Source organism: Parasteatoda tepidariorum, unplaced genomic scaffold (genome assembly GCF_043381705.1).
Source record: "Parasteatoda tepidariorum isolate YZ-2023 unplaced genomic scaffold, CAS_Ptep_4.0 HiC_scaffold_607, whole genome shotgun sequence".
In the NCBI taxonomy this organism is placed as follows: Eukaryota; Metazoa; Arthropoda; class Arachnida; order Araneae; family Theridiidae; genus Parasteatoda; species Parasteatoda tepidariorum.
Genome location: NW_027261846.1, coordinates 1 through 55,647, shown reverse-complemented (window position 1 = coordinate 55,647; position 55,647 = coordinate 1). Strand labels below are relative to the sequence as shown.

General features: G+C 27.0%; 1 protein-coding gene across 1 annotated transcript; it reads right to left on the bottom strand.

Moving 5' to 3' along the window:
• Positions 1-2,315: 2,315 nt before the first annotated feature.
• LOC107447304 (transformation/transcription domain-associated protein) lies at positions 2,316-44,062 on the bottom strand. Its single transcript, XM_071176959.1, has 11 exons — positions 42,757-44,062; positions 41,061-41,225; positions 40,499-40,548; positions 24,282-24,448; positions 23,266-23,362; positions 22,832-22,970; positions 20,726-20,930; positions 19,362-19,521; positions 12,458-12,710; positions 5,983-6,115; positions 2,316-2,635 (listed from the first exon to the last, which is right to left on the bottom strand). The coding sequence occupies exons 2-7, from the start codon at positions 41,164-41,166 to the stop codon at positions 20,869-20,871; spliced, it is 621 nt and encodes a 206-aa protein (XP_071033060.1). The 5' UTR covers positions 41,167-41,225; positions 42,757-44,062; the 3' UTR covers positions 2,316-2,635; positions 5,983-6,115; positions 12,458-12,710; positions 19,362-19,521; positions 20,726-20,868.
• Positions 44,063-55,647: the final 11,585 nt, after the last annotated feature.

The window sequence follows — 55,647 nt, the reverse complement described above, 5'->3', positions numbered from 1 at the left end:
ATATAACATGTTGCATTCAAATTTATAACGAAAAATTAAATCTTTAACAACTAGTATGAACAAGAATTAGAATTGTGATAGATTAAATATCAAAAACACTTTATGCACTCAAAAAATTTTAAAAACTAAATAAAATAAAGATCTAACTATACTTTAACTCACATTTAATTTAAAATATTAGTTTTAAAACACAAATTTAAATCCTGAAATTTTAAGATTATTTAAATAAGTTTTAAAATGCATGAGTATATAGAAAATTAATTACTAAAAATTAATTAATTACTAAACTCAAAGAATAATCAGGGGTCTATCCAGGGCAAATTTACCACTGTTTACCGGTACCTTCACAAAATCAACTTTCGAAAAAAACGGTATATTCACAAAATACTTTAAAATAAGTAAGTTCTAAGATTATCCAGATATGTTTTTGTATCCCTATAAAAAAACTATAAATCCCAGAGTTTTTTAAAATGAAACAATGAGATTCTCTCGCTATGAACTTTAAGGGAAGTCAAAATTCAAACATCATTCTAAACATTTGAATATTATCTTCAACATCATTGTAAATTTATTCTAACAGATCTTTATTTTTTATGAAAAATTGTTTTCCCTGTGAAACTTTTTCTGTATGACCTAGTTGAAAATGTTCTCATAATGAAAATAACTTAGTTCTAGTACTGTTAATTGCAAGTTGAAATTTAACTATGAACAATGGATTTTTAAATTTGGATACAATTTTAAGCCCGAAATTTTACAATAGCCAAATTACTTTTTAATATATGGACAAAAATATATAGAAATTTACTAGTCATAAATTATTTTTATTTGTAGTGAGAATTTTAGAAAATAATTTCGTATTTTACCATATTTTTGTGTTGATTTTTAATGTAACTTTTAATTTTCACAAATTATGTCTAAAATTTCATAAAATAGGTACCTCTCATAAAACCTAGACAGCCCCCTAATAACTTTATCCTTAAATCTCATAACAGTTTTGAGTCATTTGTAAAAGCAGCTATTTCTTTTAAAATTATCTTAAAAAAGAAAATTCCAGAAATTACAGCTTGATTAACTGCCAATGTCTTAGCAGTCTAGCACTGTTCCCGCAAAACTACCTTGCAATGTCTAGTTTTTAGACTAGCTAAAAGAGGAAGGAAAAAACCAACTATTTTTAAACACTTCGATCAGCATTTAATAGTAATTTAAATAATGCATAGTTAATTTTGAGTTACAGTTTATTGCTACTAAATAATTATGTAATGCTTAACTTTTACAAAGTCTAACTAGGAGGCTGATATAGCCTGGTTGATAAGGCACGGGCAAGAGTTCGTGGGTTCGATCTCAGCTGGCCAAAGACTCCCAGTGCAGTAAATGGTGACTGATGAACGTTAATTCTTTCGAGTCACAAAGTCCTCCATGTTTTCATAACAAATCATAACTCTGGGAGGACTGATCCAGGAGTTTCATTCTCTTCCGCATTGTTTCAAAATAACAAGGATATGGAGTTGAACATTAGCAGTAGTCGTAAACCCAAAATTGGATCGCCTGTTCAACGACGAATATATATATGAAAAAGTCTAACTATGAACAATAGAATTTTGAGATAGTTTTGATGTTTTTAAATCTAACCAACCACAGTTTTTATGGGTTTCAAGTTTTACCAACCAAAAAATTCCAAACTCTGAAGAGAATAATGCACAATTCATATTTATTATTATTATTTTTAAGAAGCAAATATTTTGTACCTGTGCTGTTTTATTAAAACACTAGCTCTTCCCATTTCAACGTTCAGTTCATAGATATAAAGAAAACCTGCTAAAGATGCAACCATCAAATACGGAACATTTTGTATTCTGAAATAATTCAATAAAATTAAACAATGCAAGATGTAATACAAAACTACAAAAAAAACAAGAGCTTTATTTTTAAAAACACTATTTACAAAAAGGAGTTTCATGTAAGAAGGAAAATTGAAAGTGCAAAAAATATACATATTTTATGGAGTGATATAAATTTGAATTAAATATTTTAATTAAATAAAATATCTATAAAAAAAACTAAATTAAAAGGAAATTTTTTATAGCATTCAGAAGCTCCTGCATGCTGCACATTAACAGTTGGCGGGTTGCGTGTGATCCGCAGGACACAGGTTGTGCATCCTTATTTTAATCAAACTTTTTCACCTAAATAAAAAATAAATAAAAACTTTTTCACCTAACAATAAATTAAAAAAAAATTTTTCTAGGCCCATTGTACATTATTAAAAAACTTTTTTCAATAACACTAATTTTTTTTTTAAATAGTTACAGCTATAAAATTGTCAATGAAAACTTTTTACAGCCTTGAAATTTTTATATGAATTCAAAACAAATATTTTCCATTTTTGTACACAAATGATGAGCTGATATATATATGATATCTGATGAAAAATACACATATTTCCTTCAACAGATGAGAATGTCTGTTCTGTATCACAAAAAGATATTTCATATCTAAAAGAAACATCTACAGTACACAAGTGGTTTCCTTTACTTACACCCAAATTAGGATGTTTTTCCTGTTCAGTGTATTTTTCACTCAATTTCAGGTCAGGTATAGCCCGGTTTAAGATTACAAACAGGACTGGACTTGATATCTGTAGAAATAATTCAGAACAATTAATTTAAAATCTTATTCAGGGTGGGTAGCCAAATCTTTCAACAAAAAATAAGCATTTTTTAAGCAATTAAAAATATTTTTAAGCACTATATACATTCACAAAATGCAAAATAATTTTCAAAGACTTTACATGATCATGATAAAATAACTAGTCTTTGACAAAGAACTCTCTTCTTGATTATATCAGCCATTATAAAATACTGGAGAGATTTTTCAGTTCGATATCAGAGGGTGGAAAATGAAGCTTGAAATTGAGAATATCTTGCAAAAAGCAGCACAGTTGCTCATGAGCATGGTTTGTAATTTTTTTGATTTTTTTTAAAAGAACAAAAAAAAAACGGATTTTTTTGTATTTAAATCAGATTTTTTTGATTTTTATTCAAATATACTGTAAGAACTTTGATTTATGATTAAAAAAAGTTTAAATTTTTTTAATCAAATTTAAATTAATATTAAACTATATTATAACAATATTTTAGAAGATTTAACTACCTAAAACAATTTTTCATTATAATACATAGCATAGCAACCATTTCGAAACAAATGCAAGATTGAAATTTAAAGACTAGATGAAATAGAGAATTTAAAGAATACTTAAACTATTAAACCAAAGTTTCAATTAGCAAACCATAATTTTAATTTAAAATTGTGATTTTCTTTCTCTTGATTTTTAAAATGACAAAATAAATGTAACAGACTGTGTTTATAAATGTAGTCATTCATCAAAAAATAAACAAATATTTAATCTATATATTTTTATAGTAAAATATTCCTTTTTAATTCCAAATCAAAATAGATAAGTTAAGCTAAAAAAAGTTGTTAAAAAATCTATGCACTTATTGGAATTTTTTTTTCTCACAAAATTTCTTTCTGATAATGTCAAAGATGTACACTGTAAACATGCACACTGTTACCAGTTAATAACCCAACTGCTTTAAATAGACTTTGAAAGAGTTTGAAGGGGAAGAATGACACTATATCCGGAAAAAAAATATCTAAATTAATCAGCATTTTTTTTTCTATTTTTGGCATATAAGGCCAATTTCTTCTTAATATAACCTCAAGCTTTAGAAAAATACATTTTCCACCGATAAAATGTAATATAAATTTTAACTCCATGCCTTTTCAATCAAAAGGTAGAATTTAAATTAACATTGTTTGTATTTTTTTTGCGTGAAAAAAATTCATGTTTAATAATTACTTTTTACAGCTATGAAAGTCTATTATTAAGACATCATTGAATGTTTACTTTAATCAGTACTTTAAATTTCAAGTATCAAAAGATTTTTAAAAATGTAATTTCAAATGTGTTGGAATTTATCACACACGAGGAAAGAAAGTAATTTCGATAACTAAAATTAATTAATGCAGCACTTCATTTAAAATAAATTTTAAAACTAAGAAAAGAAAATAATAAAAGTATCAATTTTAAACACTGTTTTTCAACTTTTCAAATCAATATATATAAAAAAAAATCATTTGATTTAAATCAATGATTTTCTTTAAAAAAATCATTTGATTTAAATCAATGATTTTCTAAAAAAAAATCATTTGATTTAAATCATGATTTGCACATGAGAGTGCAAGAATCTCACTGATCCCAGCTCAGTGGATGCGTATGCAAACTCACAAGTATTTTACTTAACATGTGAAAAGATTGGCGCTTTCATACGCTATGGACCTACAATGCGCCGAAGTAACCTGTGGTTGAATGAATTGTGAAAATGCTGAATAGAACTATGTGTAAAGCACGCTTTTGCATAATATGTGTCGAAAATCAACATGGTAAAGAAAGAAATCTAATTTTCGAAAATTGAAAATTACACACTTTTTAAAAACACTCAATGGAGACCTTTAAGGGCTTTTAAAAAACGAAAAGAAAGCACCTTTAAGCACATTTTAAAAACGCACCATGTTATTATTATTGGGTTGGCAAGAAAGTATTTCTTTAACATGAAATAAAACATTAAAAAAATTGTTAAACTTAATCGAGTAACACTTATTTAAAAAGAACATAACTGAAGACAAAAAACATATTTTTAACAACAAATATCAAACCATCCTAAAAAGAAACTAACAAACATATAAATAATCCATATCTAGTTAAAGTTATTGCGCTTACATGGGCCCCTGATGGTAAGAGAACAAGAGGAAGACCCAGACTTACCATCCAGCGCATGTTTTTGGGCGAATTAAAAGAATGTGGAATATCTGGCTGGGAGGAAGCAAGATCTATTGCTAAAGACAGGAGGCGTTGGAGGGATATGCTGGAGGCCTTAAGTGCCCAAGTCACGTAGAGGATAAGTAAGTAAGTAAGTTAAAGTTATTCCATATTTATTAAGTTAAATCAAATAGAACAAATAACCAAAAAATAATGCTTTGAATTAAACAAAATTAATGAAGAATTAATTAAACAAAATAAATGAAAAAAATAAAATATTGCATTAAAAATAAATAAGTAAATTATCCTAAAATAAGAAGCAATGCTGCAGGAAAATAAAAATTAAAGGAAGAACTTATTAATCAATAAAATAAAAGATTTACTTTTTAACAACTAAGTCACCCTAAAAAAAAACAAACAACATCCCCCTAAATTAATAAAATACAGTCAAACTCTGTTATAGTGAAAACCCCGGATATAGTGAACGAAATGTTCACTCATGTGCTTTGCCATACACATATAATATCATTTTTTGTGGATATAGTGAACCAAAAGATGAGAGGAAATTAGATATTCTGAACTTTCTTCTGTCCTGGAGTGATTTTTCCTTCATTTTTTGGTAATTTTGAAATTTCTACATAAAATACATATACCAATTTTTAAGACCTCTTATTGAGTGAAATGTAGCCAGAAGCATTTTTTCTTAATTGCTTCTTCTATCTCAGTTTTTCATCCCTAAATTTTTTGTAAGCAAGACGATGAGTAATAAAAAATAAAAGTGAACACATTTTTTGTTACTACATATTGTTTTTTAATTCTTTTTGTATTTCTTTTTATTAGTCATTTATTTAAATAATATGTAATAAAAGGGAGCAGTTCAGAAAAATTAGTTGAAATTGTTTGTAGTACGGATATAGTGAGCTCCCACTTACAGTGAACCGAAATTTTGGTTTTTTGAAGGTTCACTATAGCGAGGTTTGACTGATGTATTTAATGGAAATTAAATCATTTTAATCAATTTCAAAGTTTTTAAGAACAGAAGAAAAACTTTTAAAAAACCAATATGCTTAAATTTTCTATTTTAGAAAGAAACAAATGAAATAAAGATGGAACCAAAACAACAGGTAGAAAAGGCTCAGAAGAAAACAATAAGAAAGAATTACTTGAGATAGATGACTCTAATCTCAACAGGATGACTCGTTGAATGGGGTTCAAATTTGGATAAAGCAGGACTTGAATTCTTAGTAGTAGGTCTAAGTGGTCCTTCTAACCTAAAATCATTTACATTTTGTTATTCTGCAAGCATTTAAGGATTTCTTTTTTAAAAAAATATAATTTAATTTAAGCACAAAAAAAAGCTTACAAAAAGTGGGTATTAAATGAAAAGATATATAAAGTTAATTCCACATGAGTCGGTGACCTATCAATATCGGTCACTGACACATTAGGTTTGAGGAGTAAGTGGTCACCATGGGTGTCAGTCTAAAAAAATTTCAAGACTGAACTTATTTTTTTGATAAATGAACACAATCTAGAATTATTTACTAGAATTTTCAGTCATTTATAGTTCACAGACTTCAGAATGTACCTTTCTATAGTAAGGACTTACATATTAAATTAATTATCAAGTTTTTTTCCTTTCATTTTATTAATTTATTTTTTACAGCAAACTAGATAAAAATAACAGCTAACCTTGTACATCTTTTCACATCAACCACTGAATAATAAACAACTAATATTTTCTAAGCTATACATATTTCTATTTATTTCCTCACTTCATTATTAATTTTTTGTCCTATCTCTATAATATTTTTTTTTTAAATAATAATCTCAATTTAACTTGGGACAGCATTAAAAAACGCTTGGGAAAAATAAAAACAAGAAAATTTAGACACAACAATAGTACAAATTTTCTTTAAGCAAAGCAAGCGTTGAAGTTAAATCTCATTCTTTCATTAATGAGCTGCATCATTACTTGATCATTTCACAGTAATTATAAAAATTACCAATGTTTACATTAAAATGTAACTTTTATTTTTCCTTAACAGCAAAAATTTGTTACATTTTTAAGGAAATACATAAATTTTAATATTAAAAACAAATTGAAAAGAGATATTAATTTAATTTTACCTACTGATTTTCTTTCAAGACTGACTTCAGTTTATTTATGAAAATAATTAAAAAATTCCAAGCTTTAGTCATAAATAAGGTTAACGAACAAATGTTAAAAGGTTTCAAAAAATAAATCTTAACACTAATAAACTGAGCAACCTGAATGTGCAAACTCAGTTATAAATGTTAAAATATGAGATGTTTGTTACGTATTTTACTTGAGAGGAAAAGAATTAAAAATTTCAATCATTTTAAATTTAAAAAAAATCAATAAGGGACGGAAGATATCTAGATGACTAAAGATATCTAAAAAGTCCTAACATCATTTGTTGTGGAAATTTTTTAAAGCCTGCAATTAAAAAATTGGCTAAATATACATCAGCTTAATCAATATAAGCTAATGTTAAGCAATCTAAATCCTTACCAATTAAATTTAAGTTTTCAATTTCGTAAATTTTTAACCCAAGTTGTATAAACCCTTTTTCAAAAAGAAATGTTTAAACAGTTTAAAATAGCAATTGAGTTTAAATAATAATATTAATTTTAGAGCTACTTAATGTCATTCTCAAATAAGTGAAAACAAGAAGAAAAAAATTTTGAATTTCTTCAACAATTAAAATAAATAAATTTTTTAATATTTTATAAAAAAGAATTTAGGTTTACATTATTTTATTTTATGTAAAACATTATTTTATATTTCTTAAAAGAACATAATCAATTTATCAATACCACTAAATAAACAAATCAGATATTAAACATACATACTATTAAAATCATATATTGAATTCACAATTACAAATAGCATAATAATTTCCATTATCAAATAATGTTAAGTATGAATACCCAAACCAACCCCTGAATAATATGATTAATAGATTTTAAAATTCTCTTTAAAACTAACAAATATTTTTTTTAAAAGTGATGTGACAAACTTTAAACTTTTTCTAACTATACTGAATTTAATTTGCTTACATATGAATTATATAATACTTATTGTTAAACAAATGTATTTGTCATTTTTAATTTTTTCCTCTTTTTATTCAGTTTCTTTCACTGTCCTGGAAGAAATATGTTCAGCGTATCTGCTACATTTTTGATTTTCAAATCCATGACTTTTCATGACTTATTCCAAGAATTTTTCATGACTTAATGAAGTTACTATTTTCTTACATATTTCTTTTATATACAAAAACAATAAATTTAAAAAAGCATTGTAATAACATTAATTGAAATGATACCCATAACCAAAACTGTTATACTCTGCATCTTCATATTTACAGATTTTGAATTTAAAAAACAGAGTAAAGATAGAGTTGAACCAAGATACTTTTCTTGTTCATCTGAAAGGAAAGAAATATTCCTGATTTTTCTGTGAACATCATGAAATTGGGAGAGGGGGAGGAATTCAATTTTAAAAATTAGATTTTATATAGGCAAACTAAATCCATGACTTCCCATGATTTTTTTAAAAAAATAATTAAAATCATGACAAATTTAGTTCAATACCGAAATTCATGAATTTTCATAATTCTCCAGCAGATATTATTGCAGATATTCTGTATGTTTCTTCCGGGTTGAAATGCCAACAATGTTAGTTTAAATCTTCTTCTATGTTTATTTGAAATAATACAGATTCCCACTAGAAATTAAGCTCAAAATTGGAAGAAAATATTCTTTTCTTATTGTTACAATTAAACTGAATGAATTTATATGAACGATATAAAATTTAACTATATAAAATAGTTTTAAAAACAACTGTTTGGTTCAAACCACATAGGTCTTTATTCAACTATCCAACCGTTTATCTATGTTAGAAATTATTCCAAAAATATATGTTAAATAAAAATAAATAAAAATTTTTAAAGTTTTAGAAAATTTTATGAAAAGAATTATCATTAATGAATGACGCATTCACTGCCTTTTTCTGGTCAAAAGACATCAATTAATGCCTCAGCTCATAAATTAAATAAGATAGTGCGACTTTCATGTGTTACACCTAAATATTAAACACTTAGACATTTAAAATCCACCATCTTATATTAACCGCTAAAAACATTGCTTTATATAGTTTGCCTAAAGTAAGAATTCCCCATACCATTTGTCTGGGCCTGTGGAGGTGACTATGGTATTGAGGTCTAATCGAAGAATAAAACTAAAGCAGCTGAATCTAAATTTGCTTTATTTTAATTTATAAAGTCAGAAATACAATTCTAGCAGAAAACAACGAAAATTTTAAGATATGTGTGTTAGCACTTCATCAAAGGGACACACTGCCTGTTAACATACAGGAGCCTTTCTGTTGTCAGTGGTGAAATCAAAAACTGAGAGTGTCCTTGAGGCTCCATAATGGAAAATCAAATAAAAAGAAGCAATTGGAAAAATTGCAATGTAAATGCAGAGAAAAATTAATGACAAACAATCACAATTTATAGGTTCACTGAGTAAGATCTAATAAAGAGACGCCCACACATAAGAAAAATAAATAAAGATAAAGTTACAATTAGAATAGCCAAATCAAAATAAAATATAAATTGCCAAATCAGTAAGAAAAATTTAGAAATAAATCAAGTGCTGACCCCTTTTTTGAAGATCTTGAAAAAATAAAACAGAAAAACATTCAATGAGTAAAAATTTTTTAAAAAGTGCTGCCATCTATATGTTAACAAAGTATAATTATTTGAAGTAGTGTGTAGTAGTAGGAGTGTGGGGTTGTTGTTTAGGACAGGTTTTGGCTTGAGTCGACGAAAGAAAGGGAATCTTTTTCTTCGCCCTAGAATGAAGAAAAGCTACCCTCCCTGAAATGTACTATTCTTGGTTCCATAGCAGCAGACGGCCACAGATTTTGTGGTGAGGGAGTTCATACTGTAGACAAACTATACCTATGCTTAAAGTATTAACCAATGTTCATAACAAGTACAAACTGGTTTTACAAGTAAAACTGATTTAAAATAAAGTTTAAAATAATGGCCACTTATTGTTACACATATTACAAATACACTTAACAATTAAACATATTATAAAATAAAATAATGAACATGTTGCATTCAAATTTATAACAAAAGATTAAATATTTAACAACTAGTATGAATAAGAATTAGAATTGTGAGAGACTAAACATCAAAAACACTTATTGCACTCAAAAAATTTTAAAAACTAAATAAAATAAATATCTAACTATACTTTCACTCACATTTAATTTAAAATGTTTGCTTAACACACCAATTGAAATCCTGAAATTTTAAGATAATTTAAATAACTTTTAAAATGCATGACTATATAGAAAATTAATTACATAAACTCAAAGAATAACCAGGGGTCTATCCAGGGCAAATTTACCGGTATCTTCACAAAATACTTTAAAATAAGTAAGTTCTAAGATTCTCCATATTTGTTTTTATATCCCCATAAAAAAAAACTATAAATCCCAGAGTTTTTTTAAAATGAAACAATGAGATTCTCTCTCTATGAACTTTAAAGGAAGTCAAAATTCAAACATCATTCTAAACATTTGAATATTATCTTCAACATCATTGTAAATTTATTCTAACATATCTTTATTTTTTTATAAAACATTTTTTTCCCTGTGAAACTTTTTTCTGTATGANTTTTATTTGTAGTGACAATTTTTGAAAATAATTTCTTATTTTACCATATTTTTGTGTTGATTTTTTGATGTAACTTTTAATTTTCACAAATTATGCCTAAATTTTCACAAAATAGGTACCTCTCAAAAAAACCTAGACAGACCCCTAATAACTTTATCCTTAAATCTCATAACAGTTTTGAGTCATTTGTAAAAGCAGCTATTTCTTTTAAATATATCTTAAAAAAGAAAACTCCAGAAATTACAGCTTGATGAAACGCCATTGTCTTAGTTGTTTAACACAAAACTACCTTGCAATGTCTAGTTTTTAGACTAACTAAATGAGAAAGGAAAAAACTAACTATTTTTAAACACTTTGATCAGTATTTAATAATAATTTAAATAATGCATAGTTAATTTTGAGTTACAGTTTACTGCTACTCAATAATTATGTAATGCTTCGCTTTTACAAAGTCTAACTAGGAGGCTGGGGTAGCCTGGTTGATAAGGCACTGTATAAGAGTTCGTGGGTTCGATCTCAGCTGGCCGAAGACTCCCAGTGCAGTAAATGGTGACTGATGCACGTTAAATCTTTCGAGTCACAAAGTCCTCCATGTTCAGATAACAAATCATACCTCTGGGAGTACTGATCCAGGAGTTTCATTGTCTTCCGAATCGTTTCAAAATAACAAGTCACAAAGGCTACGGAGTTGAACATTAGCAGTAGTCGTAAACCCAAAATTGAATCGCCTGTTCAACGACGAATATATATATAAAAAGTTTAACTATGAACAAAAGAATTTTGAGATAGTTTTGATGTTTTTAAATCTAATAGATATCTCTAACCCAGCTAACGCTCCCAGCTTTAACAAACTTGTTTTTTATTATTACTGCATGGCAGTAAGTTTCAAAAAATAAAATGGCAAGAAATTTGTATAGTTCTTATTTTTCAAGCACTTATTTTCGATGACATAAGTGATTTGAATATATAATCAAATATTAGTTTTTTATCCATCAGCATAGCTGCCAACACAAATAGGAAAAAATCCAGTAGAGTTTACAAAATATCATAAATTTCATGATAATTTTTGCATAATGTACTAAATATTTTACGCATAAGGAATTTTAGGGATTTTTAGAGTAATAAAAATAGAAATTTTTTTAATATTTTCCTGTTAGGTTTCTACTTTAGTAATGATACTGATGACTACCATAGAAATCACATATTTAAACATGGCAGCGAAAAAAGAAAAGAAAATCAGTTCAGAGAAACAAAAAGCGAGAAAAACTAGTGATTTCATTTCCACATTTGATTATCATGAGCGCAATGCCACATTTATATTAAAATCACACAAGCAGGGCAAGAACAACACTTTAAATGGTCTTAAAATAAAATTTGACTGGGTAACACTGAACAATATTAGAGACAATGAAGATTCAGTGGATAGAGGGTTCGTCTCCCAATGAGGTGAACAGGGTTCAAATCCCAGAGATGGCTGGTGGATATGAATTCTGTACCCACTTCTGCATCGACCACAGCGCTGACACAAAATATCATCTGTGGTAGACAGATCGTGGGTTAGAGTCCCCTTGCCGTCAGACTAACCAAGGCAGGTTTTCTTTGTTTTCCTCTCCATGCAAAACAAATGCGGGTTAGTTCCATCAAAAAGTCCTCCAAGAAGGCATAAACTACATGATACTACAATACTTGATTCTGGAGTTCTCGTCTTCTGGATTGGGTTCAAAATTACAAAGTGACGGAGTTTAACATTAGTAGTCGTAAGCTGAAAATTAAGTCAGCTGATCAATGATGGTTAGAAAAAACAAATAAGTGCCATGAATTCTAAAGTGAAATGCAGGACATTGCAATGAGCAAAAGTGGGATGCTCTGAAGAAAAGCACATAAGTAAGAATGCACATAAGCAGACCTATTGATGGTCTACAGTACATGGAAGAAAAATTAATTTAAAATAAGAACAATTGACACAATACTTACGTCATTGGTCGCTGCTGAACAGCTTCTCCAGGAGTAGGGACTGTTAACTTATAAATATCCAAAGTTTGCAGAGCATACTTAATCAATCCAATAAAAACTAGAGTTTCTTTAGGTTGGTACTGTTTACTTGAATTAGTGTTTGAATCTGAAACAATTTAAATAAAGGAATAAAATTAAATTAATAATTTGATAGAAAACACCTATTAAAAAAATAGCAATGGCAAGTCAAATGTTCAGACAAAAATAGTATCTAAATTTTAAAGAAATAGTATGAAACACAAAAAATAATGCAGCTACTCTTTTGTTAATTTTTATAATGATAATGAAAAAATAACTCTAATTTATAGCATACGAGGATAGCATGATAGAAGAAACACGGATAACATTCACTTTTTCTTTAAGAAGAATGGAATCCTAGAAATTTTCTTATAATTTCGAAAACTATATAATTTTTACCAGAGGAATATATTACTATCAAATTTTATACTTATACAATATGGTGACAGCAGAAGCACTGCAACATAGCACAAAAAAATGTTGTAAAAAGATTAAGAAAGTATGCTACTAGTTATTTGCTATATTTTTTATGTGTTACAACATCGAACCGCAAAAATGAAGGGAAAAAAAACTATAGTCAAAGTGAGATTTTGTAAAAATCATAGAGGCATGCAATTTTAAATGTATTAATATAGAAAAAGGGATGAGTATGGCCATATTTTACAAATAACAAACATAAACATTTTACAAATTCACATAACAAAAATTAAAAAAACTACTTTTTTAAAGTAATTTGTTTAAATAGTTTTGATAAACTATGGTTTAATGCGATTCAAATAAAGCATGCACATTGAAGAATATGTAAAACAGTTTGAAATATCTCTTTAGCATTAAAATTAATATCAATCTTCTAAAGCATTAAAATAAGCCAAATATAGCCTAAAAATATAAAGAAAATTANAGATACAAATAAAAGAGTGCTTTTGAAACTGTCATGCAATTTGAAAGTTTAATACACATTTTATATATTGATAATAAAATTAATAGGAAAAATAAGAAAAAAAAATTCATAAGTACTTATATGTTGTTTCAAAAAGTCAAATTATTCATAAAAATTTGTGATGCAATGCAAAATGTTAAATATCTAAATCAAAAATTATGCTTAACTTGAAAAAGATGGTATCCAAGAAAAGTTACAATTGTATTTACTTTATTAAAATATTCTCTGAATATCAATTAATAAATAAATTTAACAGCTTAATAACTTATGGACACAAGAAAAAAAAATTAAGTCAAACTAGAAAATATAAAAAGGCTACATGCCTTATACCTTTAAAGGTATATATGCCTATATACCTTTAAATGTGATACTTAAAAATAATTTATATCTATTTAATTTAAAAAAAAAAAAAAACTATCTCTGAGTTTCTGATACACTTTAAGAACTGAACCAAAAAACAGATAGGGAAACAAACAGACTAAGCTCAGAAAAATTTATAGTTATTAGTATCACCACATTTTAAATTCTGCTTATTTTTACTATCTAAGAGATAAGGTAAGTAGGAAAAAATATCATTCCAGGTAGTACCATATTAGGGTCATTTTCACATAAGAAAAGAATACTTCCTTTATTGTTAAATAAGAGATAATTATTTTGAACACAATTTCCCTATTTATTAAATAACTAAAAAATATTATGGTATAATTTTTGTTTAATTTTATTTAATTAAATGTAGCAAAAACTGACTTGCTACTGAAGGTAATTATATTCAACAGAACCTTAATTACCTTCAACTTAATTCATTTGACTATAATTATTTTTTCAATGAAAAAAGAAAAGATATTCCGAAATATTAATTCGATATTTAATACATATTCGGAAATTACATTTATAAAATTTTCTGACGGCTAACATGAAATCGTTTTTCTGTCTGACCTTTAACGCTAGATGACTGACCTGAAGCTCATTGATTGCTGTTATCATTTTCGCATTATAATTCATTTAAAATTCAATCCAGTGTGGGTATAAGCTACTGACAATGTCAGCTGTCATCTATCTAAATTTACCTCTAGACAGAATTGAGTTAACATGTCTTATATACAAGTGAATTGGAATTGAATAATTCTAGTGGTAGCTACGCTACACCAGATAACAAAACTTGTAAGAAAAGATATAATTAAAATGTTTATGAAAAAAATCTAGGTACTTTGAATAAATATTGACTATGGTTAATGTTTCTAAACCTCAATACATACCTTTCAACTACTATAGTTTTAGAATGCATTTTCTCAAGTGGAGTCAAAGGTAATGAGTTTAATAAATTAGAATTTTTCACCATTTCATATAAGACCAATAGTAACCGACCTACACCCGAACGAATTTGCGAATAAGGGTTTCACCCGTTTGCACGTGAACTAAACACTACAAAACTACAGAAAAGTAAAAGAACAAAATTAAGAAGATTGAAACACATAGGAAAAATCCCAAAATCGAAAAATAAAAGTGCTTAAAAGTATAAAAATTAAGTGCTTAAAACATCAAAGTAGATAAAATCAACCGACAATAAAAGTGTCAAAAATACAGGTAAAAACATATAAAAGTAAGGTCAGGTAAAACATCAAATGGTAAAATATGAAAAACCACATTAGAAACAAATAAGACTAAAATAAGATTAATAGAATAATTTAAAATAGTCGATTAAAAGTTCAAGTGTCTCCCTTTCAAGGCTAAGTGCCTCTAAAATTAAAAATGTTCTAAATTAAACCAAAGTTTCACTAAAAGGATAAACACACAAAGATGACACCAGGTAGGACAGAGGGTGCTGAAGTTGACCAAGAGTAAGATTTCATTTCGAATGTCCTATGTATAATGAAGATGCCAGTTCAAGGGAAAAACAAAGTCATGGAAAAGGTAAGTGCTGAGGTAAAATATTAAAAGCAGATATTTAAAACCAGAAAACCTAAAAGTCGAAAGTTTAAAAAATAAAACCAGATAAAATTAGTCAGGTGTACTCGCAGGGGCAAGCAGATCATCCAGGGTATATTTAATAATTCAGGGACCATTTCATATAAATATAATTACATAATTTAAATAGATATATTAAAGCTCATATAAAGAAACGGTTGAGCTCTAAAGTTCTGGTAAAAGTTTTATAAAAGTTTTATTTGCTTTAAATTTTTTAATTCAGTTCACTACCATTGATATATATATTTTGTACAATATTTAAATGTTAGAGGATACGTCATCATAACAGAAAAATCAAATAATATAGATACTTTGCAAGTGAAAAAAAAATCACATTTTTAAACACTTAATTTAGGTTATGGATATGCCTATAGTCATATTAAAACAAAATTTTCTAGAAAGGTGTAAATAAAGCTTACCGCCAGAAAACTTACAAGTCGTCCCCAAGTAACTGTTTTTGCTGCAAATACTAAAGTTGTGACTAAGCTTCTATATTCTGCTATGTCATAATTAGCTGCCTGAGAAGCAGGAAAACAAAATTTGGTCTGAAATTAGAGAAAACTATTAGAAAATATATTCATTTAAAGCAATGAAACATTTCACTAATATTAAAAAATTACAAATAAGACAACAATTTTTTTATTAAACAAGACAACAATTTAGTTAATAAATAATGATTTAATGAAATGTACTGAAGCATTCATGTGTTTGTGTGACTACAGCACTTTTAACACCTTAATGATAGACCTTTTTTTTTGCATACCTGTTTCCTTATTTCGAGGAATGAATAAAAATGTAAGTTTATATATGCATTCTTGAAATCTATTCCAACATTTTTTAATAAACTATTAAGAAATTTCTCTTATAGAAAATATACTTTGCTTCATTTTATTTAAACTTATACTTATGAACCTGAAACTTCTGAGCTCTGTCAAGACATATATGGATGGGTACACATACAATTAATGTCAAGGAACAAAAATTAATAAAATATTCTTAAAGTTGATCATAAAATTATTACTGATGGCACAAAATGTTTTTCACACAATGTATAAAATACTATATGTTAAAAATTAGGAAGAAAAAGATACTAAAAATATTTTAGCCTGCTTTTTAAATACTGTTGTTTCAAAATTCTAGCATAGAAACTTTTGTTTGAATGCAGAGTGAAAAATTATTGATTCTGCTATTATTGAAAAAAAATATTACAAATACACAGAAATGGAAATTTTAAATATCAAATATATTCAAGGTTCCAATTCAGTTATAGAATTAAAATTCTCTAACTTGCCCAGGTTTTCAAGAAAATTTCAAGATTATTTTATTGCTACACAAAACAATATTTCTTTAGAAATATTAAATTTTTTTTTTATTCAAACTAATTTATCAATAACAAATATGCCTAATATAAAATTTTGTAAAATGTATTTTATTTCCCTAGGTAAAGGGTTTTACACAAATATAACTATAAATTATAGACAAAAGCAATATTTCGCATAAAAACTAGAAACTGAAAAACTCAATGAAACATAATTTATTAATAGAGTCATATCAATCATACAGCTTGCTATCAAACTTCTTACTAATGATTAAAAATCAACATTTATTTATATAGAAAACTTAATTTTCAAGAACTTTTTTAGTGTTGATTTGGATTTATAGTTATATTTAAGAAAAAATTTGAAACCATAAATTGTTAAACCAAGTATTTTTTACAAATTAACATTCTAATTTCAATGTTCTAAAAAGATTCAACTATGTTACAGTAAACTTTTAACAAAAAAATTTTAATAAATAAAAGTAATAGAAATTGAACTTATTTATTTTGAAATTCATTGGCTACATATTGTTACTGCAAATTTTCAAAATTGGTTATTTACACTCAAGGTCCTGCAAAATGTTTAAAAAATTTTGAAACATTCTAAGTTTAGCATCATCCCCCCCGACTCTTTTCTCCCCCAAAAAAATGCTCTAAAAAGATTCAACTATTTTACAGCAAAATTTTAACAAAAAAATAAATAAATAAATAATAAATAAAAATAATAGATATTGGACTTATTTATTTTGAAATTAGTTACTTATATGCAAGGTTTGTTACAAAATTTTTCTAGGTTTTGGCCAAACATTGCATCATTCCACCGACTCTTTTCTCCCTAAGGAAAATTCCTAGACATTTCCAGGTCTTCCTTCTCCAGGGAAAACCCTGATATTTTTAAGAACAAAAACACAAAACCACATGCAAGCATTTCTAATTATTTAATAATTAGAAAATGCTGTTGTAGTTGTAGTTAATTTACGTTGCATTAGAGCTGCTGGCGACGGTCTGGGAAACATCCCTGAGGATGATCCGAAGACAAGCCATCGCACTTTTAATCCTCTGTAGAGGGGATGGCACACTCGCTTCGGTAGCCCAATGACCAGCAAGCAAAGTCGAACACTTTACGGTAGAACAGTTTCACTGAGGACCAAAACCGTAAATCCTCGGTCCCTTCGCAGTCTGATCCAACCGGTCACCCACCAGCACACTGACCGCAGCCAGTGATGCTTGTCTTCGGTGATCTGCTGGGAACCTAGTCTTAATGATCAGTCCACTGCAGGACTATTGGAAAATGCAGATCTGATTTTACCTCATTTATTTTTTTGCTAAAGAAACAATTATAAAAACATAACACAAATCAGTACTCTAATTTTGATAATTCTCAAAAATTCAACAAACTACAGAAATTTAACAACAAAAAATAAAAACAGATGGTGGACTTATTTACTTTCAACCTTAATGGCCATTTAGTACTATAGTCCAATTTGAAATAGGTTGTTTAGTTTCTAGGTCTGTTGAAAGATTTTTCCAGATTCCAACCTAACATTGTATTTCTCCAACTCTTTTTTTCTCTAAATAAAACTCCCAGACAATTAAAGTTTTTTCTCAGCCTATAAGAATTTTGATATTTTAAAGAATAAAAACGTAAAAGCATATGGAAGTAGAATTGAACCACGGAATAGCTAACTGTCTAAACCCAGCAAAGAGTCCTACTATGAAACAGAAGTTCACTATATCCAAATTCCTTGAAAAATTATATTTTAACATATGACAATAGTATTGTTGGAAATCGTGATTATGATAGTAAATTATTTATTTATAAATTAACTCCTAAAATATGTAATAAATTAAATATTAAAAAAATATATAAATAATTTTTATATTCTATGGAAGAAATTAGTACTTCTCAATTGAATACAATTCGATGTTAAGTAAAGTTTACCACTTTTCCTAACAATAATTATTAAAAAACCTAGTATTTTCTAATCCTCATTTTCTGCAGGGAAAAAATTCAGAACATTTAATAACAATTTCACTTTTGAGATAAAAAAAGCTGAAATTTCTTATCCTCCCACAACATATAGGGAGAGGTAAGAAGATGGACATGCTGCCTAACAACTTGTTTCTTCTTCTTGGGCACTACAGCCTATGACAGGCCAAGGCCATCCCAATAAGTTTTTGTCATCTTGATATATTCTGTGCCATGGCCTTCCAGTTAGTTATTCCTATTATTAACAAATTGTTTACCCTAATTTTAAAAGAAAAAGCATGCAAGAGTAAGATTTGACACAAANAAGAGTAAGTTTTGACACAAAGTAAAAAAATGCAGTCACTTGAAATCGTAATTCCTGCAAATTTAAAGTTAGAGAAATAAAAAAGAAAAATGGGAATGTGAAATTAGATCACACTATAAACAAACTACGAATATTTCAGCTATCCGCTATAAGCATATAAAATAATGTTAAATGGGAGTGCACAACAACTGAGTGTTCACTATATTCTGAGTTCATTGTAGTGGGGTTCAACTGTATTAATTATATGAAAATGCAGTTCTGATATTTTTTTTATTACTATAAACAAACTACGAATATTTCAGCTATCCGCTATAAGCATATAAAATAATGTTAAATGGGAGTTCGCAACAACTGAGTGTTCACTATATTCTGAGTAAACTTAATGAGATAATGAGGGAGGAATAGAAGAAATAGTTCGTGAGAATCTTTAATTTTAACTGACTAAAAGTGACTTAAAAAAAAATTATTTTACCTAAGGAAGTAGTTGTAAGGTAGGAAAATTCTGCTAGGAAATTGCTCGTATGTTTGCTGGCAATAATATAGATAGAAATTTATTTGCATTTAAAAAAATAAAGTGGATGCCTCTTAATAAAATAAAAGTTTCATTCTTTGTGGTTTAATTAGAAATATGTGTGACAAGAATGATTTCTAAAATGCATTTGCAGTTATCAGCACTGAACAGATAAAATTCTTTAAGACAATATTTATATAATACAATATAAAAGACAATATATATTATATAGACAATATTAAAATTAGTATTCGTTAAGACAATATTACACAATTGAAAATATCCTTCTAGCTTTTTTTTCTTCTCTAAATGACTAATACTAGTCAATAGATGTAAAAAACAGTGAAAATTATTTTTCTTTCTTTTTTTAAGGAGATTCTACAATTTCAAATTTTATTGTGAATATAAGCAACTATATAAATTTAACAAAAAGTAAATGTATGCCTACACTTTTTTCTGCAGGACAGGCAGCTGCAGCTTTGAAATAGTTTCAAATTTTAAAACCACAACTTCAAACATCCTCTTTAACAACTCCTGGCCCTAAATTAAGCATAATTTTTTTTCTTCAAAATATAATAAACATCATAGATGACTTTTTACTGCTTCATACATATCATACCAGAGCTAATGTAGCTACAAATATTATTCTCATGGAAATTACTAATTTTCCAAAAAAAATTCTTGAAAATTTCTACTATAGACTTAACAGTTAGCAAAGCACAGTTTACCAGAGTACAGTAACCAGACTAGTTATAATACCATGAATTATAAACTAGTTATAATACCATGAAATAATCTGAACTGAAATACACTTTAAGAATAGTTAAAGTGTAAAAATAGTTGAAATTCATAGCTAGAAGAATATAATGTGAAAATAAATGGCTGAAAGTATAAGGCTTTGATATCCTGCCAGATGCTCATGGTTATTGACATCATATTTTTATAGACGTAAGAAGTGTAGCAAAATAAATTTAACTGCACAAGCAACTCTCATGATTTCATTAAAATGCAACTATTATTCATACAATAAAAATTCTTTACAATTTAAAAGCATTATTGTCTTGCATTACAATAAATTTAATTAGTGGCCTAAAATTTATATTTTAATTAATAAGAAAAAAAGAACTTACATTGCCATTTTATGGATCAGATCTTATTCTAATGCATTCAACTAAATTCAGAATAAACATACAAGACATTGTTTGAATTGTAGTTACGAAAGATTCATCATAAACATTTTTTAAGAACACATTTACAGCCTTAGCCAGATCCTTCAACTATAAATATTGTCTCCCACGATGAGCAAGATTAGCGAAAGTACTATAAGCAAGAGGCCTAAAAATATACAAGATTCTTACATTAAAATAAGTAATACCACAGTCAGTAAAGGCAATTAAAGAGCAGTGAAACATAACACATTTAACAAAAAATTTTAATTTAGAATATATTTTCCAAATCTCTTAATGAACCAAAGAAAAAATCAGAGTAATTTTCAAAAAAAAACAAAAACAAAATCAAGAGATTTTCTAGAACATGGCTAAACTAATTTTGAAAAAGGCAAACGACAAAGTAAAAAGGTATATTTTGTTCTGCTGAAACAAAGTTCACTAAATGTTGGTTGTTAAAAATTCAGAAAAAGTTAAGAGTAGAATCAATTAATGCATAGGCAAAATTACTATGATACTGAGATACTAAATACACTACTTTTCAAAAAGAAAATAAAAACACTTACATTACAATACAAAAATTGTCATTCGATAACCCTTTCCTCTTTCCAAACAGTTTATTATTATTTTAAACAAAATGAGATAATTTAAAGAGCAACTAAAATCTAAGTGCTACTATTAGCCCACAGACCACACAATAAAAGATCTCTAATATATGTAGTTGATAGACGGTTTCTGAGTTGGAACTATGAAATTTTGAAATTTTTACAAGCATTATCAATTTATATTAAAATAATAAATAAAAAAATGTTTGAAAATTAAAATCTTTTTATTCTATAAATCTTTTAAAGTTCATGCTTGTAGACACCAGAATCAAACACACAGTCCTCAGCTTTCAGAAATATCAACAACAAAAAAAAGAAGATATTTAGTCGTTAATAAAAAACATAAATTTGATATAAGGTATATTTTTTAAATGATGCAATTTTTGTGGAACAGAAATGTTAATAAATAATCCTAAAAATTTCTCAGGCTTACATAAAGGTAGAAAAAGTAAACATATTGTACAAACACAATATTTATTACTAGTTTCGAAAGCAAAAATCATATAAATTGGTTTTAAGATTCGAGAATTTTTCAATTTCAATATAATTTTCTTATTTTACTCAACCGAATAGTAAGAGAATGGAATGGTGCAAAAAATGCAATTTAATGCCACAAGAATCGAAACTATCACCTTAATGACTCACAAGCTGTCAATATTCTAAAATAAATATCAATTGCCATCCCAGAATCTTTTAGAGAATGGTTTTCTTTAAAACAATAGTAATTTGGGTTGAAATTATGTTTAAAGTGAAACTTAAGAATTGAAGAAATGTGTAAGTTTGGTAAGCTTAGCTCCAAGGAAATGAGATGCTCTAAATAGCAACTAGCAGTTTCTGAAGACCCCTAATTTCCAAGTAAAATACATTGATTAAAAAAAAAATAGTTTATCTATTTCTACTAATAATTAAATATTTGAATTCTAACTTCCACAAACCAAAATAAACTAAAAGAAAAAAACAAAAAAGTTTTAAATTTTTATTAATTACATCATACATATTTAATGCAGTATTCTTCATAGGATATTTAGGCTTATTAACTTGACTCACTTAGAAAATGAAGTTTTATTTATTGTTCTGATTAGACATGTAAGACTTTTTTGGAGGAAAACTAAATTCATTTTGAATAAATAAATGAAGAAATAGTAATTAATGTAGAAAAACTTTTTAGACTTTTACATTATTGAATAAAAGTAATATCGTAAGAACTATACAAGGATTTATTTTCAAATGAAACATTATATTTCTTAATTTAAACATNAATGGCACAAAAATAAAAGAATTTCTCAAAAAATAAGGAGAACTAGTACACACAGAGAACATTTCAAACAATATTTTTCAAACGGTATTTAAAGTAAAAAAAATTTGTAAAAAATAAGTCATTTATTTAAAAATAAAGGAAAAAAAACATGTTTCAGAACAAAGGGAAAAAACAAGACATATTTAGGTAATAAAAAAAAGCATTTACTATCTCTTAGATCTGTGGCTGACATATGACAGGCTGCTACAAGCAATTCTTTGCACAAATGGGCCACTTCTTGCAGACATAGACACAACAATCCTATCATTCCTTTAGCAAACTGAGAAGAATGTTCATTCACAGCATTCTACAAAAAAAAAATCAAATTAAATTATTATCTTAATTTAAATTAAAATTGCAATTAATTTAGGATAATATTACTCATATAAACATAAATACAGTGCATGCTGCCTATTAAAATCACATCCGTTTTTAGAACACTTGATTTTAAAAAGCAGCAAATTTCAAAAACCAAAATGTAAATGTAAAGTCATTTCAATGTTGAATTTTAAACTAAATTTAATTGATTACTACAAGTATGTTTTATTTTTAATTTAAAAATAGAGAATGATTGTTAAGATATTAGTTATTAACCTACTCACCTGATATATTCTAACTAAGTAAGTCAGAAAAGATAATGTTTTTATCTGTGCATGCATAAAGTCAACATAAACTTCTTTGTTGAAAGATGGATTGCTCCTAAAATAAAACGAAACAAAAAATAAAATTTCTGTAAACGTTTTGCATTTTGTCTGCTTTCTTCCCAAATTGCAAGCTTTTTCAAAGAACAAGGAAAGATATTCCAGCTTCAATCAAAGATAAGAATAAAAACTAAGACCAATAAAATAAATCAGATTTCATTTGGATACAGCATTTGTTTTAATCAAAAAAATATTAACAAGCTTTTATTTTAAAAAAAGACTTAAAAATATCAAAATTCTTGTGATATTGACAAAGATTTCACAGGCTAACTATTTCTTAATTAAATTATGAGCTGGTTGTAAAATATTTAAAAAAAAATACATTCTAAGTTTAGATGATTTGATCCAAACAGAATAAGAATTAAATAATTATATATCCACATTGAGATGCATTTTATCAAAGAGAATACTTTATTGTTATCTTATATAGGACATGCTGCGAATTAATTGAAACTTTATTGGATGCATGAGATTTTCTATAAAATTAAAAAATTATTTTTTCATGACTGTCCTGAAATTAATCAAAATTATATATTTTAGTGATATTTCATGTAGCTAAATTTAAATTAGTTTTTATTTAGATACAAGAAAATTTTAATAAAGCAAATAGTTTATAGCAAATATGAGAATCAATGCCAGATAAATCGAAAGTTATGTAAATATTGACAATGATCATTATCAACTGAAAACTGCTTCCAATTTCTGGAATTTAAAGCAAGTGGAACATTTTTAATACTTCCAGAGATTTCTCAGTTATCTTATATGGATAAATTATCATCTAAGAGTAATTTGGCAAACAAAGAGGCAATTATTAAAACCTTTATCACTTCATAGCCTATTTCAACATTGAAGCATAGTCACTAATATTAAACTTGCTATTATCAAAAAATATGTAAGTAATATTAAAATTAAGTTACCTCCATTGAGCTGTGAGTTGTAAAGTAATAGTTGTCATTATCAATGGTGTAAATTCTGTGACATCTTTATGAACACTTATTTTATATAGCTGGTACATCAAGACAACAATTATAGGTAGCTCTGCCAGTGCCTTTAAGGACATAGTAGCCTTTGGGATTAAATTGACCTGTAAAAGAAATCAAATATATGAACAATATAAAAAAAAAAAGAAAAATCACAAAGTAACAATTTTTAATGCCAGAAAGTATAGAAGAAAGTAATTTTGTAATTTTTAGCTAAGCATTTTTCATCAAACACACATAAAACTGGAGAATCATGTTATTTAATTTGGTCAAGAGAACAACCAATTAAACTTTATCAATACAATAAATTGTTATGCCTTCATTATGTATTATAAGCAACAAAGTATGACATTTATAAGAGGATGAGTGAGTTCAGGGACAGGGAGCTTTTGGAGCTTGCTTGAAGTCCTGTCGGTTTCAGAAAAGTAAACAGTCATTTGAAAGTTGACTTTTTGAATGATCCAGTTCATATTTTTCACGTCACATCATTTTTCTCAATTTAATAATTTTTTTAACAATATTTTAAATAATTCTATCAAGAAAAACAAACAAGAAAAGATTCAAAATTTTAAAAAATAATTGAATACAATTCATAATTTTTGGAAACCTAATGAACATTCTTACTGATTCTGGCTTGATCCTTCAATTTTATCATCAATCAAATTTTAAATTTCCAAATTCATATGAATTTAAAAGGATAAAATAAAAAACTGTCTGTGTACCATTGAAATTACTTGCATAAAAAATTAAAGTTTATTTTCAAAATGTTTTAATTCAATACAAAATTGTTTGTTAATAAAAAAAATTCAATAACTCTAATATTTATCTCAAAATTAAAGCAAATAAAAAAAATTCTGTTTTTGAATTATATAGCTAGAATACCTAAGAGCAAGTTCCAAAATCTCCAAGGCAGAGAACTAACCCAATGTAAAAGAATACAGGTAATGCTGTAAGTTAAATAAATAATACACTAATACAGTGTCTTTTCAATGAGGTTATTTTTTAATTTTTGTAAGTCATTCAAATTGAAACATCATAAATTTAGCTTGAAAAGTAAGCTTTCCAATTCTAAATTTATTGCATTATTATCGATAAAATTAAAATATCTTCAGCTTAATTTAGAAAAAGTTTACTCTTAAAAACTTCGTATCAAAAATGCAACAAAAAAACTAAACAAGTAGAGGTAATTCAAAACTGTGGGATAAGACATCGAAAAAAGGATAAAAACTCTTAAATAAAAATTTTAAAAAGTTTAATTTTTTAAGGTTTGTACAGTATCTATTTATTCTAAATTAGTATAATTACAAGTTAAAATCATAGGTAGCTCCGTAAGTTATTCAGGGGTGATTGCGAGCCCAAGTCAAAATTCCAGAAAATTTCCTGAGTTCCTTTTTAAAAAAAGAAAAATGTTTACATTGAAAAGCTAGAAAAAAATTTAAACTAAGTTTGTTTCCTTTTTCTCAATATTTCTTAGTTTACTTAAAATATATTTAAAATTTTACACATACTATACCATTTACACATACCTATGATGACCTGCAGAAGTAATTAAAATTTACAAATATGTCTTTCTTTCTTGAGTTTATGATTATAACTATTTACCAATAAAAAATGTATCTGTCTCTCCCTTTCAAACAAAATAAACTGTGTTTTTAAGTTCCACCTTTGAAAATTTGATTTCCGGAAGATTCTGTGATCAATGATTTTTGAGACGTCTCGACTTTCGATCTATGGAAAATTCCGGATCACTGTTAGCGAAAAATCCGGAAATCTGGATTTTTTCCGGGGCACAATCAGCTCTGGTTATTGTAATTAAGTTGATAAATCAGTAGATTAAATTGATACTATTTAATAATAATTGAAAAACAGATTCTGAAGATCAAAATTAATGTTTTCTTTTGCTTCTCTCTTCCAGTCCCTGCTCTTATAATTTATTTAAAATTAATGCTCTAAAGTTGGAGTATATTTCCTCCTAAATGTTGAATCTTATTTTGCACTGAAAGCGTTTTGTTTTAATTTTAATCATTTTTATTCCTACAAACTTTCCATAAATAAAAGAATTTAACTTGCATTTATTTTATTAACTAGAATATTTATTTTTTTAAAAATTTAATTCTATGAAAGTTAAAATATTTTAATGTTAAAATGTGTGTTTAAATGGACTCTTGCATTATGTAATGTAATTAAAAAAAACATGAATTTTTCCTTTTTTTTATATTTATTTCTAGTTATCTGTCCTTTTCTCATAAATTGATTCTGATTTTCTGATTGTGTTTTTTTCCCCTGGGTAATCAGTTTTTAATTTTAAACATTTAAAAGTATTTAATTTAATGCAAATATATTACAAGGTTAACTGAAAAAAGGAATTTAGTGCCTAGAACAATGATGTTTATAAAACAATTACTACCTATAATTGCTGTCAACATGCCTGTCTAAATTCTTGGGCATGCAACCCTTCATAGGTCAATCTGTTGTGCATGTGGCCTTTCAGGTCAAAAGGTAGTGCACTTATTGTAATAATAGTAAAATTTTTCCTTAACTTTGAAGGATTATACAGATTGAAAGCATGCATATATGATTTTTTTTAAGCGATGTTAAAGTAAATGCCACTAAAAATTTACCTGAAGTTCGAATTAGTTAAGCAAAAAAAAAAATGATTCCAAGCACGTTTCAGAATTAAATTACGAAAAAAATGCTCCTCACATTAAATTTTTAAATGAAGTTACTTGATAACTTTTTTTTATTTCACTTGAATATCATTTTTGAAATTTAATAGCATTCAGAATAATAATGAAAACAATTATAAATTGCAATTGATGTCCTCAAAATTAAAATATGAATGAGTTTTAAGAAGGTTTAGAAAGAAAAAAAAAGACCTTTTAATGGGCTCCTAAAACCATATTTAAATTTAAGGCTTTTTTAGGAATGGAAACCCTTTTATACTTGTGAATAAGCTAATTTTTAAATATTACCAAAGCTACGTCAAATAGTTTAAATTTTACAATGGTTAAGCCAAATAACTATTTTTATTGCTTACTCAGGAAATGAAAGAGAAAAAATACAATAATCTAATCTACATGCATTTAAAAAGGCTTTTAAACACAAGACTTGAAATTTTCATATCATATGAACTAATAATTATTTTAATAACTAAAAAAAAACTGATTCACAGACGCTAACATTATTTTTACTCACCATCTCAGTAGTTGAATCTGGGCCTTTTTTCACTTGTCTGAATTTGAATCGGTGTTATGGTAAATGTTTCTTTCAATGAAGGTTCCAACGTAGCTGCCTTATAAATCCTTTACTTTTGGAGTTGGTCGTGTTTCAAATATAAGATGCAAGTAATTAGGCAGTTCTTTGTAAGTATTCTTTACACAAAGCAGAAACATCTGTGTCTAAAAATAATTGGAAAATCACAACAGCTTAATCATTTTTTACAATTTAGAATATATTTTCTTCACACAATCAGTATGTAGCATGATAATGTAACCAATCGATTTCATGATGCTGTTAAGAATCATACTAATAATAATCATACATCATACTATTGCTCTTTCAAATATTTTGCCTTTTATAAATATAATCATAATTAATATCATGATGCTATATGATATGATAATTATATGATATGGTAAACACATCATATAATTATTANATATAATCATAATTAATATCATGATGCTATATGATATGATAATTATATGATATGGTAAACACATCATATAATTATTATAATTTCATAAGTTATCACAATAAAGTTGGAGCTTGTTTTATAATTACAAAAATGTATTAATATTGAACAATGCAGAGAATTAAATATTTATACACCATATTTTTTCTTCTTCTATAAAGAGTTTGTCATAAACCAATTCTGATTAAATAAATAACACACACAACAAACAAAATCATCCACAGTCAATCATTTTTAATTAAAATTTTAGAAGTAAAAAACACATTAATGTTTCGTAAAATTTCAACAAGAAAATTAAAAAGAATATAGTTTCTTTAAAAAAAATACAGCAGAAAATTGCATTGAGTTAAAATATTTGAAAGTTATTAAATTTATGAAAAAATCTACTATATTTTAATACATAGATTTAAATTTGTTGAACCCTATTTTTAAGCGACACAACCATATCATAATTAATATTTTACATGTTTTCTTTTGCTTTGAAGTCACACGATGATTATACTATTCTTCACGAATTCTTTTTATTTGTTTTAAGTTGAAGAGGTGTTAGTAATAGCTAAATATTTTAAATATATCATTATTTTCACATCACTGCATGCAACCCTTAGATTTCTCACTCAGTTAACTTTTATTTTAATATGCTTAATGTTTTGGCATATTGTGGTTTAGCAGGATGGTGAAAAATACCAAAACAAACAATATAAAATAAGTGAATAACAGAAGTATTTAACCCATGGAAGTAAAAAAAAGAGGTTTGAATTACATTAAAAAGATTCATTTAGAACAAATTACCAATGAATGGAGAAACTTATAAACACTGAATAGAGAGTATTTCTATATTTCTGCATAATTCTTTTTTTAATTTATTTTTTTCTACTTAATAAATCATGAAAATTTTAAAGGTTTCTTTCACATTGGACTTTAAAATAGTCAAAAAAGTTAAAATAATTCAAAGTATTAATAAAGTCGTCCTGTTGTGTTGTGGGGGAATCATTGATATTTCACACCGCCTAATATTTTGAGTTATTCACAACAAAATTAAAAAGAGTCCACAATATTTTTTTTCTTTTCATTATGACTTCCATTTAAATTCAGTGCAAAAATAGCATTTCATAATATTTAAAAAATAAATTTATGATTAAGGCTCGTTATAATTAAAAAATATATATATATTTAAGGATCAGAGCAACTTGGATTGGAAAAACAATACTCATCAATATTCCTCAGAATATTTCATTTAGTAAAAGCAAAAAAATATGGAATTCTTTTAAGCAATGTATCAAAAATCTTGAGAAATTAAAACAAAAAAATTTTAGGAACAATTTGCCAAGAAATTTCTGTACAGAGAATTTAAAATGAGTTCACTCCTTGTGATCATAAACATTTATATTGCAAATTATAGACCAATAAACTTTATTTATAAATTGATTCATTGCAGAACTAATCCTCTGCAATGTTTCTATATCCTCTGTTTATTTATAAATTGAATCATTGCAGAATTATCTTCCTCTCTTTCCTCTCTTCTTTACTTCTTTCATTCCCTCATTTTATCAAGAATTATTCATAGAAGCATTTATCAATGTAATGGAAGCCGACATTTGAACTTTTAAGAGCAAAATAACTAATTAATCAAACAAGTGTAAAATCTAAAAACAAATTTAGTTTAAGGTGCATTAATAAAAAAATAGTAGCAACAGTAATGTGAAATGACAAATAACTGTGAAATATATTAATACAAAAGCAAATTCATTGAAAATGATAAATCATATAAATAACACATTCTTACCTCCACATTGCATGGTGGCCTTATGAAATTCTATGATTATTCTAAAAACTACTAATGTTTTCCTCATTTTCCAACTGAAATATGAATATTTGATATGAATACTTGAATAATAATAAAACAGCAATAAAATCAGTATAGGAGAAGTCACAAAATTCTAACATTAAACATATAGAGGAAATATATGTTGAGAAAGGAATCTGCATAATTTCTCTTCAAGTTCTTATAAAAGCAACAAAATTATAAATAGCTTTTATTAGCAAATCTGTTCAGATGTAAATATCAATCTTTTGTAGTAAGGTAATTTTTGAAAAAATTTAAAAAAAATTATCAAGTATTTAAAATAAAAAATTCGGTTTAGAGATGAAGCACAGTAAGTCAAATTTTATTTTCACTTTAAATTCTGTAGCAAAAAGCACCACTCTTTTCCCACAATTTGAAGGAAATACAAACTCTTAATCTTCTATTTATTATTATAAAATGTAGAGAAGTAAATTAATAATGCTAGAGAAGAAAATTTTTAGTTTTCAAATAATATTTTCAGCTATTCAAAATTTTGACCAAATAAACTTTACTTTGCACAATTTTTGTACTAGTATTTCAGCTTGTACCCAATATTTCAGTAAAATTTAGCACTTTTTTTAATCACACAGTATTTCTTATAAAAATGAATTCCTAGAATATTAAACTTTCCTAGATCCATGCTCTTTATTTTCATGTATTTCAATTATACTCAACAAATAACAATGCATGCAGAACAAAAATATACTGTAAGATCTTGTTCTGCCTATATTGTTAGGGAAATTAAATTGATCGATAATTGTTACTATTTGAAATTATACATAACTGCTGGCTGATTTCCTAACGACTTATTAATAAAAGAAGTTATATATATATTTTATATATATATATATATATATTGTCTCACAAAGTTGTTGAAAAAAATAATACAATTCAGTGGAAATATTTTTTAAGGAAATCGTAATAAAAAAGAATATCAAATATTGCGACTTTAACATGCATTAAAAAAAAGATATTGGATCCAAATTTTTCAATTCTTTAAATCTACTTTTACAAAAATCTGCATTTTTATTCCTCGAAAATCGAATATTCTATACACACATAAAATTCAGGACAAATACAGATAAAATACTTTTTATGAGAAACATCAAGATTATCAGGACAATTACTAACCTTATTTAGTCTAATTTTAAAAAACAGCTGTCTTGAGTATAAAAACAAACTGAGATCAAGCGTAAATAGAGAAAACCTGATTGTTCTGCCAAGATATTAAAATGAGTTTGATTTCATACACACATAACGTAAGCTGCAAAACATTTGTAACGATGGGATTATTTTTTTAAATACCGTTCAAATTTTGGTATCTTAAACCCATATCAATGACTATTAATTGTGTTCAATAAGCTTATTAGTGATGTCAACTAATAATTGACAATGTATGGATAAAAAAATATAAAAGAGTAAAGGAAAAAAATTTAGATTGGCTATTTATGAACACTCATTTTATATAGCAGGTATATCAAGACAACAATTATAGGCAGCTCTGCCAGTGCCTTCAAGGAAATAGCTTTTAGGATTAAATTGACCTGTAAAAGAAATCAAATATATGAAAAATATAAAAAAAAAAAAGATAAATCACAAAGTAACACTTCTTAATGCTTGTAAGTATAGAAGAAAGTAATTTTGTAATTTTTAGTATAACATTTTTCTTTAAACACACATAAAACCACATAAAACTGGAGAACCATGCTATTAATTTGGTTAAGAGAACTACAAGTTTAACTTTATAGATACAATAAATTGTTATGCCTTCATTACGTATTATAAGCAACAAAGTATGACATTTATAAAAGGATGGCTGAGTTCAGGGACAGGGAGCTTTCGGAGCTTGCTCCAAGTCCCTTCGGTTTCTGAAAAGTAAACAATTATTTGACAGTTGATTTTTTGAATGATCCAGTTCATATTTTTCATGTGACATCATTATTCCTCATTTCATAATTCTTTTAACAATATTTTAAATAATTCTATCAAGAAAAACAAACTACAAGAAAGAAAAAGTCAGAATTTAAAAAAATAAAAAGATACAATTCACAATTTTTGGAAACCTAAGGAACATTCTTACTGGTTCTGGCTTGATCCTTCTGTTTAAAATGCATCAATCATATTTTCAATTTCTTAGTTTCATATGAATTTTTATTTTTTTGAAAAGGATAAAATAAAGATAAAAAACTGTCTCTGTTTTGTTGAAAATACTTGCATAAAAAATTAAAGTTTATTTTCAAAATAGTTTAATTCAATACAAAACTGTTTGTTAATAAAAAAAAATTAAATAACTCTAATCGGTAGCTCAAGATTAAAACAATAAAAAACATTCTGTTTTTGAATTGCATTGCTAGAATACCTAAGAGCAAGTTCCAAAACCTCCAAGGCAGAGAACTAACCCAATGTAAAAGGGCACAGGTAATGTTGTAAGTTAAATAAATATTACACTAATACAGTGTCTCTTCAATTACTTAACAAGGTTATTTTTCAATTTTTGTAAGTCATTCAAATTGAAACATAATAAAAACTTAGTTTGAAAAGTAAATTTCCAAATTCTAAATTTAACTTCATATTTTTTTTAGCTAGAATATGTAATTAAAGATAGTTAAGTCAGCTGCATGTTTTAAAAAAAAAATTATAAAATATTATAAATGTAAAAAAAAAAACAAAAAAAAAACAATTTTAATGCAATTTGTAGTNCACCATCTTATATTAACCGCAAAAACATTGCTTTATATAGTTTGTCTAAAGTAAGAATTCCCCTAACTATTTGTCTGGGCCTGTGGAGGTGACTATGGTAATGAGGTCTAATCAAAGAATAAAACTAATTGACAAATTCAGAAAAAGACAGAATAAGTAAGTAATAATTAAAATAATAAGTTAAAATCGAAAAGCAACTGAATCCAAATTTGTTTTATTTTAATTTATAAAGTCAGTACAATTCTGACAGGACAGTACTTCATCAGGGGACACACTGCCGGCCAACACACAGAAGCCTTTCAGTTGTTAGTGGTGAAATCAAAAACTGACTGCGTCCCCAAGGCCTCATAATGGAAAATTAAATAAGAAAAAGCAATTAAAAAAATTGAAATGTAAATGCAAAGAAAAATTAATGACAAACAGTCCCAATTTAAAAGTTCACATCGTATGATTTAAAAGCACACAGTCTAAGATCTAATAAAGAGACTCCCACATATAAAAAAAATATAAATTGCCAAATCATTAAGAAAACTCTAGAAATAAGTCAAGTGCTGACCCCTTTTGGAAAATCCTGAAAAAATAAAACAGAAAAACATTAAATGAGTAAAAATTTTTAAAAAGTGCTGCCATCTATATGGGGTAACGAAGTATAACTATTTCAAGTGGGGTCGTTGTTTAGAACAGCTTTTGCCTCGAGTCGACGAAAGAAAGGGAATCCTTTTCTTTGCCCTATAATGAAGAGAAGCTACCCTCCCTGAAATGCGCTATTCTTGGTTCTATAGCAGCAGATGGCCACAGACTTTGTGGTAGGCAGAGTTCATATCATAGACAAACTATACCTATGCTTAACATATTAACCAATGTTCATAACGAGTACAAACTGGTTTTACAAGTAAAACTGATTTAAAATAAAGTATAAAATAATGGCCACTTATTAATCTAAACAATTAAACATATTATAAACTGCTGTTTGTAGAAAATGTATTCAATAACTCTAATATTTATCTCAAATTTAAAGCAAATAAAAAAAATTCTGTTTTTGAATTATATAGCTAGAATACCTAAGAGCAAGTTCCAAAATCTCCAAGGCAGAGAACTAACCCAATGTAAAAGGATACAGGTAATGTTGTAAGTTAAATAAATAATACACTAATACAGTGTCTTTTCAATGACTTAACAAGGTTATTTTTTAATTTTTGTAAGTCATTCAAATTGAAACATCATAAATTTAGCTTGAAAAGTAAGCTTTCCAATTCTAAATTTATTGCATTATTATCATTAAAATTAAAATATCTTCAGCTTAATTTAGAAGGCTTATACAGATTGAAAGTATGCATACATGATTTTTTCTTTAAGAGATGTTAAAGTATATACCACTAAAAATTGACCTGAAGTTCGAACTAATTAAGGAAGAAAAAAGATTCCAAGCACGTTTTAGAATTAAATTACGAAAAAAATGCTCCTCACATTAATTTTTAAATGAAGTTACTTCATAACTTTTTTAATTTTACTTGAATATCATTTTTGAAATTTAATAGCATTGAGAATAATAATGAAAACAATTCTAAAATGCAATTAAAGTCTTCAAAATTAGAATATGAATGAGCTTTAGGAAGGTTTAGAAAGAAAAAACAGACCTTTCAATGGGCTCCTGAAACCATATTTAAATTTAAGGCTTTTTTAGGAATGGAAACCTTTCCATACTTGTGAATAAGTTAATTTTTAAATATTACCAAAGCTACGTCAAATAGTTTAAATTTTATAATGGTTTATTAGCCAAATAACTATATTTTTTTTTGCTTACTCAGGAAATGAAAGAGAAAAAATAGAATAATCTAATCTGCATGTATTTAAAAAGGCTTTCAAACACAAGACTTGAAATTTTCATATTAAATGCACTAATAATTAATTTAATAACTAAAAAAAAACTGATACACAGGTGCTAAAATTTTTTTTACTCACCATCTGAGTAGTTGAATCTGGGCCCCTTTTTTAACTTTTCTTAATTTGAATCAGTGCTATGGTAAATGTTTCTTTCAATAACGGTTCCGATGTAGCTGCCGATAAAATTTTTACTTTTGGAATAGGCCGTAGTTCAAACATAAGATGCAAGTAATTAGGCAGATCTTTGTAAATAGTCTTTACATAAAGCAGAAACGTCTGTATCTAAAAATAATTGGAAAATCACAAAAGCTTAATTATTTTTTTACAATTTAGAATATATTTTCTTCTTTCAATCAGTATGCAACATGATAATATAACCAACTGATTTCATGATTCTGTTAAGAATCATACTAATAATAATCATACATTACACTAATGCTCTTTCAAATATTTTGCCTTTCTTAATATAATCATAATTAATATCATGATGTTATGATAGTTATACGATATGGGAAATACATCATATAATTATTATAATTTCATATGTTATCACAATAACGGTGGAGCTTGTTTATATATCACAAAACTGTATTCATATTGAACAATGCAGAGTATTAAATATTTAAACATAATATTTTTTCTTCTTCAATAAAAAGTTTGCCATAAACCAATTCTGATTAAATAAACAACAGACACTACAAAAGAAAGTGCCTGCAGTCAATCGTTTTTAATTAAAATTTCAAAAGAAAAAAACACATAAATGTTTCGTAAAATTTCAACAAGAAGTTAAAAAGAATATACAGTTTTTTTTAAAAAAAAAAAGAACTACTGCAGAAAATTGCATTGAGTTAAAATATTTACAAGTTACTAAATTTATGATGAAATCTACTTCATTTTAATACATAGATTTAAATTTGATAGATTTAAGTTTTCTTTTGCTTTGAAGTCACAAGATGATTATACTATTCTTTATGATTTTTTGTATTTTTGAGGTATTAATAATAGCTAAATTTTTTAAATATATCATTATTTTCACATCACTGCATGCAACCCTTAGATTTCTCACTCACTTAAGTTTTATTTTAATATGCTTGACGTTTTGGTATATTGTGGTTTAACAGGATGGTGAAGAGTACCAAAACAAACAATATAAATTAAGTGAATAAAAAAAGTATTTAAACCATAGAAATAAAAAAAGAGGTTTTAATTACATTAAAAAGATTTATTTAGAACAAATTACCAATGAATGGAGAAACTTATAAACACTGAATAAAGAGAATTTCTATATTTCTCCATAAAGCTTCTTTTATTTATTTTTCTCTACTTTATAAATCATGAAAATTTTAAAGGTTTCTTTCACACTGGACTTTAAAATAATCACAAAAGTAAAAATAATTCAAAGTACAATTTTCCAGTTGTGTTGTGGGGGAATCATTGATATTTCACATACCCTAATATTTTGAGTTAGTCACACTAAGATTAAAAGAAACCCACAATATATTCATTTTTTTCACTATGACTTTCATTTAAATTTAGTGCAAAAATAGCATTTTATAATATTTAAAAAATAAATTTGTGACTAAGATTCATTATTATTCAAAAAAAAAAATTATTTAAGGATCATAGCAATTTGGATTGGAAAAACAATACTCATCGATATTCCTCAGAATTTTTCATTAAATAAAAGCAAAGAATATGGAATTTTTTTAAGCAATGTACATTAAAAACCTTGAGAAATTAAAACAAGAAAACTTTAGGAACAATTTGCCAAGAAATTTCTGTACAGAGAATTTAAAATGAGTTAACTCCTTGTGATCATTGACATTTATATGGCAAATTATGGCTTATAAGCCTTATTTATAAATTGATTCTTCGCAGAACTATTATCCTCCTTTCTTTCCTTCTCTCATTTTATCAAAAATTATTCATATTAGCATTTGTCATTGTAATGGAAGCCTATATTAATATCTTTTTAAACTCTTAAGTGCAAAATAACTAATTAATCAAACAAGTGAAAAATCTAAAATAAATCTCTTATAAGATACATTATATTCTATATATCTCTTATACATATATACATATATCTCTTATAAGATACATCCACTTAAGTCAATATTCTTTTCCCCATGCAAATGAAAGTTAAAAAACCTATAGAAACACATTCCACTCAATGTAATGCAAAAATTTACAAAAGTTGATTAATAAAATAGTTTTCAAAGAATCTGTACATGTGAGAAATGTATTAATACAAAAGCAAATTCACTGAATATGATAAACCATATAAGTAACACATTCTTACTTCCACGCTTCATGGTGGCCTGAAGGTCTTATGAAATTCCATGATTATTCTGAAAACTACTAACATGTTTTCCTCATTTTCCACCTAAAATATGAATATTTGAATAAAAATAAAACATCAATAAAATCAGTATAGGAGAAGTCATAAAATTCCAACATTAAACATATAGAGGAAATATATGCTGAGAAAAATATCTGCATAATTTCTCTAAGTTTTTATGAAAGCAACAAAATTCTAAGTTAATAAACAGCAACATTTTATTAGCTAATCTGTTCAGATGTAAATATCAATCTAATGTAGTTAAGTAATTTATAATTATTTATTATTATAAAATGTAGAGCTAGAGAAGAAAATTTTCAGTTTTCAAAAAATATTTTCAGCTATTCAAAATTTTTACCAAATAAACTTCACTTTGCATAATTTTTGTATTAGTATTACCTCGGTGAGATAAATTTAATTTTACTTATAATATTATTTATAATTACGGGCTTACAAATCCTGGGCACATGGTTGCCTAAAGACTTACAGCCCAATATTTCAGTAAAATTTAACACTTTTTTTAATCAAACAGCATGGCTCATAAAAATAAAATCCTAGAAGTTTAAACTTTTCTAGATCCATGCTCTTGATTTTTATGTATTTCAATTATACTCAACAAATAACAATGCATGCAGAACAAAAACATACTGTAAGTTCTTGTTCTGCCTATAATGTTAGGGAAATTAATTTGATCAATAATTTTTACTATTTGAAAATATACATATCTGCTGGTTGATTTACACACAACTTATTAATTAAAGTTTTTTTTAATAATATATATTATATATATATAATTGAGTCACTTATTAAGAAGATAGTTGCTACTTACTTCCAATGATTTGAACATTAAAGACAAGATTGGTTTGCTATCAGGTAGCAAATGATTATTAGCAGGGAGCGTATGAATTATTTCTACAATTGTCTTACGAAGTTGCTGAAAAAAATAATAAAATTCAGTAGAAATATTTTTTAAGGAAATCGTAATAAAAAAGCAAATAAAAATATATAATTAAATAATAACTTTAAGCAAATATTTTCAAAACCACAACAAGAATCATATTAGCTGCTAGAGTTGAGCAACAAAACCATTCTTAACCATTGTGATAACAATGTTTGATTTATATTGAGTAAATTTGAATACATATTGAGTATATGATAATTTTCAACAATGATAAATATCAAAAACACAATTACAGGATATTTGCTACATTTTAGATTTTCAAATTCATGACTTTCCATGATTAATTCCAAGAATTTTTCATGACTTAACGAACTTACTATTTTCTACTACAAAAACTGCCAGGCTTTAAGGCACAATAAATTTTAAAAAGCATTATAAAAACATTCACTGAAATGATAGGTATAACCAAAATTGTTATAGTCTGCATCTTCATATTTATAGATTTTAAATTTAAAACACAGAGTAAAGAAAGAGTTGAAGCAATAAAATAGCTGAAAAAATACAAAATCAAATATTTTTCTTTTTTCCCGCAGAATTACATTCTAAAGATACTTTTCTTATTCATCGGAAAGGAAAGAAATACACCTGATTTTCCTGTTCTCATTTCGGAATAAAAAATTTGCCAATGACTGGTTTGCTTCAGCTAGAATTTAAAATTGATAAAATAAAAAAAATAAATAACAAAAATTCTGAAATCACAGAAGTTTAAAAGATAATTTGCTCTAGAAATGGTTTTTCTTTCATTTTTTGAAAGAACACTATAATTTTTAAAGAACAGGATAAAAACACTCTATATTTTAATGAAATATAATTGTGAGTGGGGATTTTATTACAAATTCAGATATTCTGAACACCATGATATTGGAGAGGAGGGTAAATTCCATTTTAAAAATTAGATTTTTAGGCAACCTAAATCCATGACTTTTCATGTTTGTTTTTTTAAAAAAATAGTTAAAATCATGACATTTCATGACAAATTTTGTTCAATGCTGAAATTCATGACTCTCCATGATTTTTCATGACTTTCCAGGTGCGCGGGTACCCTGCAATTATCAATTACAGTTCTTGAACATCAAAAAATTGCACTCTTTATTGAAAATGATAAATATAGAATGTGATAATTTCAGGAGTATTGACATTGATAATTATAGATTATAATATTACGTTGAATTTTATATTTTGTTTGGTTAACAAAAACTGGACCAAAGTCAATAGTTAAACTTTAAAAATATTGTAATACACTGTGAAATATGTATGTTTCATGACAATATATCATAATATTAAAATTCAAATTAGGCCCGATTAGTTACCTTTTAAAAAAATTGTCAATAAAATATTAGACAACAGACAGATTATGAGACAGATTATATAATGAGAAGTACCTAGAGTTCTCAAATTTAATTTTGAAATTATATGATGAAAATATGGAATTTCCTATTTGCTAGTAAATTTAAAAACAATTAATAAATCTCTAATAACTTGAATAGACAAAAAATTGCAATAGATTTAAATAAAAAAGAAGCCTTTATACATTATTATTAAATAAAATACAAACATTGCCAAAGCTGAAGACATTAAACAGGCTTTGTAGCAGGCCAACGAAAAAATCAGGACAGCAACTCAAAACTAAATAAAATAGGACAAAATCAGAACAGATTTGGAACGACAGAGCATTTTTTGGAACAGTTAATTAAGAAGTATAATTTACTCCACTTAATAGTAATAAAATAAAATTTCACAGCAAAAAAATTACTTGTTCATAGCAAAAAGTTTTAACAGTTCCCATAAAAATTTTATCAATACAGAACAACAAATAATAGTTCTACTCAAGACATAGAAAAATTTGAGGAGACTCTTGCATTAAAAAAATGAACAGTATCAATTCATCAATATTTTACTCATACCAATATATATTTCAAATCTGTAATTGAGTTGAAGATTTCTTTAATCTAATTGAAGTAACGTTTCAATAATCTCAAAACTAAAATGGAATTATAAAAATATTCTTTTCATTATTGTTAGTTAAACATATATTCAAATTCTTTTATTTTTATTTATTATTTAAAAAAATATTTTTATAAACGTAGTACGTTTGATTTCAATGGTGTGCCTCTAGTCTTTAAGTTTCAAATTCAAACTGTGATGTATCAAAATAAATATTTTTTTTTCTTCATTAGAGTAATAAAACTAATAACATGTTTATCATTAATAGTCTATTAATACTAATATAGGAGGGAGGATAAATAGTGTTTTTTGTGTCTCAGCTTGCTTAAACAGTTTTTAAAAAGCTTTTGAGTCAATCACTTGAATGCTCCTTAATTCTTAGAATTTAAATTCTTATTTGCCATTCAATTAAATTCAATGATCTTCATACAATTGGTGCTAAAACATTAATTTCTAAATAAATAAATTTATCAATATATGGGAAACTAAACTGTCAATTGTTAAAGAAAAAAAATTGGTAAAAAAGTGAAAAATGAAATCAAAAAATCGGAGGCAAATTTAAATATCTAGAAAATGGGGAGGGGTTTAAAAAGGTTCCTGTAATTCGGTAGTCAAAATTGAATTGAATGCTGGGCTTAACGGCACAATGACTTTAATTGTGGCATATATAATCTGCGAAATTATGAAAAATGAACTGTCATTCCTGAAACTGAAAAAATAAATTTCGAATTCTCCATACAATGACATTCTGAATATTGCATTTTACTATATTAAATTTAAATCTTACTTCAAGCTCTCCACTCGATTCTGGCAAAGCTTTCAATTTACTTTCATCCTCTATAAAAGAAAAGAGAAAATTAAAGTTATGCAATATAAAAATCAATAGGAAAAGTGAATTAATGACAGACAAATAAATAAAATAAGCTATAATTATAGGTTACTACAATAAATGTATAAAATATATTTGATCAAAGTTTTGCTTTAAAAAGAAATGTGGATTTGATTAAATTAAAAATGAAAAGTAAGAATATTTAAGTATAATTTTTGATCAGGTGCAGATAAATACAATGATTTACTTATAAGTACATAAATTATCTTTAAGTAAGTAAGATTTAAGTAGATAAGTAAGATTTATTTATAAGTATATTACTTAGGTTATTTTATTTCTTGTGAATATCAATGTATGAGAATTGTAAACATTACCAACAAAGTAACATGAGCCATAAGTATATAGTTGTTCATTAGGTACATCCATCCATGTAATCTCAAATACTAAATTGCTATGAGAAATTTTCAAGTGAAAATAAATTCTGATTTTTGAATTCCCAATGACTAAGTATTAAACTTACTTGCAACAGGATCTTTGAGCATTGATACATATGAACAGTAAGTATTCACAACAGCAACAGGATCATTAATGGATGCTGATACACTCATTACTGGTATCCTTGCCATGCTTAAGGACTCCAGAAAAAGCTATTCAGTGATAAAACTCACCTCCAGTTTTAACAATTCTATAAAAAAAACTTTAATATTTTTAGGAATTTGCATAAATTGTAAGGACTACAATTATTCATAGGCTAAAAGTAAACATGTATTAGAAATTTAAAAAAAAAAAAACAGATTATTCTGTTTTATAAGAACAAGAAATGTTATATTAGAGTTTTCACTTAACGACCACTTAAAGTTTCAGTCTCTAGCTGAGTTATATTCTATAAAATAATATAAATATAGTTGACGCCCAATATAATGACACCTCTGGTCCAAACAAAAGCGAATGAGATAACATGAGTTTGCTTTATCGTGTTTATATGTAGTGCACATATTTACTTAGATTTTATACTAGATACCTTTTTAAAAAAGTAGAGTTTCAGTTATTTTGAGATTTATAATCCAAAATCAAAACAATATATAACTACAAACTCATAATGCTTTAGGAACTGTGGATTTAATTTTTGCCTCTTACATGCTCGCACTTTCAGATCTGGTTAATATTTATTAGGTCTTTAGTACATATTCTCACAAACACATAATAACAACTAAGACAAGCACATGCATACATTTTTAGTGACTATTCGCTTGCTCCCAGTGAAGCGAAAAGTACCGGTAGTTATACTCCAACAGCCATGAACTTGGTTACCCTTGATTAGTTTACCCTCACATAAGGTTCAACAATTGCGTAATATTTTCACACAGATTAACTAAGAAAGCAGAATTTTATTTACAATTATTAGTTAAGTTTCTATATAGTAATAATCAGGGATGAAAGAACCAGTTAGCAAAAAAAGCTGAATTCTATATAAACACAATCAAACATTATGAAATTAATAAATGTATGGAGCTTAAAAAGCTTTGAAAAAAGCTGATTTCAGTGTAAACGCTGAAAACTTTCATGCCTGAATAATGAGGGGAATATTTCTGTATCCTGATCTGTCATGCCGACTATAAGGTAACAAAATTATTTTAAATTTGCAAACTAAAAAAAATAAATAAAACAAGTAGAAATTTGTCTAAGGACGGCTATGAGTAATATCCTTTCAGTAGCCCCCCTTTTATGTTTTTTTTTTTTAGTTTCTCAAGGATCACTCTGAAAGCTTTTTCAAGGATCAAGGATCACATGAAAGCTGACAAAACTATACAACGATACAGAAATCTTCCTATAATGAGAAACTTGATACAGCAAGGTAAAATAAACGTACAGCAATATGTGATTAAGGCAATAAAAATTTAATAGAGTTGCAAAAACTACGGTTTACCAATTTTAAAAAGGGAGAAAAAAAGGAATTAAAAAGATTATAGAAAAACGGTCATTACAGCAATTTAGACTCATTGAACTTGTATAATTATAAAGATAAAACAACTGCATTTACACCGGCACTAGGTTTGATAAATTTCCACGGCTCAAATGTAAAAAAATGTTACACAAAATTTTCTTCGAAAAATATTAGTTGCATTTAAATGTGCAATGCAAAATTGCTGAGCTTTTATATAAATAATTCTTAAGTTGCGCTTATTACTATGAGAAATAAAAAAAAAAGAACTCACACCATTCTTAATTGACATTGACTAATGCTGATACACATACTGGAATATTTCAAACTATTTTCATTAAATAATTAAGGGTATGCTTAGTGAAATGCTCAGTATTGAGAATAGTTATCACAGCCTATTGTTTGTTTACAAACTGATTTCATAATTATGTAAAGGATCCGGTTGCCTATTTCTGCAAATGTTACTATCCCGTTCAAATGGAAATACTCAATTTGTAAAAAGCCATTGTCACTGCATGCAAAAGTGAATCTCAAAAGCGAATTTTTCGCTAGTGAATATTCATTCATAATTTTCACCAATATCATGCGAAAGAAAATTTGATTCGCACACAGTGTTGCGGCGGCGAAGAATAGGACCACCTACTCGAACTCCGCTGTTCCACATTGTTCTTTGGCTCCTTGTTGGTTCGGGTTGCTTTCGGCAGGATTGCCGCAAAAAAATGTACACACTGAATACGAAAAATTCGAAAACGTGAATGGTCCAAATTTTAGAGTCATCTGCTGTGACCAGTTTTGCATCGTGGTTCAACGCTTTCTCTGCATTCTCAGCATTAGAATTTTAAATTCAAGTCGAAGGGTTAAAACTTTTCTCAGACTTGCGTGTGACGGCGAGTTCATCTGCCCAAAGAAACTAATCGATTCAAGGTTCTACGTAGTCGTCCACCACCATGAACCACCTCTTTACGGTTTAATTGAATAAAAGCCGGAAATGGCTATGCTGCGCTAAGTACAAGGGTATAATTTGAGGAAACGTGTTATCTAGCATAACTGTTGAATAGTTTAATTACCCTGATGGCTATAAAATATCAAAATTGAGCCTTTTTTTTCCTTTGTTTCAGAAGAAATACATAATCTATTTAGCGATATCGATCTTGGTAAAAACGTGTTATTTAGCATTAAAGGGGTAATTGGGCTCATTATAAAAGCCTGAAAGTAACTTTCTCTTAGTTTTTCTTATTCTCCCAATAAGAACAAGTCCTAAGTAGCCCCTAATATTAGATAATATCAGAAAATTGGTAAAATCTATCGTTATCTTGCACAACTTCTAATATTAGAAAGATCCAAGAGGTCGCTGTTTGCTCTGCATTAGATTCTATTTAAACTAATATTATCTAGCTTTCGCCGTTATATTATTTTGCACTAGTTTCGATGCCATATAATATTAGATTTTGTATTTTCTGATATTATCTTGCGTTGCTTTTTATTTTTGGAGTAAGCAAGAGGATTTGGATGGTAGTAGAATAATTCGGCGATATAATTTTACTTAATTTTCTGTATAGCTGTGAAGCAGTAAAACATGGAACAATAGTTTTATAATGTCATTCCATGCACTATTTACTAAGCAATACAGAAATTACTAAATAAAATTATTTTAGCGAACTCTGTTACCATCCATTTTCCTCCCTCTTACTCCTAAGTATATCTTAAGTTCTGCTGATTTTTTTTTAATATTTCAAATTTATTTAAGACTCAAATACTCAATACACAAATATTACTATACTCAATGCTAAAAATACTCAATAATAAAAATACTCAGTAATAAAAACAGTCAATAATAAAAATACTCTATAATAAAAATTCTCAATACTCAAAATTATAAATAGTCAAATTTGGACTACGTGGTCCAAATTTGAGTACTTATTTCATTTTAGCAATAATTATAATTTGAATAACTAATAAAAATAAGTAATTAATACCAATTATTCCCCCTACATCGAATACAAAACATCGAATACCTGAAAAAGTATCGATTTGAAATTTTTAAAAGTTTTCTGTTTACCGCAAATTTTACCTTTCCAACTTCCTGGTATGTGAGAAGATCAGAAATGAAAGACGAAGAGCTTCGTCTTTTATTATATACCGATATTATAGAATTCGATATTACATATCATGCAATACATCATGTATATAGATTTTTACATCATTATAAAATATTTCAGAAAAGAAAATACAAAATTTTATTCAAATGTATATGCAATGTTTAAAATAATACGACAATTGCGATTTGAATTATTCGAAGCATTTGCGTTTTCTGCGCTATACACAAATACGCTATACATACACACGTACATTACATGTACATTGGGCTAAGAAAGAAAAAAAAACGGAACACCAAGAATAACTTTTGACTCAGTGATCGAATTTTCCCATGGTAAGACTTGATTTTAGTTGTTAAGGACCTAACTTAAATATGCTAATTAATTAGCTAGAAATTATAAACTCAGACACAAAACGTGCTTCCTCTGAATAAACATTTTTTTCCCCTGATGGATTTGGATTCCTCGCCGTCAGATTGCGGTTATGGGGTAGTAGCAATCTGAAAAATGTGCCAGGAGAGCAAACCGGAAGCTTGGATTAATGTTAATATATTTTTTATATTTTAACGTAAACAAAGTGTTCTGTATATAAAAATAACTACTTTTTTTAGGAAATAGCGAATAATAGCTAATAAACGGATAAATTTCGGATAATTTTTATTTATTTATTTATTTTATTTTATGTTAATTTTTTAACTTCTTTTTCAACATTTTTAAATGAATAGAGTGTTCTATATATGAAAAGAATTATTTTTCTTTGCTAAANTTTTTTTGTTGGGAAATAGCGAATAATAGCTAATAAACGGTAAAATTTTGGATAATTTTTACTTATTTATTTATTTTATGTTATATTTTTAATTTCTTTTTCAATATTTAACGTGAATAAAGTGCTCTATACGTAAAAAGAATTATTTTTCTTTCTTAAAGAGCGAATAATGGCTGAAAGAGAGACAAAAGTCNCATATCAGGAGGCACACACACATCACATCCCGTAACTCCCTATAACATTAACCTATAAATTTCAAACTCGGCACGAAATTAGAGGTTAATGTACCAATAAATTGAACAGAAGGAATTTTTTATATTCCTATTAGTGGGCCCACGATGGGCCAAAATAAGTTTTGTTGACTAACCGGGAGGAGGTGTTTTAAGCTAAATATTTCCGGGACTGGTAAGTGAATCGTGGCGCAGTTGATAGCGCTGTGGGTGAAGTTGTTATGTAGTCCCGAAGGTCCTGGGTTCGAAACCCTGCTAGCGTTGACTTTTAATTTCTTTTATTTATTTTATATTTTGTTTTTTAATATGTTATTCGACATTTCAACGTAAATAAAGTGTTCTGTATATAAAAATAACTATTTTGTTTTAGGAAATTGCAAATAATAGCTAATAAACTGATAAATTTTGGATAATTTTTATTTATTTATTTATTTTATTTAATTTTTTTATCTTCTTTTTCAACATTTTTAAATGAATAGAGTGTTCTATATATGAAAAGAATTATTTTTCTTTGTTAAAGAGGGAATCATGGCTGAAAAAGGCGCAAAAGTCATATCAGGAGGCACGCACACATCACATCCCGTAACTCCCTATAACATTAACCTATAAATTTCAAACTCGGCACGAAATTAGAGGTTAATGTACCAAAAAATTGAACCAAAGGAATTTTTTATATACCTATTAGTGGACCCACAATGGGTCAAAATAAGTTTTGTTGACTTACCGGGAGGAGGTGTTTTAAGCTAAATATTTGCGGGACTGGTAAGTGATTCGTGGCGCAGTTGATAGCGCTGTGGGCAAAGTTGCTATGTGTCCCGGAGGTCTTGGGTTCGAAACCCTGCTTGCGTCGACTTTTAATTTCTTTTATTTATTTTATATTTTGTTTTTTAATATTTTTTTCGACATTTCAACGTAAATAAAGTGCTCTGTATATAAAAATAACTGTTTTGTTTTAGGAAATAGCAAATAATAGCTAATAAACTGTTAAATTTCGGATAATTTTTATTTATTTATTTATTTTATTTTATGTTATTTTTTTAACTTCTTTTTCAATATTTTTAAGTGAATAAAGTGTTCTATATATGAAAAGAATTATTTTTCTTTGTTAAAGAGCGAATAATGGCTGAAAAAGGGACAAAAGTCATATCAGGAGGCACGCACACATCACATCCCGTAACTCCCTATAACATTAACCTATAAATTTCAAACTCGGTACGAAATTAGAGGTTAATGTAACAAAAAATTGAACCAAAGGAATTTTTTATATACCTATTAGTGGACCCACAATGGGTCAAAATAAGTTTTGTTGACTTACCGGGAGGAGGTGTTTTAAGCTAAATATTTGCAGGAATGGTAAGTGAATGGTGGCGCAGTTGATAGCGCTGTGGGCAAAGTTGCTATGTGTCCCGGAGGTCTTGGGTTCGAAACCCTGCTTGCGTCGACAATTAATTTCTTTTATTTATTTTATATTTTGTTTTTAATATGTTTTTCGACATTTCAACGTATATAAAGTGCTCTGTATATAAAAATAACTATTTTGTTTTAGGAAATAGCGAATAATAGCTAATAAACTGATAAATTTTGGATAATTTTTATTTATTTTATTTTATTTTCTTAACTTCTTCTTCAACATTTTTAAATGAATAAAGTGTTCTATATATGAAAAGAATTATTTTTCTTTGTTAAAGAGCGAATAATGGCTGAAAAAGGGACAAAAGTCATATCAGGAGGCACGCACACATCACATCCCGTAACTCCCTATAACATTAACCTATAAATTTCAAACTCGGAAAGAAATTAGAGGTTAATGTAAAAAAAATTGAACCAAAGGAATTTTTTATATACCTATTAGTGGACCCACAATGCGTCAAAATAAGTTTTGTTGACTAACCGGGAGGAGGTGTTTTAAGCTAAATATTTGCGGGTCTGGTAAGTGAATCGTGGCGCAGTTGATAGCACTGTGGGCAAAGTTGCTTTGTAGTCCCGGAGGTCCTGGGTTCGAAACCCTGCTTGCGACGACGTTTAACTTATTTTATATTTTGTTTTTTAATAGGTTTTTCGACATTTCAACGTAAATAAAGTGTTCTGTATATAAAAATAACTATTTTTTTTTAGGAAATAGCGAATAATAGCTAATAAACTGATAAATTTTGGATAATTTTTTTTTATTTATTTATTTTATTTTATGTTATTTTTTTAACTTCTTTTTCAACATTTTTAAATGAATAGAGTGCTCTATATAAGAAATAAATTCTTTTTTTTTTGTTAAAGAGCGAATAATGGCTGAAAAAAGGGACAGAAGTCGTATCAGGGGGAGCGCACACATCACACCCCGTAACCCCCATTTAAATTAACCTATAAATTTTAAACTCGGCTCGAAATTAGAGGTTAATGTAACAAAAAAGTGAACCAAAGGAATTTTTTATATACCTATTAGTGGACCCACAATGGGTCAAAATAAGATTTGCTGACTTACCGGGAGGAGGTGTTTTAAGCTAAATATTTGCAGGACTGGTAAGTGAATGGTGGCGCAGTTGATAGCGCTGTGGGCAAAGTTGTTATGTAGTCCCGAAGGTCCTGGGTTCGAAACCCTGCTATCGTTGACTTTTAATTTCTTTTATTTTTTTGTTTTTTAATATGTTATTCGACATTTCAACGTAAATAAAGTGTTCTGTATATAAAAATAACTATTTTTTTTAGGAAATAGCAAATAATAGCTAATAAACTGATAAATTTTGGATAATTTTTATTTATTTATTTATTTTATTTTATTGTTTTAACTTCTTTTTCAACATTTTTAAATGAATAGAGTGTTCTATATATGAAAAGAATTATTTTTCTTTGTTAAAGAGCGAATTATGGCTGAAAAAGGGACAAAAGTCATATCAGGAGGCACGCACACATCACATCCCGTAACTCCCTATAACATTAACCTATAAATTTCAAACTCGGCACGAAATTAGAGGTTAATGTAACAAACAATTGTAGCACAGGGATTTTTTATAAACCAGTTAGTGGGCCCACATTGGGCCAAAATAAGTTTTGTTAAACTAACTGGGAGGAGGTGTTTTAAGCTAAATATTCGCGGATCTGGTATGTGAAGTGTGGCGAAGTTTGTAGCGCTTTCGCAAGTTAGATACGAAGTCCCGAAGTTCCTGGGTACAAAACCCTGAGATGGTCGACTTTCAAATATTTTTATATAATTTTTTAAACATATTTTTCGATATTTTAACGTAAATAAAATGTTCTGTATGTAAAAATAACTTTTTTTTTTTTTGGAAATAGCGAATAATAGCTAATAAACTGATAAATTTTGGATAATTTTTATTTATTTATTTATTTTATTTTATGTTATTTTTACAACTTCTTTTTCATTATTTTTAAATGAATAAAGTGTTCTATATATGAAAATAATTATTTTTCTTTGTTAAAGAGTGAATAATGGCTGAAAAAGGGACAAAAGTTATATTAGGAGGCACGCACACATCACATCCCGTAACTCCGTATAATATTAACCTATATATTCCAAACTCGGCCTGAAATTAGAGTTTAAGGTAACGAACTAATGAACCAAAGAAATTTTTTATTGACCATCTAGTGGACCCACAATGGGCCAAAATAAGTTTTGTTGACTAACCGGTAGGAGTTGTTTTAAGCTAAATATTTGCGGGACTAGTAAGTGTAAGTGTCGTTATGTAGTCCCGGAGGTCCGGGGTTCGAAACCCTGCAAGGGTCGACTTTTAATTATTTTTATATTATGTTTAAGAATTATTTTTCTTTGTTAAGTGTTGATTCATATTCAGGTGGTTAGGAGTAGTTGGAGGTTTGGTGGATTAGTTGATGAATATTGACAAATTGAAGATTGCGATGAATACAGAAGATGATAAATATAACACTTGAAAATGAAAACCGGATCATATAATGCGTTTATTTAATACTAGCCGCCTAAGGCGGCCAGCTGTCCACCACGCTAAAGGTTTTCACAAATAAAGTTTTTTAAAACATAGCAGGAAATCTGAAGATTAGTGGCCAATTATAGTATTCCTGTCCTGCAATTTTGTCTTCATATCCAGTTCTGCTGCAGATGTGTTATAGCTCTTGAGGATGTTTGAAATTATATAGCTGCAATGTTTAAGAAGAAAAAAAACTAAAATGCTAAATACATGAAAAGAACAGGAAAACGAATTCATTTTTTATGGTATCAATTTCTATATAATTTTTGATGGTATCAAAAGCCAAATTAAAAAGTACGTGTAATTTGTTCCCATCGGACACAGAAGCATGGATAGGAGATCCAAAATTGGCGAATTATCAAAATATAACACAGTCAACTAGCATATTAATATTGGGTTTAAAAGAATACCTTGGCGATCACGAGTCGCCAACAAATTTATGAGAATTATTACAACCATGCAACTGAAACATTTTAGTAGTTGGAAATTAGAATAAAAAGTTATAAATAGATTTTTGTTTTCGATTAGGCGGGACAATGAAATAATAAGTCTGCCTAGTAATGAAATAAAAAGTATCCGTTACATTGATCTATAGGAGAAGAAATAAATATTTCATGTTCCTTTTTGAAAGCTTAAGTCTTTGATTTATTTTAAATATAATTCTATTAATAAAAATAAGCTTAAGTAATATAATTCTATTAATAAAAAGCTTAAGTAATGAAAGATATTTTAAGAGACAGGAAATAAATATGTAATGCCAATTGTGTCATTACACATGTAATGGGTTTTTATTTGGGAGACTTTTTATATACTTCCTATTTGTATTTATTTGTAAGGTATCGCATGGCAATGTTAAACAATTGATACACGAACACAAACCGGTTTCAGTCGCGTAGAAATAATATAGCTGTGTAGTATCACCCTATAATTAAGATTTTACATAGAATCCCATAGTGCATCTAATAATTTGGTCAGGGACTATATGCTGTTTTGTAGAATATGCTATGTAATATGTTACAGCATATTATTTGGCTCCATTCAATAAGTCGTAGAAATAATGTTGAATTCTATAATTTATGTATATCTATAACATGCAGTCCAAACTGCAGGCAATGTTGTCTTGATGAAAATGGCCATATATTAAAGGCTGTTTAAAATATAACTCTATATAATATATAGTTGCTTCCTCTATATTATATGGCTATAAATAAAAGTATTTACAGTAATACTTACCTGTAATTTTGAAATTTAACCACTCATAATGTAAAAACATTTATACCATAACAAATTTTATTATTGTAGACTAATTCGAGTATGAGTAACGGGCCTAATAGAAACGTAAATAAATCCTCTTTTATAAAATTTGATCAAATTGTATGTCGTCAAAATGAAATATTATTTTTTCAGAAATGTGAGTGAACAATTTTCACTCATGGCCATATACAACTACCAGTATTTTTCATAAATATCAATCTATAATTTTGAATTTGGTCGCATATATTGTAACATGTTTTACTGCATTTTAAAATCATAGGTAATTTAGAGGGGAGTGGCAGCTAAAGTACATAATTGAAATCTCTCTCTTTCACAATTCTTAGTGGTAAGAATTTGGTAACATAGTGACTAGGTGTTCCATGTCTTAATTTTTTTTCGGAAATTTTTATTTTTAAAACTAAATAATAAGGAGCAGATTTTATTCTAAACTATGTGTATGTTTTATTGTCCTGAAATTGATCAAATTTAGATTTACATAAAAAAATGCATATAAAGTTTTATCCTTCCAGAAAAGTGAATCAACAAACTTTATAAATATCAATATACAATAACTTGTATTGGGGCAACTAGGTTATTTTTCTAAGGTGTTCCATTGGCCTCTCATTTAAGTTCCAAAGTCTTATACAATAAACTCATGTAAAAATATTATTAGTCCTAAGTTTTACACTTAAAATTGTGCCGATGCTTATAGTACTTATGTATCTGTAAACCCGTTTTATGTACAGACAAGGAAGAATATTTTGTAATATAGGAATAATTCGTTTACTATTATTGCAAGTGAGAAGTTTTAGTTTAGTTAGGTTCGGCTAGTTTTGAACAAATTCGCTATTAAAATTGAAAGGGCATGAGGCTATACAATGCCCATTTTGAAATTGTTTCGATAGTTTTAAAAGAGAAAAAAACTTATAGTGCGTGGGGTGCATTCATTTATCATTCAAGTCTGTTCCGATACTTAAGGGGCAGATTTTTCTTTTAACAAAATGATTAAGAATGTGTTAGCAACTTCTATTTTATTAATTTCTCAAAAAATTATTTGTTCAAAATTTAATAACAATAGATTTTATTCCGCCCTTTATTTCTGGAAGCTTTAGTAAAATTGAATCTTTGATTTTTTTTTTCCCCTCTGACAATCATACATTGTCTTCTCACAGTTGATTACAACGTTTGTAAACAAATCGTTGCATTGAAGCTAATTTTCTCAATTTCCTTTTAAACTTTTGAAAAAAAAATAATAAAAGGGCTCTTTAAAAAGCCATTTATATATTGATAACATTTAATTATACCGTTCTGTTGATCAATATTTGATTTTCGTATCGAAACGAGAATTGTGCAGTATATCACATTTCAATGCTTCACCAATGCACCTATAAGAATTCGTCCTTAATTATAAAATACAAAATATAACCTTTGCTTCAAAATAAGTGTGAATTGTTTCCCTATTTTTAATTTTTATAATATTAGCCGATACATATTTAAAAGGAATATTTCTGTATAAATCACACCAAATGAAATAAAAGTATTGTTATGTTTCTAAAATATATACAATTTTTTTTAAAAATTTTTCTTTCCTTTTTTTATGAAGTAGATAAAGTTTTAGTCATAAAAAGATTGAAATACAGCATTAATTATTACAATTAAGTATCGTTTTTCTGCATCGTACGGCATGGGACCAATTACTCCGATTCGAGGGGGGGGGCAGGAAGAACACACTGACTTCTCAAGGTATTGGGGAAGCAAGAGAACTTTTAGGGCAATGACTTGGGTCATGTTTTGTTTATGCATGTACATATTTGTACTTTTGTATTTTTATCCTTTTAGATTTTTGAACTTTTTGTCTTGCCATTGGTTATAGAAATTTTTTTTTTCACTAACAAAGGCGTAGTGATAAGTATTGTTTCAAAAGTTGGTTGTTATTAATGGCTCAGTTATCTAATATCGTAGATATTAGATGAAATAAAGTTGAAAGAAAATGTCATTAATTAAATAAATATTAAAAGCATTTTATCCTTTTGTTTTAAAATTATTTAAAAAGGTCTGAAACCTAAAGATTCAAAAATCTTTCAACATTTAATTTCATCTAGAGTAACATAAAAGAAAGTGCTAATAGTCATTATTCTAAAATAAGAATACTTATTGCAAATCAACATAAGTAAAATGCAGTTTTTTTCCGAAGAATATTATTATACACATTTGAATTGCTGGCATTTTATATTGCCAGCGCACATAGCATATTGTTGGCATTTCAATTTTACATAATTACCTTTTCTGAATATTACCTTTTTTAAAATAAATTATTTAAAAATAGTATGCTTAGACTGTGTGAAATACACTGTTCTTATATAAAGTTTCAAGCCTTTAGTAGAAGAGGATTTAAGATAAAGTATACCACAAAAAAATAAAAAAAAGCAAATCAGTTAAAATTTATTTGAATCTTATACAAATGGAATTTTATTATTTTTGTGTCAAACTAAATTTCAAATATTCATTTGTATGAAATAGTTATTTTTCGTACTAAAAAACGAAAGTGACATCTGAAATAAAAAGAAAATAAGTATCATTTTAATAAATAAGGGGAAAATATCTCCATATTTTTAAAGAAAATTAGATTATTTTTTGCAGGGTAGCAAGCAATTCTTAAAAGGTTTATGCAAGTCCATATTTTTACAGAGAGGAGGAAAGATTCAAATTTTCTATACAATTCAAATTTAAAATATTTGTACAAAAATTATTATTTAAAAAAAACTCGAAAATTATTGAATATAAAGTATCATGCCCCTTCATCATAAAACTATAGTTGTCATAGTCTGAGATTGCTGAAAGCTTTTAGACCCTGAAGGGGCCTTTTACCTTTACATATTGAATTAACAAATTGTGATATGATTAAGAAGGGAAAACAAAGATATTTTAAAATCTTGAAGTAAGTAAAATTGTATAAAAATTTGGAAGTACTTAAAACAAAATTGTAAACAGTTTTAGTGAATAATAAATGAGAACGAACAAATAACAAACAACAATAAGGCTTGTATATTTTATTCATCACATTCAGAGCAGTACAAACAAATTCTTGAACAAAATTTTCTTTTGACAGAAACTTTTAGAAAAAGCAAATTAACTTTGAAAAGTAAAATAAGCTATTATTAAAATAAGTCAAAATAATTATCAGAGAACAATTGCTTTCATATAGCTGTTATTCCTTATGTTGAAAAAAAAGTCATAGCTGTTTTAGAAAATATCACTGACCTGGCTTCTGATTGTCATAACTGAGAATTTATTTCATGATCAATATTAAATTTTTACAGGAACGTTTTGAAAACATACAGATATCAAAATTTAATTGCTGTGATAAGTACTTTCTTAGTTAATCTTTTTCAAAATTACAAATGTATTCTTTGCGTCATGTTTAGCAAGAACTATTCGCAGGAAAATTGTGATTCTTTTTTTACTTTTGCAGATACTCTTGTGTCTGGAAATGAGTGCACTTTAAACTTCAAAACACTTTTAAGACAATGAAATAGTTCATACTGATGGTTTTTTAGATTTTTCAACGTAAAGTAAAAATGTCAGTCAAGTAATGAACTTTTGCTGCCACATACAACTTTAAATTTTTTTCCAGCTTTTTCAAAATTTTCCATTAATTTTGAACTATTAATTAATTATAAAAATATTCATATAAAAAAAAAACGTGCAACGCTAAAAAAACGTGCAACATTTCTGTGTTTTGGGTATGAACAAAACACTAAATATTCTATGCTCATTAAGAAAAAGAATATTTTAATTAGTAGTTGGATCTTAATCTTTACATAAACAAATATATTTAATTCTTTGCTTCATTCTCGGTCTTCTACTATCGCAAATACGTTTCCTGTCTCGCTCTTATAATTTGATTTCAAACTATCATTTTCTCTCCTTTTTTCAATGTTATTATTTGTTCGCTAAATTAAAGATTCAATTTAAATCTCTATGCTTCGAATTTGTAAACATACACCTTACTTAAAATTTAATTTTACAAGAGGCTGAATTTCATAATTGTAACTTTTTCTTACCAGATATAAGATTAAAGAGTAAATTTATTTGTTGATTCTTTTCGAATTTAGATTTCATGCCTTTCGACTCTCATGCCTTCGATTGATTATTCTTTTAAAATAATTTTTCAATTCATTATTATTGTTTTATATACTTTGTAATTTAGTCTAGCTTAATATACAGGCAATAGAAATATAATCTTTTGCAGCTACGAAGTCTTACTTTCGAACATAAATTTTATTTAGAATTCAACCTAATTTAGGAGCAACGAAGTTTAAGAAATTTGCAATGAATGCCAAAGTCATCAGAGGTGGAGGTTCCGTTGAGGAAGAAGCGTAATGAACTATTTTGGTAAGTTAAGATTGCAAAGCAATCTGAAAGACCACCAGTTTTAGTAGGATATGATAGTTTTCTTTACAGGGAAAAGTTTTTCTAAATAATATATTGTTTAAAACTATGACTGGAGGGGCTATTTTTGTACTAAAGTGTTCAAGTATTTGAGTAATTGAGTAATACTGTTGACATGGATAGCAATATAATCAATCATCAGTTTATTTAATACAAAAATAGAAAAAAAAAAGTTTTGTCTTGCAAAATATACCTTAAAATATAATTAAGTTATAAAAGAATATTAAAGATTTAAAAGTTATCAAAAATAAACTGAAATATATTTAATAAAAAAAATTGTTGCTTAAAATCAGTAAAAGGTAAGCAACTATTTATTGGTTATGACAAATAATAATATTATTTAAAGAAAGTAATTCATCGGGAGTATTTCATCAAAAGATTTTAAAAAAATTGTATGTATAAAAATAACCTTTA

Bases quoted from the DNA above. Each gene is read 5' to 3' on its own strand.
- LOC107447304 (XM_071176959.1), bottom strand. From the start codon at position 41,166: ATGGCAAGGATACCAGTAATGAGTGTATCAGCATCCATTAATGATCCT. The intron at 22,971-23,265 runs GTGAGTAGGTTA...TTTTTTTTGTAG, and splicing joins ACTTAGTTAGAATATATCAG to AATGCTGTGAATGAACATTC. The intron at 20,931-22,831 runs GTAAATGCTTTT...GTATATTTTTAG, and splicing joins AGCCACAGATCTAAGAGATA to GCCTCTTGCTTATAGTACTT.